This window comes from Mirounga angustirostris, unplaced genomic scaffold (genome assembly GCF_029215605.1).
Source record: "Mirounga angustirostris isolate CCGP_5_RB_7025 unplaced genomic scaffold, mMirAng1.0.hap1 SCAF_5, whole genome shotgun sequence".
Lineage (NCBI taxonomy): Eukaryota > Metazoa > Chordata > Mammalia > Carnivora > Phocidae > Mirounga > Mirounga angustirostris.
In genome coordinates, this window is record NW_026991713.1 from 34,279,769 (window position 1) to 34,351,857 (window position 72,089).

Below are 72,089 nucleotides of genomic sequence, written 5' to 3' on the forward strand. Positions count from 1 at the left end.
AGACCATTTAAATGTCATTTTATAATACATTCTCTTTAATTCTCTAGCATCTTCTCCTGTGCACTGCCTTAGATTTTACTCCATAATCCTGTTATATTGAACATCTTCCAATTCCTCAAATGACCCTTTTTACTCTTAGTTCTGGACATTCTGAACTGTTGTTTCCTTTACCTGGAACGCTTTCTTCCCACGGACACTAACATATTTCTTTGTCATTAATCTAGCCTCAATTTAGATGTCACTTTCTCTGGGAAGCTATTCCCAGGATTCCCTTTCACTTTCTGACCTATGAAATATAGTTTGGCCCTGAGCTAGCATAGCATTCTCCAATCTCCTTCCATCGAAACTAATACATTTTTGCCGCAATGACATGGTAAATAGTTTCCTCCCTGAACTTAAAAATCCCTGAAGACAAAGACCTGGTCCAATTTATCCATTATGGTAGCCCCTGTGTAAATACACTTATATATGAGTAAGTCTTTGAATAAATATTTTTGAATAAAGGCCTTTTGATTTTGTATGACAATTTGTAATATGTAATAATAAAAATAGTTTTTGAGATAGTGATAGATACAAACCTGTATTATGGATGGATAACTTTCTTGGTGTGAAGAAAGAAAGGACTTGAGTTGACAAAAACACAAAATAGAGGGTGAGTATATTATATTAGAGCAGGACCATTTAAAAAATTATACAGGTGGAAAATAGTGTGTGTTTGAGTAGTAGGTGCTAGGGACTATAGCAGGCATTTTTATTTGTTGCTTTTGTGCCTAGAATCCATTTATCTTTATTTTGGTTGTTGTACTTGGTTTTCCTTTTGACAACCATTTTTCATGGATATACATACACGTGACAGGGTCAATGAGAATTCACCAAGCTGAGAGAATGTAAACGTGAATTTATCTATCTTTTAATAGCCATCATCCTTACTCTGTAGGTAAAGATGGCCAAAAGATATTTTCCCAAACAGCGTAAAGCTGAATCAAGGGACAGAGAGGCCTGATGCCCTTCTGACATCATTTAATTTCTGGAACCAGCAATATCCAAAATCAAATCCCCCTTCTGACTTACTTATTGTATGAGTTAGTAAATATCCTTTTCTTTTTTGCTTAAAATAATGTGAGCTGTTTTTTTCTCACTCATAATCAGTAAACATCTGCCTAAGGTGAGTTAAAGATAGTGAGTTATAGAGAATTGACAATTTAGTTTCTAAAATAAGAAGAAAGGGGCACCTGGGTGGCTCAGTTGTTAAGCTTCTGCCTTCAGCTCAGGTCATGATCTTGGGAGTCCTGGGATCAAGCCACACATAGGTCTCCCTGCTCAGTGGGGAGTCTGCTTCTCCCCCTCTCTCCTCCCCTCCCCCTGCTTGTGCTCTCTCTCTCAAATAAACAAAATCTTTAAAAAAATAAATAAAAATTAAAAAATATAAAATAAGGAAAACATGAATGACAATAAGAATTTTTGAGAACCCATGTATCATTTATATTTTACAATGTTATGTTTAGCATAATGCAATATAATTTTAACATACTACTTTAATGAAATTCATCAAAAGTACTTTTAGTCTTAAAATATATTGTATGTTAATTTCATATCAATTTTTTTCATATTAGAAAGTTGAATTTCCTAGATATCTGAAAACTGACTCTTTCCTATCATGGCTTTACCCAATTATATTTTTATCAATTCAATGTTATTTTTATCTCAACACTAACTCTGTATTTTATTTATACATAACTTTATTACATCTTAACAATTGTATTATATTATATATTGCAGTTTATAGTTGTAATCTTTTCTTTCTTTCTTTCTTTCTTTCTTTCTTTCTTTCTTTCTTTCTTTCTTTCTTTCTTTCTTTCTTCCTTTCTTTCGAGAGTGCAAGCAGGGAGGGACAGAGGGAGAAGGAGAGAGAGAATCCTAAGCGACACGGGGCTCCATCTCAGGACCCTGAGATTATGACCCCAGACAAAATTAAGGGTTGGAAGCTTAACTGATTGAGCCACCCAGGCACCCCTATTTGTAATTTCTTGATAACCTATGTAAATTGTTGAGCTTGTTTAATCACCTCATCTGAACACTGCTAATTACTTTTAGTTTCCTTTTTGGTATAATGCTGTACCTCCCCATTAAAAAAAAAAATATATATATATATATATGTACACATGTACCTTCTTAACCCCATATTTAGAGATAAGAATTGTTATAAATAATGTCATTTCTTAAAAAAGTGTATTCTTCTTAATTTTAAGTTCCCTTTAAATTTTACTACAAATGGGCATTTTCTTTTGATTAAAATAAATTAACAGTATATCTCTATCTTCTTCCATTTATGAAGATGTAGAAAATCCTCCACTGAGCTCTCTCAATTGTCAGGAAGCAATGCAATTCACACCTTGATGAGACAACATGCAGATACCTCATATACAAAATTTAAGATTTTATTTTTCCTTAGGAAGCAAATCTGAAAATGTTTCTCATGATGTACTTTTAGCAAGATACTTTTAGTATTGAAATAGTTTGACATAATTACCATTTATAAGTAGTTTTGACTACATTTTGTCACTGAAAAATGATTTTGCTTATTAATAATGTTACTTACAGAAGAGCTATGTAACATATATAGGTTATAAGCATAATAGTATGAAGCATAGTACTGTAATTATTACTCATGAGCTACATAGTCTATCTGAGAACTAGAAAATTTACAATGATTTGAGTCTACTAATCTGTCCCTCTCATAATCCTTTCCTCTATTTCCTCTCAAAAATATCAATGATTTTCCAAATTGATTTTTCCAAAGAAAACAGTGAAATTTATAATTTTTATTGTAGTGTTTCTTAGAACAAACTGGAGAGAAAAAGACAGACTTCAGTGAATTCATCTTTAATAAAAATACACCTAGAATAATTTTTATTTACCAGCACACAACACTTTTTAAACATTAGGAAATCCAGGTTCATGTTTCCCTATTTATTGAATTCAACTCTGGATTTTATAATAGCACAATAACAAAACAATGATTTCCTGTTGAATTTGAGAAACCTCATAAATAGCAAAATTTGAACTACTGGAATATTTATTACTTTTCTAACTTATGTTGCTTATGGCTGTTCTTTGGAAAATTCAATAGGCATCCAATTCCTTGTTTAGTGCAAATAACATTTCCCCCCAAATTTTAGAAATTTCTGAATGTATAAACTGATTGAATTTAAACGTAGTCTTAGATTTTTAACCTAACAATATGTTCTCTTTTGGTTGCCAAAGTAACTCAAAGGAACCATTCTGATTTGCCAGTTAAGAGTTCAAATGCGATGAATCTAAAAAGAAATCTGCAAAATGTATAAAACTGGAAAATAACATGGAGTTTTTTGGCTCTGATTTTCACTTTAGGATTATTCATGTCACTCTCATGAAATTTGTAAAGAATCTGATAGCCCTTAGGGCATATCTTTATTATTTTCTAGTCATGTGGATTATGAAAAATCCTTTATTGATCACTAACAAGTCATCGAGGAGCAACGTTATTCAATTACATAATAACATCATTCATTCATTCAATTAACAAATATTTTACTTAAAAATATTTATTGAGTCCATACTCTATACCAGGTTTTATTTCAGGTTCTGGCAATCCAGCAGTGAACAAGACAAATTTTGTGTCCCATGGAGCATCAACAAATCAAACTCACCATTATTTTAAAAATTCAGTATTAAAACAGTAATGTAGGGGCGCCTGGGTGGCTCAGTGGTTAAGCGACTGCCTTCAGCTCAGGTCATGATCCTGGAGTCTCTGGATCAAGTCCCGCATCGGGCTCCCTGATCTGCAGGGAGTCTGCTTCTCCCTCTGACCCTGCTCTCTCTCATTCTCTCTCTCAAATAAATAAATAAAATCTTTAAAACAAACAAACAAACAAACAAACAAAAAACAGTAATGTAAATTCCAAATAGAAAATATAATTTTTTTTCAAATTTTCATTTGAATGATTGGCATTTTATTTTTTTATTTTTATTTTTAGATTTTATTTATTTATTCATGAGAGACAGAGAGACAGAGGAAGAGGGAGAAGCAGGCTCCCTGCAAAGCAGGGAGCCTGATGCAGGACTCGATCCCAGGACCCTGGGATCATGACCTGAGCCGAAGGCAGATGCTTAACCGACTGAGCCACCCAGGCGTCCCAATGATTGGCATTTTATAGACAAAGTCTAAAATTACCTCCATGAAGGGCCAGTGATTATTTGGAATCATGAAGTCATTTATTGAGCAATGAATTTAAGAAGAAGCCAGTGCTTTAAGGATATTAAAGAGAGAAGTTTAGGGCAGAAACTGTCCAATTCAAGACTTGTGAATTAATACAGGCTTCATTCTGAAAACATGGGTGTTTATTAAGCTAATTTGAGATCCTGAATAGGAAATAATATTAATCAACTGAAATATTAATATCATAACTTTATTTTCTTGTCTATGTGGTAGAATTATATATTTTCTTTCTAGACTTGAGATTAAGGGGAATTTTATTTTATTTTTATTTTTTTAAGGGGAATTTTATTTTCTACACTTCCTTAAAGGATATATAATTATGTTCTGTAGAACTTTATTGGAGATAAGTAGATTTTAATATTTACTTCTATTTCATATTCTTATTATCATTTTTATGAGTTCCCATAGAGGCAAATGCATATTATCACCCAGTTATGTCTGTGACTCTACTTCCCATTGGAATGGTGGTTGTCTACATAGAAGGATCCTTACTCTGTTATTGGACAACACTTCTATATTGTTTAAAATGATAAAAACTGTGCAGGATGTAATGAGCTATTGAGTTTTAATTTGTTGGGCTATTGAGGTTTAATTTTTTAATGCTCAACTCATTGTCCCAGTACTCATAAAATGTGGTCAAAGTGATCAAAATAGAATTTTTTTTTTCATTCGGGGAACAGCATGTATTGTTGCCTAATAGTTCAGAAATACAAAACAGATAAACACATTAGTTAGTTGTTACAGCGTAATTCCTGCATATAGATGGTTTGGTTGATTAATAAGAATTAAAAATCTTGCTGTAAAATAAAAAATATGTATATATCATAGATTATAAAAATGGTCATAATCCTTTACCTCTCTTTGTATTTGTCATGTGAGTTTGCAGTCCTTATAAAATAGGCAGAGCTTTTCCCACACTATGAAGTTGACTGGACCTTGGAACTTGTTTGACCAACAGAATGCTATGAACATGGATGCTATGGAGTGGATTCCCACTCTATATCTCAAAAGCTGTGTGTGTTTTTGTTGACTCTGTTGTGTTTCTACCATCACCACCATGAGAACATGGCCAGGCTTCACATGAGAAACATGTGAAGCAGAGCTGACTCAGCTTAGTCATCCCAGCAGATTTCAATAGCTATATAACATGCAAAAGCATGAAGTGCCCATTTGAACTCCATAGCACTGCCTAGATGACTGCAGATAAGTGAGAAATACACATATTGTAGTATTCCACAGGAGCTTTGTGGTGATTTGTTATGCATGATTATTGTGGCCTAAGATGATTGATTTAGAAAAATTATTTAAAATAGTTTTTAAGTCTACCTTACATTTTTTGAGGGATAATATGTGAATAAATTAATTAGTTGTAGAGTGTTCATATGATCGATCTTTTAGGTTCTGAATTCTAAGGACTTCATATTGTTAGTTCCATTTTCACAGTGTGTCTAGATTTGCACTTAAATGGTTTAGCAATAACTCATTAGAAAAAGGTGAAACGAATTAGTTATATGAGAAAAAATAAATAAAAATCTATAAAAAACTTATATTTTCTTTGAGCATAATTCCCCATGTTGGAAAAAATAAGTGGTGTCACTGAAACCCAGAACTTAATTAGTCCTTAATTTACATTTACTTTTACTAAAATGTTAATAGGTTCAAGTTTTTTTGTTGTTGTTGTTTTTGTTAGTTTTTTTAAATTTAATTTAATTTTATTTTATTATGTTATGTTAATCACCGTACATTACATCATTAGTTTTTTTTTTTTTTTTTTATTAATTTATTTGACACAGAGAGACACAGTGAGAGAGGGAACACAACCAAGGGGAGTGGGAGAGGGAGAAGCAGGCTCCCGCGGAGCAGGGAGCCTGATGTGGGGCTCGATCCCAGGACCCTGGGATCATGACCTGAGCCGAAGGCAGACGCTTAATGACTGAGCCATCCAGGTGCCCCACATCATTAGTTTTTGATGTAGTGTTCCATGATTCATTTTTTGCGTATAACACTCAGTGCTCCATTCAGTAGGTGCCCTCTTTAATACTCATTACCAGGCTAACCCATCCCCCCAACCCCTCCCCTCTAGAACCCTCAGTTTGTTTCTCAGAGTCCATAGTCTTTCATGGTTTGTCTCCCCCTCCGTTATTGTTTTTTCTTCTAACTAAGCTCTACACCCAGTGTTGGGCTTGAAATCATGACCCAGAGATCAAGAGTTGTGTGCTCTATGAACTAAGCCAGCCAGGCGCCCCAGTTAGAGTATGTTTTTTTTTTTTAAAGATTTTGTTTATTTTTATTTATTTGACAGAGAGAGAAACAGCATGAGAGGGGATAGGGTCAGAGGGAGAAGCAGACTCCCCGCCGAGCAGGGAGCCCGATGCGGGACTCGATCCCAGGACTCCGGGATCATGACCTGAGCCAAGGCAGTCGCTTAACAAACTGAGCCACCCAGGCGCCCTAGAGTATGTTTTAATAAGACATCTTTTAGTTAGAAGAAACCTGGTTCTGGTATGTCTATTTTTTTATAGATTTTCTTCAAAGATTAAAAAATCACGAGTGCAACTATCATGAAAATTAAATTTACCTTACTTCATCCATATTTAAGTAAGATAAAAGTATAATCATAGAAGCATTCAAACAACAGAACAAAATGGCATAAAATGTATGGCATAAAAAGCAATTAATTATATGGACCAATATTTATGAGGGTTCCATAACTGCACTGCTCTTAAACTTTGGATCCAGCCTTCTCAATGTCATATTAAACATGTAATTACTGAACATGTTCTTATAATACTTCAATAAAATATTCACAATCAACCTTTTGGAAGTCTTTCCTTTAAACCCTCAACCACAAATTAATGACAGGGTTAATCAGTGTTAACTCCTATAATTTTTATGGTGGTGCAAATAGATGTATACTTTTCATTTAGCTCAACTGACTGCAGAAAGGACATTATCCCATCAAAAAACTCAGTCAGTAATAAGTTTCAAAGCTCACTAGAGAAATTGTCCCCTGTCTAATTCAAATTCTCTTTCCAGCCATTATTTTTGTGAGCTAGGGTTGATGCTAGTTTGGTAATGAAAGTAGTAGATGAAAAAACGCTTTACTTTCTGGGGCGCCTGGGTGGCTCAGTTGGTACAGGTCTGTGATTCAACAGTCTTACACAATTCACAGCACTCACCATAGCACATACCCTCCCGAGTGTCTATCACCCAGCCACCCCAGCCCTCCCACCCCCCACCACTCCAGCAACCCTCAGTTTGTTTCCTGAGATTAAGAATTCCTCCTATCAGTGAGGTCATATGATACATGTCTTTCTCTGATTGACTTATTTCGCTTAGCATAATACCCTCCAGTTCCATCCATGTTGTTGCAAATGGCAAGATTTCATTCCTTTTGATGGCCGCATAATATTCCATTGTGTGTGTGTGTGTGTGTGTGTGTATGTATACCACATCTTCTTTATCCATTCATCTGTCGATGGACATCTTGGCTCTTTCCATAGTTTGGCTATTGTGGACATTGCTGCTATAAACATTGGGGTGCATGTACCCCTTTGGATCCCTACATTTGTATCTTTGGGGTGAATACCAAGTAGTACAATTGCTGGGTTGTATGGTAGCTCTATATTCAGCTTTTTGAGGAGCCTCCATACTGTTTTCCAGAGTGGCTGTACCAGCTTGCATTATTTTTATTGATTATTTCAAAATAGCTAATTTAAGCAAAGCTATTTCAATATCTTGGTTATAGTCACATTTCATAGAGCACTTAGATGTATAAGATAGTCAATAATAAAAGCTGTCATTTATTATTTGCTTCATCTATTCCAGAAAAAGTGTTAATTCAATTATCCAAAAACTGGTCTTAAGGAATTTTTATTTTAGGAATGTGGCAGTTGAGGCTTACAAAGAAAGAGTCACTTCCCAAAAGTTGTGGAGCTATTAAGTAGTAGAGCCAGGATGTCACCGAAGTATGTCTGATTCTAGACTTTATTTATAATGTAGTCAGTCACCACTGAGTTTCCAAGATACTGTGTTTTTCTGAGAAATTTCAGTATCATCTCCACACCCTTTCCTCCATTATCAGCATGTGTATTTAAGTTTTTCTAATGAATTCATCTTATTAACTAAAATCAGTTAGAGTTTATTTTTGAAGCTCTCCTCATATTGTAATATAGCAACAATCTCAATTTTAAGACTATCAAAAACCATTGTGATGTTTGAAAATGGCAATATTTACTGGAAATAGCCCAGCTGGACATAGTAAAATGATGCTAAATTAAGGAAAGGATTAGGTTATGCATATTGTCAAGTAGCATAAGGATGCAGAAGGATATCTTTGGATGTTGACATTTAAAAAAAATCCACACACAATAAACACAGTATCATTCAAATGACTAGTGTTTAGTTTTTAAATTAATGACTTCCATGCCAGAGTAGACCCACAACATTGCTTGGCTTACTTTAAAAAGCTGAACCAGAAAAGTTTGCTCTAATCCAAGTTTCATCATGAACTTGATTTTGAGAATGCCATTTGATGTTGTCAGAGCCCTGAGGGTCCCTATTGATAATATAGAGGTTGTTACCTCTGTACCTAATTAGTTGTCACAACAATGCAATCTATTCAGATCAACTCAGTAACATAAAGTGATTATTTACCATGTGCAAGGTTTAGGAACTATATAAATGAAAAAACCTCTACCCTCATTTTCAGGATTTTGCAGTCTCTTATTAGAAGTAGAGACTGAGACATACAATATAATGTGATAAGTGCAATACTATGTTCAAGGTAGAGAAAATAAAGTAATTGATTCTGTTTATTTAGGCAATTTGGAGCTTCCATAAAATGAGTGGCTATTGTACCCCCAAATCTGTTACAGTTCCCATTCTTCCTTGAAGCCATGAGTGGCCAGGTTAGCAACTGTGACTTGTGCAGTTTCCTCACTTGAGCAAAAATAAACTGCTGTCATGGATTTCACCTCTTTATCCTCTTCCTAGAAATCAGTTGCTTTGCATCTCGTCTTGGACCATGAAGAAGAGTCTGATGTCTAATGAATGGCATAGCTAATGAAGGAGGGAACCTAGATCCCTGAATGACTTCATGGAGCACATCTGCCTCACTAGCCTAAGCTAGCTAGACTGTTACATGAGAAGAAATGCACTTATTTGTGTCTCTTTGCTTTAGTTACCCTAGCTTACCCTTCACCATAATTGATACAACATTTGAACTAGTTCTCACATTACCAGACAGCAGAGGATGAGGAGTAGAGTACTTGGAATTGTGGTTGAGAAGGTAGTAAGAAACCAGATCTTTCAGAGGCTTAAATTTCATTAAAAATATAATGAAGAGAAATAAGATCAAAGAAAAAATGATTTGACTATGAAAGAAAAGTGTGTTGCTAATTTTTGATTGCATTGGCTCAAAATGGTATAAAGATGTCCATCAGGGAGGACAAGTGATAGCTTACATACTTAACTGGATGGCAGCACCAGGATGTTTTCAATGCGACCCAGATAGGCCAGAACACTCCATCTAATCAATTCCCACAGAAAACATTAATATTTTTAAGTTGACATGTAGCTGAACCTACAAATCCTGTGAAATATCTTTCAATACTGTGAAAGGGACTAGCCGTTCATGGATAATGTGGCAACTAGTATATTTTGTGCCTACACTAGTAATTCCAATATTAATCTGATTCAGAATTCGTAACATTCAGTTCCAGGAAGCGCTCGGAATTTTAGCACACAGTAACCTGTCAATGTATGGGTGGGTCTTCGGTGGGTTAAATTAGTTCCATCTATCAGTCAGGTAGTGACAATTTGCACATTTGCACTCAAGTGAGATCAGAGTCAAACTTTTCCTCTTACAGCTCCTCCTGTACCATCGATTGTCTTTACGATCCCCTGCAAATAATCAAAATTAAAAGATAACGGGGCGCCTGGGTGGCTCAGTCGTTAAGCGTCTGCCTTCGGCTCAGGTCATGATCCCAGGGTCCTGGAATCGAGCCCCGCGTCGGGCTCTCTGCTCAGCGGGAAGCCTGCTTCTCCCTCTCCCACTCCCCCTGCTTGTGTTCCCTCTCTCTCTGTGTCTCTGTCAAATAAATAAATAAAATCTTTAAAAAAAAAAAAAAAGATAACAAGCAGGGCAGGTGGTATGCCCAACCTGCAGATGTAAAGACCTGGTTACAGTAAAATATGTTTTCCTTCCTCCTTCCATCCTGGCAATTTCTCCTTGCCTTATATACAGAAACTTAAATATTAGTTTCTAGGGTAAAGTGACCAATGATCCTAGGTTGCCGAAGACAAAAAGTTTTTTTCCAGATGCATGGTTTTCATGGCTAAAGCCAGGAAAGTTCTGGAGAAAATGAGAGGAATTGTTCACCTTATTCTAAGAGTAGACAGAGAGAATGAGGGAGAGATCCACAAGATGAATGAGAGTCATTAGCATTGAGGACATTTACATTTGTAATAATCTCATTTTTAAGGCATATTTCAGTTATGAAGTCTTTGTTTACCCTTCTCTTCTCAGCTTTGTGACACTGAGGTTGGCCCTCTGAAAAATTGTTTCTCCTTTACGAGTTAACTTCCTCTGTCACTAGGGGGACCTGGAGGGAGAGGGACTTTGGAAGCAGGAAGAAGAGAGAGGAACTTTGTCCTTCCTCTTTATTACTATCCCTGTCAGTATAGCCTAAACAATGGCACATCACTTGGGCAACAAACAGGTTTTCTGACACAGCATGGCCTCTCCTGGTTTCCACAGAAGCTGGAACCTCCTCAGCAATTTTAGCCCCAACTCCCAAGCGCCCTTCTGAGCTCTTGAGTTAGCATCAGCTAGGCTAGGCAACATCCCCTCCTCAGAGGTCTGAGTGCCGGCTTTGTCTGGCTCCTCCCCCCAGCTTCTAGATTCTGATAATCCTGCTTCCTATGTCTGGCAGCTGTTTCCTACTGTTAAACTACCATTATGTTTCCTCAGTGTTCGTTTTTGCTTGTTCAGCCCTCCAAATGTAGAACCAAATCACTATACAAAATTCTGTTTAAATATGCAGTATAATTTCCATTTCTGTGCTCAAACCCTGACTGATGCAAGCAGTAATTTAAAATTAAAATAAAAAACTCCTATAAGAAATACTAAAAGATTCTGAAACCAAAAAATAAGTTTAAAAGTTACCAACCAATTAGCTTTTAGTTAAGATTGTTTACTATATCAGATTCCCCCCAAATGTGACCATGATTTTCTACTAAATAACTAACCAACCAGGTCCTAATTTAGGAAAGTCCAATCATATCACTTTAAATTTTCACCAGATATTTGAATAAGGAACAAAAATAAATTTATCTGACTAATGTAAATATAATTTGCTTATTTCTTAGAAAACATAAGAACATACTTGCTTTTATTTTATTTTATTTTATAAAGAGAATTTTTATTCTCTTTATAAAGATGAACAATTTCTCTAGAGCACATTTAAATTTTATAGCTTACTATTTACTGTATAAATAAAAAGGAAGCAAAAATAGAAAAATCACATAAGGCATTATTTAGTTTTCACCCTATTAAAAAACAAATCATGATCCCTATTGTTCTCTATTAAAAAATATATGCACTTATATATTTTATGGTAATATTTTATACTTTTTAAAATATGCATCTCTAAATGATTGTTAACATGGAGGATTTACTACTCTAGGCACAGCTGTAAATCCTTTAGTTATAAATTAATTTATAATTTAATTACTTGCTGAGGTAGGATTATTATTATTTCTATCTTACAAATAAGGAAATGGTGGCACAGAGAGGTTGCATTACTTACCAGGTCACATAGATTGTTAAAGTTAGTAGCCAAACCCAGGCAGCCTGGTTCCTATTAATGGATGCTCTAAACCATCCCAATATGTTGCTTCTCATCCAAGTGGATACCATGAAAAGTAGTTTATGTCTGGACATAAGAACATGACCCAAAACAGTCATCATTTTGAAGAATAGTACTATAAGTAAGCAAGAACAAACACAACAAAATAATATTATTAACTTTTTGTAAGAAGTAGACAATTTTGTTTTAACTTAACATTATGCTTTATGCAACAGAAATATTTTTAATTTCCTGTCTCTATCTACATTGCTCTGCTACTGAAGAAAATAATTCCCACTAACTGGATCTGCCTATGAATCTAGTGTATATTATAGTTTGAAATTAAAGGGATCGCTTCATATAATTTCTTCAATTCTTGACAGTATTGTTTTTCAAGAAAAATAATTTTTGATTGGTTTCTACTACCAATAAAATGAACATATACCAAAAATATAAATTCCTTGGATCCTTAAGATCTATTCTATTATATAATAAATATTAGGTATTAGATTTTAGATTGGGAAACAGAAATGAAAAAGCTCTGATTTTATTAAAGAAGTAAAGTGTTCACATTTTATTAACAATAGTCATTAACATTCATTCATTATATTAATATTCATGGTCTATTACAAGCTACCCACCTCCTGTGTAGGGAAAAATCCAGCTCTTCCCCACTGTGTCTCTCTTCCCTGTGTGTGTCCTTTACTTTTGCCCGACACACTTATTTTTTTTTTAAGATTTTATTTATTTTTTTTGACAGAGAGAGACACAGGGAGAGAGGGAACATAAGCAGGGGGAACGGGAAAGGGAGAAGCAGGCTTCCTGCTGAGCAGGGAGCCCGATGCGGGGCTCTATCCCAGGACCCTGGGATCATGACCTGAGCTGAAGGCAGACGCTTAAAGACTGAGCCACCTATGCACCCCAAAACACTTAACTTCTAACACTTCTGGTCACCCAACATGTGGAGGTTTTTGCCCGCATCAACAAACAATTCTCTGTAACACCAGCAGGGTTCATAGGTTAAGGGCTCAGTTCCATAAGACTGTCAGACTGTCTCCTTCCCATGCCACTTCAAATGCCAGTCTCAAACCCAGGTTATCACCTGTGCTTCTGACCAACTGGCTATAGATTGGAGGTTCTATGACTGTCTCCTTGGGTTCAATTAATTTAATAAAGCAGCTCACAGAACTAGGGAAATATTATTTACCAGTTTATTAAAAGATTGATAAAGGGTATAGATGAACATCCACATGGAAGAGATGCATAGGACATGGTGTAAGGGAAAGGGAATAGAGTTTCCATGCCTTCTTGGGGCCTGTGGCTCTCCCACCACCTCCATGCTTTCACCAACTTGGAAGCTCTCTGAACCTCATACTATTGGGATTTTATGAAAGCTTACTTATATAGGCACAATCAATTATCAACTGCACTTCCAGCCTTTGTCCCCTTTCTGGAGAATGGGGGAAGGACTGGTAATTCAAACTTCTGATCATGGCTTGGTCTTTCAGGATGAGGGATCCATCCAGAAACCCATCCAGCATTGCATTAATAGAACAAAAAATGCTTCCAGTGCTCTTATCACTTAGAAATGCACAAGGATTTTAGGAGCCCTATGTTAGGGATGGAGTTAAAGATAAATATTAGAACAAGTGATACTCTTATTGTTCCTATCACCTAGGTTGTTAAATGTTTTTAGGAGCTCTGTGCTAGGAACTGGGGGCAAAGACCAAGATATATTTTTTCTATTATCTCATGTAAGTATAAATCAGGATTTTTTTCTGATCTTAATTTGCAAACTATCCATCATGGTGAAATAAAGAGGAGATGCTATGATCCATAGGAAAGTTACACCTAGAAAGTTGATATATCCTAAGAATGCGAGATGGTATGGCACATAGGATATAAATAAAGTACATTCAATTGGTTTTCTTTATATTTGTGGCTCTTCCACTAAAAATAGTGTAACGGGAATGACTCATGGTTTCCTCTTCTGCAAATGATGAATGCATGAAGCACTTAAAGTCATTTACGTCATAAGTTCTTCTAAATGATGATGGCTATTTTATTGTTATGGATATCCAAGGATAGCTAGAGACAGTAGAGAAAGCAAGATGGAATTTTCCCACATTGTAACTTGAGAACATAGTCTGTTGAAAAGAAATAGATGATTAGAGACTGAGATTTTGGTCAAAATTCCCATTTCCCAGCCTCTCAAATCAGACTTCTGACTTTATGTGCTATGCTTAAAAGAGCTGTGGTATCTCATGAATAATTTGAGGAATACTGTCAAATAGAAATTTCTGCAATGATAGAAATCCTCTGTACCTTCAGAGATGGTTACTGAGCACCAGAAGTGTGGCTCATGCAATTGAGGATCTGAATTTTTTATTTGATTTAATCTTAATGTAAATTTAGATAGCCATAGGTGGCTAGTGGCTATCTCATTGAACACTTCAGTTTTAAAGGGCTTATTTGTGGGTAGAAAGTACAAATCATAATAGGGAAGATGGCAGGAAATTTTGGGAGTCCACTAACCTCAAAATATTTTATGTCCTAAGTCTTCTGAATATGAAAGCTGGTTTTAAGCAAAGAATAAATAATATAGGACAACAAATGACCCAGAGATCTGAGTTATAGTCTCATGAAATTATAGAATATAAGAGGCTAGAAAAACTATTTCTATCAAATGTCTCATTAAATATTTAAATACAAATTAAATCTTAGATTTTAGTTAACTCATCTGAGATCACCCAGGAACAGAATTGTAAAGAGACATCACTGATTTGATTAAAATTTAAATAAACAATAAGAACAACTAAATGCCAGCTGATAATCATAAGATACCATTAGCTACCTTATAGGTAAGTGTTATTATTATCCTCTTTTGCAGAAAACTCAGAGAGGTTAAGTAATGTTCCAAGGTGTGGTATGTGATTAATAAGAAATGAGTATTTGGTCTTCAGCTCCTGGCCAAAGCTTCAAAACCCTTGTAATTTCCTAAGTGATAAGAGCAATAGAAACATCTTTTATTATATATGGTGTTTGTCCCTGGCTCCTGAAACTGCTCTGGAGCAGTAAAGTTGAAATGAGTATCTTGTTATTCATAAGGAGCTCTTTCAACCATATGAGTTTATATTAATGAAGTGATTTTTGGAAAGCCCCTAAAGATGGATGAAGGGCTCATTGCCAGGAGAACCAACCATGTGATTAGAGGGTTGGAACTTTTGGTCTACCCCCTGACTTCCAGAAAGAGAGAAAGGATAGGGGTTGAGTTAATAACCAATGGCCAATGATTTAATCAACCATGCCTATATAATGAAGCCTCCATAAAAACCCTACCCAAAGGGGTTCAGAGAGCTTCTGAGATGATGAACAGATCTGTATTCTGGGAGGTTGACCGACTAACATCTAAGAAGCTCTTATACTCATTTCAATGAGTATAAGATTCAATATACCCCTTTCAAACCTCACCCTATATATCTCTTCATCTGTCAGTTTATATCTTTCCTTTAAAATATCCTTTGTAATAAATCCATAATAGTAAATAAACTGTTTTCCTGGGTTCTATGAGATGTTTTAGCATATTATCAAAACTGAGGAGGGGGTCATGGGAACCCCTGATATGTAGCTAGGTTGGACAGAAGTTGTGGCTAAACTGGAACTTACTACTTGCAATTGGCATCTGGGGGTGGGGGTGGGGAAGCAGTCTTAGGGGACTGAGCCCTTAACTGGTGAGGTCTGTGCTAACTCTGGGCAGTTATCATCAGAACTGAGTTAAGTTATAGGACATCCAGTCATTGTCTGCCAACAACTGGAAAATTGCTTAGTGTGGAAAAATTTATACATCTCGTGTCAGAAGTGTTGTGAGTAGGGGAAGAAGTGAGTTTGATTTTATAAGGTTACAGAGATGATAAATGGTGGAACTCATAAGCAAACTCATAAGTTTCTTTCACTCTATATGAACTGCCTCCCAGGACAATGAATTCCATAAGATTCGGGATGGAACACTTGGGATCAACATAATGTTGTCTCTGTGGAACCATGGGCCATATTAGATGGTTCACCAGAAATGGATCAAGAACCCATACATAAGGAGAGCTCAATGAGTTGCTTCATTCCAGAGGAGAGAACTAAATGTTATGATTTTGGCCTCATAACAATAAGGAAAAATCATCAATCACATTTAATTGAGTACTTAAGTCATTTTAACTTTTTAGAAATGTTTCTGGATTGAATAAAAACAAGTCACTTTCCAGGTGATCCAGAGGGCTTAATATCCCAAGATGCAGTATTCCCAAAGTGACAAAGACATTTATGTTTTGGTTGTAAGAATGTCTAGGAGTGATGTGTTGGATCTGGCATATACTGGCCTAAAAGACATGATTATTTAATCTCAGGAATTTTACGAGTTGGTCAAACCATATTGGTAGCTTGAAATTGGCAATGCCGGCAGAATTTACACCATGGAAAAGAGCACATTACAAATAACCAGCCTCCCCAATCTTTGAAAAGCCAGTTGTTAAATATTTACAAGGATACCACTGCCCTTGACAGTCTGTGATTGGTGAGTTACCTAAGTCTGTCTAATAATCAACTTTATTGTATCATCCATCTCCTGCTCCAGCTGGTAGTTTCATTCTATCCTTACGACTTCTTTGTCCCTGTAAATTCTCTTTCCTACTTCTCCCCTGCTCTACCAACAAAAACCGTACTTATCATTTGCCAGAAATTTTCCCCAGAAACTTGAGTTTATGGTTTTTACTATCTTCTGTTATTTCTTCTAATCCTATAGTTAGTATAATGCAGTTTTTCATCTAATCCATTTCACTTGGTTTTATGTATGTTAATCTCTTTTTCCAAATATATGGAAATCATCTTATATTTATTTTTATTGTGTATATCCCACAGCACCAAGCATGGATTTGTGGGTCCTATTTAGTGCTTGACTAAAAAATTTGGAATATAAGGGATACACTGAAAAACTCTGAAGATTTTTTTATTTGCTTTAATCAGTTTTTATTTACTTTGACTTGTCAACATTTAACATCTTAATATCTAACAGGTATCTAGCAAGTCCAGTGCTCTGACTCCTCCTATTCTTTGTCCATTCTTATGGAGGAAAAACACATAAACACTCTAACTGGCACCAAACCTACGGAGTCCTTAAGCCTTCCTGCTTGCTGTACTGTATTTCTCTTGTTCCTTTCTTCTACTTCAATACAATACCTAATAGGCATTGCATATTTAACATGTCCAAAAATAAGCTTCTAGTCTTTTTAAAGATTTTTATTTATTTATTTGACAGAGAGACACAGCGAGAGAGGGAACACAAGCAGGGGGAGTGGGAGAGGGAGAAGCAGGCCTCCCGCCAAGCAGGGAGCCCGATGCGGGACTCGATCCTAGGACCCTGGGATCATGACCTGAGCTGAAGGCAGTCGCTCAACCAACTGAGCCACCCAGGCGCCCAAGCTTCTAGTCTTCATCTTTAGAATTAAACCTCACAAAACCATCCCCATCAAAGTTAATAGTAACTTCATTGTATCAGATGGCCTTTTTTGTGTAAACCCCCCCCCCCCATTTTAGTGGCTAAAACCAGAAATCAAATATTTAGCTAACATTTATGTGGGTTAGCAGTTTGGGCTAGAATCAGCTGGGTAATTATTCTACTGCTCTAAGATGGGCTTACTCATGTATTTGAAGTTAACTACCACTTAGCTAGATTGGTTCTGCTTTGAGGGATTGACTGGTTATTATCAGAGACAATGAGGGTGATTGGACCTGTGTGTTTTTAATCATCTGAACTCCTGTCTGGACCTATTTGCATGGAGGCTTAGGGTTTCAGGTGAGCAAGAGCGTTAGCCCCCAGTATGCAAGCACTTTTAAGGTCTTACAGATTATTGTTACATTGACTAGAGCAAGTCACATGAACAAGCATAGGAGTATTGAAAAAAATATCCTTGTATTTAAAATATGTGGATAAAGGAATGCGATAACAAAGTGGGTCCATTTGTGCAGTTAATCCACTCCATCAGTCCTTTATTGACTCAGGCAAAATCGTGGGATTATCCCTGTGCCTCTTTGTCTCCTACTCCACTTCTAATCAAGAAGGAAATCCAATGGGTTTTACCTGTAAAATATAGCCAGAGGGACACCTGGGTGGCTCAGTCAGTTAAGCAGCTGCCTTCAGCTCCGGTCATGATCCCAGGGTCCTGGGATGGAGCCCTGCACAGGGCTCCCTGCTCAGCGGGGAGCCTGCTTCTCTCCTTCTGCCACTCCCCCTGCTTGTGTGCGCTCTCTCTCTGTCAAGTAAATAAATGAAATCTTTAAAAAAAAAAAAAATAGCCAGAACCCAACCATTTCTTACCACCAGCACTGCTTCCCCATGGTTTAAATCATTGTCATCTCTCATCTAGTTTGTTATATGTTCATAACTAGTCTTCTTTCTTCTGCCTAACTCCAAGTCAATCTGTTCTCAACATTGAGGCTAAAATGATCCTTTAAAATGCAAATCCACAATTACAAAATCAAAAATAAATAAGTAAATAAAATATAAATCAATGTAAATCAGAACACGCTGCTCCTCAAAGCCCTCTGATGATTTCCTAGGCATTGAAAAGCTAAATATGTGAAAAGACCCACATTCCCTATAAATTCTCCTGCACTGATTCCCCTACCACATCCCTTCTATCTGTTTCAGCTCTAACTACACTAATCTTGCTGTTTCTCAAACACACTCGCTATGTCTGCATCAGGGACTTTTTACCTCATGGTCTCTGTCCCTCTAACACTCTGAGCCAGATCTCCATATTGTTCTCCCACATTCTTTTTCAGTCTTTCTATAATCTTCCCTGTGAGACCTTTTGTGATCACTCTATTTAAAACTACAGCCTCTGTCTAAATGTTCTCATGGAAATTATCACCATCTAACTGCTGTACATTTAACTTACTCTGTTTATTGTGTCTTCCCTATCATTAGAATAAGAGCTCGATGAATTGATGTTTGTTTACAACAGTATCCCAAGCATCTAATGTATTTCAGGCACATAGTAGTAAATTAATCAATGCAAGTTTGAATAACCATTGAATGGATCAAATACTAATAAAGGACCAAAATGGTCCTAGGTACAAGGCGTGTAGTAGTGAATGTCAGACTAAGTTCTTGTGGTAGATTGTGTAATTGTTCCTAATTATTTGATGCCTTCCCTCTACGAGGAATAGACTTCTTACTCATTATCATATGACTTGCTGTGTGCATCTAAGTAGGAAGATACCATTCGGTTGACATCAAGGTTAGCCATGCTATTGGTATGACCAATGGTATGTAAGCAAAAGTGATGTATGCCATCGTCAAGAGGAGGTTTTAAGAGCTTATGTCGCTTTCTACCATTATTCTTTTCTGTGTGCCATAAGAATGACATGTCTTAGATAGCGATTGTTTCTTCAATCTGGAATCCAGAATGAATTTTTGTGGAGCAGAGCCTCAGCTGACATACAGCTGACACGTAATATGAACAAACATAAACCTTTGTTTTTTTAAGTCAGTGAAATTATTGTGTTATTTGTTATAATAAAATGACTCAGGAAAAGCTAACATAGTTTCTGACCTTGTGGAGTTTATAGACACAAAAGGAAAGCCATCAAATCTACTGAAATATTTCTATGTTCTACTTAATTAAGTTTAAATCATAAGGGAATCAACTGGACATGGAAACTTCACACACTGTAAAGAAAACAGAATTCAGGTGTCTCTGAAGAATGCTGGGAATCTTGCCCATCTTTCTTAAGATAATGTCTTTATTATGGCCAAACTCACACTTTCTCAAATCTGTTTATTTGGTGTCTTTCTGTTCTTCAGAGACACTCTATGCAGAAGCAAGTCACTGAGATGAGGAGGAACATGTAAAGTTGATCAAATTGTTACAGTTTAACGTGGTTCAGGATTCCTATTACATTGAGTCATTTAAAACCTTTACAATTCTCTTTTATTTTATAGATTTTAATCTAGGTAGTTTATTGTGGAAAAAATTTAACATTTCAAATATGAAAGAATCATGGTTTGAACCTAATAGCCCAACTGAATTTCTGTGAGCAGAGCCCCACAACGATTCCAGTGTATAAGCAAGTACTGGGGATAAAACAGCAGGAGGGAATGCACACAACCTCCAGTTAGAAAGAATTTCTATAAGCTTATACCTTGAAGTCCATCCTCAGAGGCCAATACACAACTCATTCCAACAACATGCTTCTTTATTCTTTGTTTGCCTGTGTGCCAAGTTTCACATTTAAACCAAAAGCGATGTGTAACATGTTGTGGCAAAAACAAACAAACAAACAAAAAAAACAAAGACAAAACAAAAAAAACCCAAAAAACATTTCACATTCATAAAGTTAACTTGTTTCTTAGGTAACTCTTTATTATGTTACTGAGTGTTAAAATGAAAAAAAAAAAAAAGTATAATTATGTCCCTGGGAGTGAGCAAGGGAATAAAAATCTGAGTAAAACTCAGTGATAGGAAAAATGCATGATGGAGAGTACTTTAAAAACTCAGTTTCAGATGTAAGCTCAAAGGAAAAGGAGACTATTGGTGTCATGGATTTTGTCACCTAATAGTAATGTCACTCATATTAATTTTTAAATCTTCTGTAAACTTATCTTTGTAGGGAAGGTCCTTCAAGGAAAGATATTCCTTGAGATCAAAATTTCTTTTTTTCCTTCAAACATAAAATACCTCATATATTTCACATATACATGGTAATTAGAAAATAACATTTAATCAATAACTGTTTATGTTTTTAAGAATTTTATGTAATATTTGAAACTTAAAAGGGAATGTATGTAGCTTCTATGTAAATTATGAAGTAGAATAATAAAAGGAATCCTCAGGGACCAACTACCTAACACGAGCTAGTCATTTTAAGATAATGCTGTCCCTACCATCTTGCTCCTTTTTTATCTCATACCCCTCTAACCCCAACCCCCAGAGATAAGCACATTTCTGGATTTTGGTTTATTATTTCCTTATAACTAACTCTTTGCCAAATGCCTGCTATTTATTCTCTTACCATATTTGAGGGAATGGCATGCAAAAACTCACTGCATAAAGACCTCCTCTTTTTCCATCTCGTGCCCTACTCTTATGTATCTGTCTTAGTCTCTTTGGTCTGCTATAACAAATACCATATGCTGGGTGGCTTAAACAACAGAAATTTATTCCTAATGGTCATTGAGGCTGGGAAGTCAAAATCAAGGTGCCAACATGGTCAGGTTCTGGTGAAGGCTTTCTTCCGGGGTCACAGACAGCTGTGTCATCACATGGCAGAGAACGAGGAAGCAAACTCTTCCTTCTCTTTTCCTATAAGGGCACTAATCCCATCACAAGGATTCCACCCTTATGTCCTAATTACCTCCCAAAGGCTCCATCTCCAAAACCATCACATTAAAGCTTAAGTTTCCAACATATGAATTTGGGGGGGACACAAACATTCAGTCCATAACAGCACTTGAATGAATGAATTATTATCATTAAAATAATACAAATTTTCAATCATAATAATGTTGGGGTTAAATGACTGGCTATGATCTTTACTAATCTTCACAACTATATGAACCAGACAGAAAATGTGTAAATTATCTCTAATTTAGAATAGATAGTATTGATTGACAAGGAGGATAAGTGATGTTTTCAAAGTCATGTTGATAGGGGCATGGCTATGTCTAGGCCCCAAGTTACCTGACTAATATTTTGGTGGTGAATAATCAATGAGTTCCTATTATGTACCAAGAATTATAATTAGCTTTTTCCAACAAAGTGATGAAGTATATACAGTTACTATCCTCAGTTTTATGTGGAGGAAACTGGGACTCAGAGAGGTTAAGCAATTCATCCATGATCACACAGAAGGAATGTGGTGATGCTGATATTTATGGCAAGATTTATATGACTATAAAACACATTCTCTTAACCACTTAACTGTCTCACTCTCAAGTGATTTTGCCAAGTTGTTTCTTTTTTTTATATACTAAACACAGACATGAGAGGATTTCAGTGAAGGAGGGCTCAATATACATTAATGTAAAAGGAAAATTTTTTCAAGGAGAAAGTATAAAATTTAAAGGAGCTGGAAAGAATATAAAAAGAGAGGGTATCATAAATGAAGTAAAAAGATGAACAGTACCATAATTAAGAACAAAAAAATAAGCAAATCTTACGGGGTGATGACTAAGTAGCTTAGTTATCATCTTTACAACTCAGGAGCCATGGGCCCTGGGTAAATCATGAATAATTTTGTCCATTACTTGACTAGTTCTATGTATGTACCAGGATTCAGATCTTCGTTCAGATAATCTACGCAGTAGCATCATAGCACGTCTAAACTGAACCTCAGCCATGATCACTGGCTCCCCCTTATTCGCATAGCCCTTCATTTCATAGGGATAAACCAGGTGCCCTAATCATTTATGCTTGAACAAAAGTCACTGTAAATGTCTTCTTTAGAATTTAAACAACTGAATATTAAAATCACAAGTTCTCTTTGTTTACAAATTTTTAAAGTGTATTCATTAATCAACCAATATTTCGTAAGTACCTAGCTTATGTCAGACACTTCTACGCTCAGTGAAAAAGGTAGCTATGATTCTAGCTCTTGAAAACCTCATAGTGTAGTCAGGGAAGCAGGAATTAAACAAATAATGTAATTTGAATGTTATAAAAGGAGTTCAAAATAGCATGGGAATACAAGAAAAGGTGATATTTTCTCACTGGAAACTCATGAAACAACTTCAATATTAAATATCTCATGATTCATTGCAGTCATGCTTTTTGGAACTTCTGACAAAATCATTAGTTGTGTTTTTATTCCAAATATGAATTCACTCATTTTATCAAACTAAGTTCGCAGGAGTCAGCTACTATGTAAAACCAGTGATATTTATAATGATGCCATTTATAAAAATCATGCTGAAACTCAATGTTAAAGCATTTAGAAATCTCAGATATAAAACTATTGGGAATAGTTGAAAATGGAGAAAGGAGAAATACTGTCTGATGGGGCAGGACAGACTTTTTGGATTAATGGAAGCAGAGAAAATAAAAACACAGAGGCCTTTGAGCCTCATTCTCCTGCCCAGGAGGAGGAAACGTTTTGAGGTGAGTGTGTGGGGAGCATGGAACTTTGTACAGGAACACATGGAGGACTGATGTGAATGTGTAGATGTAGCATTTCTGTGTACTCCAGAAATTCCTTGTATTTTTTCTGTATATAAAACCGAGAATGGTATTATATGATTTTATGCATTGGTCAGTCATTGCCTAAATTGTTGGATTGTGAAGTCAAAAACCAAGTTAAACACATGTGCAGTTTTAAAAACCACATTCATAAAAATGCATCCCAGTTTGAGGGAGTTGGGAATAAAAAGGATTCCTTCTCTGTCTTTGTGGTTACAAGGCAAAGAGACTCTACTCCCAAAGAGAAAATTAGATATCCTTATGAAAAGGGCATGAATCGTCAAATTATTTTTCCATTCCTTAAAAATCATAATACTCATTGATAAAACATTTTGACCTAGTAATTAATCTGTATATCTGCCAGGAAATGTCCACCATCAATTTTGAATTCAACAGATTTTTCGAAAAGCCTAAAGACTGTACCCTCAATAAATCTTTACGGATATGTTAACCAATTAATAATTGATAATGTGAACATGCTCAGAATTTTCTCAAGGGAGGTGAGAGAAAGATAATAATTCATAAAGTATTTTATAATAATTATAGAGAAATCAAGGTTGACATCTTCTTCTATGCTGTCAGGATGATCAGATACAGTTTATTGTTCCTCCTATTTAAGCTTTGCCTGTCCAAATATAGCCACCATACTTAGACATGATTTGAAAACTGAAACACTGTAAGGCATTAGCTAACTGTTTAAGTGAGTAATTTGGGAATTCTTCCACACCTCCAGGTGGGAAAGTTATCAATGATCTTACAGTAGATCCTGTCGGCAGGCATTTGAGATTTTAACATGGGGAGAAGAAAGTATTGGTAGAATTAAGTAAAGTAGGGAGAATGACATTCATGAAAATGAGTCAACATTTCATTTCTTGATTTTTAAAATCTAAGATTTGAAGAAAGGATGGGTGAGAGAATACATTCCATAGTTCCACAGTTACTTTTGTGCTTTCCACTTCCTTTTGTGCCTAAATGCGTTTGTTTTAGCTTTTTCTTCTTCATGTTCATCCTCTCTTCTCCCTCTGCCTTATAAATTAACACTCCATCTCCAAGATGGAGTAGTAATTGCCTTTAATATTATTGTGTTATAGATATTAATTATCAATACTGGAGACGTAGGTCTTACTATGCCCATTTTATAGATAAGAAATCAGTAACCCAAAGAATCTCAACAACTCACCAAAGTCAAATAGCAAGTGGCAGGACCAGGACCTACTCAAATGGCCTCCTCACTATACCCCTGTAAATCCTTCTCCAACCACAGGTTTCCCCTTCTTCTGACAGTTACCTTATTTTTCCAATTAGTTTAAGAATTGACCTTTTGGATTTGAATTCCCGTCACATTACTTTTAGTGCATACAGTGTCTTCCTTCCAACCTCCTCCCGTCGTGCCCCATCTTTATATTGTTGGCTGGATAAGTATATACACTCCCACAGATACAGATTTTCACCCACATAGTCCCACCTGTGGTTTCCTTATATTATGCTGTCCTATTATAAAAATTAATCATGAAACATGAGATTAATAATTTCTTTACTCTGCTAGTTTTGGAAGTGAGAATATTTGAATATGGAATATATTTCAATTAAGGGCTAACCTGAAACATATACAATAAATCTTGATTACCTATGTGAATGTCTAAGATAAGCACAAATATCACCAACTCCATGGTTTGAATTTTATCTTAAAATCTTTGTAGAAAAAAAAATGTATATAATAAAGATGATTAAGTGGCCTACAATTAGAGAGATGGATCTTGTTACATTTCACTGCATGACATTTTTTTCTTGTTTATGTGACCAAAATGGTAAGAGTAGGCAGTATAAATATGAGCACATATGATTTCATCAGTGCCTTTCTAGTTATGTGATTTATAGTGAACATGTGTGTACAAGTACACATCTGTGTGTGTTTGCTGCATATTCTTAATCTGGTAGCTATATAAGATGGTTCTGTAACTTCCTCTTGAGAAAGTCTCTATCCAGATGCTTTACATAGGATTCCACCCCTAATGTCAGGGTTAGGACAGGCAAGTGGGAGACTCAAGTCTGACCAAATGAAATAGAACATTCTCTTGAATACAGTAATGGCTAAGTGATGAGTACCCAAACAAAGCCATTGAGATACAATGTGATGCTTCCTGGAGCCAATGAAAGAGAGACAGAGACTATTTCCCATTAGACTTAAACCTGAAAGGCTGGAGGGCTGAGAACAAAGCCAGTATAGTATATTTAGAGCCAAGACATTCAGAGAAAATAAGTCCTGTTGACAGCATTTGAGGCTCTGGATCAAGCTGCACCTGAAAACTTACAGCTGGACATTTCAGTTACATGAGGCAATAAATTTTTTTGTGTTGTTGTTTAATCCAGTTTGAATTGCATTTCCTGTCATCTGCAAGAAATAATATTAACCAATACAAAACAGATGACTTGGATACAATGACCTAACGGAACCCGGTTTACATTACTAGCTTTAAAACTCAGAATTTTCAGAGAAGGATTTCTGTTTTGCATAGAAAATGAAAAATAGTTTGAAGAAGGGGGTATGTGGGGAGAAAAGGAGCCAAAAGAGTACTCATGTCTATACTGACATTGGACATCAATAACAATAATATTTATAAAGGAATTCACTATTTAAAATGGCAAGCAAGTCAGATGTGATCCCTGTGCTCAAGGGGCTTAGTGGAGCAAATGCCAATAAGAGATTTGACAGATAAGTAAGTAGAGTTTGATGGTTTAGGTAAACATAGTTTTGATGAGGGTTAAATTTAGGAGGGTTAAATTATACAATGAAAACACATGGGAAGTTTACCTGAAACAATGCATTCAGGCTGTCACCAGGGGATTTGAGGAATAAACTTAAGTGAACAGGGATGGGAGGGGGGTCAAAAGGATTAGAACTTGAGCCAAATAAGTATGAGGAAGACTCTATGCCAGGAAGTGAAGACCAACTTTAAAGGATTTAAAGTCCCAGTGGAACAGCCAAAAAGAAGTGAAAGGTACTTGCAAAGGACAACTTGACCTGCTGGACCAAAGAATCTATACAGGGAGGTAAGGAAAGTCAGGAGGCTGCCAGTGGATAGAGAACGAAGGGAGAAATAAAAAACTGGAAGGTCCCAATGAAGATTTAGAACAGGGAATGCAGTAACTGAGAAGGATTTATTAGAGTGAAAGGTATAGAATCATGATTCCAGATAAGGCAAGTTTGTGGAAATGGCACTTCAGGGTATGGTAGAGAAGGTTAGTTACCAAGGTAAAATGGAAGAAAAGTTTCTTACAAACGATAAAGTTAAGAGCTCAACAGTGTTAGATAAGTTACCCATAATATTATTTACATCACCCAGTTTGATAGCAGTAATTGGAGTGAAACAAAAAACCAGTCTTACAGAGAATTAATAATATTTGCATATGAAAGACAGCAGGAGGCAAATAAAATATTAAGAGCTACTTATTATTGAACACAGAAAGTATTAAGCAAATGCTGAATATTTTGCTTATCCATATTATTTTAACTAAGATTCACTTTATCCCTGTCAGGGAGGTACTTGATACTTTTGATTTTATAAATGAGGAATTAAACTTAGAGCAGAGTGATTAAGTAACTTGCCAAAAGTCACATGGTCGGGATTTGAACACATGTATTTTGACTCCGGAATACATACTCTTAACATAAATGCTCTGGTGTGAAGTCAATAGAGTGAAGGAAGTAGCATGGGAAAATAAAGGAAACTGACTCCAGCAGGAGTTTTAGAGGCATATTAGACAATAATTTACAGAGAAAAAAGAGGGGTATTTACCAAGCAGTACGGAGATGCCAGTAAGATGGCATCATTTGATTTCACATTTGAGAGTGAGAATCTGGTCCCAGGACTGAACCAATAGTCTTCGGACCATTGTTATTTTTTTGTTTGTGTTTTGCAGATATAGACCCTGTGGTGGACAGGGTACAGTCTTGAGATAAGAAAAATCAATTTGCACCTTAGATTCCTTGCAAATAATTTACCTCCCCATAGCTACTACCCTTGGTAGTCTTTTCCCATACTGATTATGTTCCTGGCCATGGGACAATAATCAACATGACTGTGACCTGATTTAACCAATTGGGCAAAACCAGCATGATTTAAGGAGAGACTTTAAAAGTGCTTGCTCATCGAGATTTTCTCTCTCTTGTGGCTCTTGGAACCTTGCAATGATCACTGTGTGAAAAGCCCTGCTAGTCTGCTGGATGAAGAAGTGCTTATGTCCCTTGCTTATTAATCATATGCTTAGATTCATTAATCTTACAGTTTATTTTTCTGAGTTTTAAATAGTTACTTCTAGTACCTTAAGAAGTAATAGACAGTTCTAGTTTTTCTACTTAGATTTTTCTTTAATATTTTTCTTGTTATTCCTTCAGTTGCAACTCTTTGAACCTCAGTTTTCATGTTTGTTGACATAATAAAATCTCATAATCTCATTTGTGAGGATAAAATAAACAACAAAAGGAATCGATCAGCATAATCTTTGGCATATAACTTGTGCTAAATAATTCATTATATACTTTATTAATGGGCGCAAAGCTATAGAGTTTTTCACCATTCTTACTACATTTCAACATTTCAGAATAAATACTGGTTATAATAATCATTTTGGAAATGCATGTCTTTTCTCTGTAAAGGGATTTCAAAATTTTAAAGAAAGCTTCAAGGTTGATACTCAATTGATATACTGTCAATACCCCATATTAAAATTAAAGAAATTAAATGATAGTTGGTAAGGTTTTTGGGTTCCATTTAGAGTATCTCAGTCTTTTATATTTTTCAAAATGTTATATACATCTTTATATTTTAAATATTAAAAGTAGTCAACTGTGTTTAAATTACTAAATACCCATCCATGCTACCAGGAAATGTAAAACATTATATAAATATCAATTTTATGGATTGCAAAAATAACTTCTAAACCACATTAATTTTCTAGATTGCATACAGCAAATGCAACCATCTGTTTCAAAGTAGTGAGATAATGATGTTTAGCTCGTATGATTTGTGATTATTAGAGGAGCTAACATAAGCCAACGATGATCCTTAGGGCATAAGAGGAACTCACAGAGGGACACTCATTATTATTATCATCCTTATTATTCCAGCTTTATTATTTAATAGAATCATCACAGAATAATTCCGTTAGAATACTACTGAAATATGATAAATATGAAGTAAATGTCAAAATGAAAGTTAATAAGCTAGTGAGTTATATTTAAATTGTCCCTGTAGAACTTTTTCTCTAATTTCTTTTCATCAGTATGATTTAGGGTTTGCCTTTTCCTGAAGGGTCTTTGCATATTTACATTTTCTGTACTTATTAAAATGGTGACCAATAATATGTTTTTTTCTGTGCATGAAATATAATAACAAGCCTTACTATATTGTACTTATTTATAAAATTTTAAAACCTTCATTAATTATTATAATACCTCTCAATCACTCTAATGTTGTCAATGCTTTAACAAGGTGAGCTACACAGAATAGCTTTAGAAGTTTAAGAAACTAACAATTAACATTTTTTTTGGATAAACAGGTAAAAGGAATTTAGAATGCAGTTGGATCACATAAAATATGTTTGGAAATATACATATTTACTATTTAGCAATATCATTTCTTTTTGACTTTCATGTAAAAATTTACCTACATAGTTGTAATTGTATGAATGTCAGATTTAGAGAAAATAGCAGTAACTACTTGTTTTTGAATTCAGGATGGCATGCTGAATGATTTTCATATATCTTGTGTTTAATAGGATAGGGTATCTGTTGTTTTATTTTGACAGCTATAGAAAACTCCATTTTTGATTAAGTCTTTCATATCATTCCCTGGGCTAAGTATAAATATTTTTAATTATAAAAGCTAGACCATTTTAAATTTTGGAATACTAATCATTGAGGGAAGATTTTCACTCCGTCTCTTTCTCTTTTCTTTTTTTAAAGATTTTACTTATTTATTTGAGAGAGAGGGAGACAGAGAGAGCAGAGGGAGAGGGAGCTGGGAGCCGGACATAGGGCTCGATCCCAGAACCTTGGGATCATGACCCAAGCCAAAGGCAGACGCTTAATTGACTGAGGCACTCAGGTGCCCCTGTTTGCTCCATCTCTTGTGTTAATTTTACAACTAGCATTTATTCATAGTATTTTTATATTTTTATAAACTATTTCATTTCATATTTTCAGAGAACTCAAGATGAACTGTTTTCTATCTGGTCCCAGGACTGAACAGTAGGAACTAGAGGAGAGAAAGGTCCTGAAAAAAATCAGAATGAATGCTCAGTCAAATGCTTCGTAGCCACTAAACTAGCTTAATCATTTTGTGCTTTTAAAATATGGAAGTGGAAGATATATACAGACTTTCTTCCCCGTTCTATAATTTACAGCACATTTAGACTGTGATCGTTGCTATACAATCAGAAAAAAAAAAAAAAAAAAAAGAACAAAGTCCTGCCAGGGAAAATAGAATAACAAACTAAGATTAATTGTAGAAAAACATACATCATTATTTTAAAATTGGTTCAATTAAGTAGACAGAGAAATATGCCAATAATGAACACTAGGTAATATTTCATTTTGTATTTTTCCTTCCCTTGGTTTTCCTATTAAATGGAGACTGATGATATAAACTAGATACTCTAGTCTTAGTATGTCTTCCTTCCTCTGTTTCAAAGTAAAAAATACAAACAAATATACAAACTAAAATTAATATATTATCTGTAATGCTCAGGGTTTAGCCCAGAATAATCTTTTATTCACCTCCCAGATATGTGAAAGTGGCATGTCTTATTTCCTAACATGAATATTTTATGGAACAAAAGTCCTAGGACGTCCTCCAAGACCAAAAGTTTCAGGGTGGGGAAATGATTCTATGGTTGAATGCTATTCTTTTCTTGAGTAGTCATGGTTACATTTGTCCACTGAAGATACCTAGAGCTCTTTTAATTTGATAAAGAAGCTGATATAGTTTTGTTAACCAACTCTTTCTCAACCTAAACCTGGTTCAGGGTATTTCTTTTTATATTCTTTTTTATATTTTCTCTCTTCACAGTATTATTTGGGGGTAAAGTGGGCTGTGGGGTCAGAATGCCTAGGTTCAAATCCTGGCTCTGCTACATTCTACATGTGCCAACACAAGTTATAAAACATTGTTTAAGTAACGTTGCTAAGAACAGTTTAGATTTACAGAAAAATCGTGAAGATGATATAGAGAGTTCCCATATACTCTGCACTCAGCATTCCGTTTTTGCATCTTATATTAGTATGGTACATTTGTTATAATTAATGAACCAAGATTGGTACATTACTGTTAACTAAAGTCCGTATTTTGTTGAGATCCTTATTACTGAACTTTTTTTTTTTCTGTTTGAGGAGCCTACTGAGATTACCACATTACATATATTCATTATGTTTCCTTAGGCTCCCCTTGACTAACAGCTTCTCAAACTTTTCTTCTTTTTATCATCTATCTTGGTAATTGTAAGGAGTACTGGTCCTTCGTCTCTCAATTGGGTTATGTCTGATATTTCTTCCAAGATTAGACCAGGTGCCCCCAAATGTTAGATTTTGAGATGCAAGTCCAGTCTACTTTTCCATTTTGTTCGATGAAAAGAGAATGGACTTCAGATCTGTTATAAAACTTCAAATTTTTTAATACAATATATGTTAAAAAAAAAAGAAGAAGATAGCAGGAGGGGAAGAATGAAGGGGGGGAATCGGAGGGGGAGACGAACCATGAGAGGATGGACTCTGAAAAACACACTGAGGGTTCTAGAGGGGAGGGGGGTGGGGGGATGGGTTAGCCTGGATGGGTATTAAAGAGGGCACATTCTGCATGGAGCACTGGGTGTTATACACAAACAATGAATCATGGAACACTACGTCAAAAACTAATGATGTAATGTATGGTGATTAACATAACAATAAAGAATTTTAAAAACTTCTCATTTTTTATATACAATTTTATTACCTTTCCTTCTCCTTCCTTCATGTTACCTCTATTTGACTCCTTTATTTAAGTGAAATAGACAATCACTGACTTTTTGAGTTTATCATCATTAGTCATTATCTACACCAATATTATATTAATTGTATCTTTTACTCTATGCATCAGTTGAGAGTAATCTACAGTGTACCAGTTTTCTTCACTATATACTGTTTCCTTAGGTAGAAAGAATAAATCTTTTTTCTTTTTTTCTTTTCTTTTTTTTTGCACTTGTATGCTTCACTGAAGATGAAGGCTATAGGACAGTGGAAAAAAACATAAGCTTTGAGTCAGTTTTGGGCCCTAACAATTCAGCCAATTACTAGATTTGCTTTTTTTTTTTTTTTTTTTTTACACTGGGGTTTAATTTCCCCATCTGCAAAATCACAGTAATTGTATGTGACACTCAGAATCTTTATGAGAAATATAAGAGAAATACATATGTAAATGGGAAGTATGGTCACTGGCACATAGTATTATTGAAAAGAGGACAAATGAATATAACATTTATTAAGGGTTTATTTATTATGTGTCAGACACTATGCAGACATTTTTAAATAATGACAGCATCATCCACAAGTGCCTCCACCATGACTGATGCGTAGACGGACAGATACAAAGAACAATACAGGTTTGTGAAAGAGGTACATCATGAAGATAGCTGCATAGAACAGGGGACAGGACAGTTTCTCACTTCCCAGGTGCTTTTGGAAATTCCCTGATTTGGATGATGGACATTTAAGTAGCTCTTTTTTTTATTTTGCCATTCTTAAGGGTGTTTTAGTTTTAATGCCCTTTCTATGTCCTCAAGCTTTGGCTACATGACTGCCTACAAGTTATCAGTAGCTGTTTTGAATTCCATTAGCCCGAGTGACAGTTATAAGAACGGGTGAAACAGGTCTATGTTCCCACCCTGTTTCACCCTTTATAGACTCAGGCCAAGGCCCTTTCTGGTGTCTATTCTTACAAACTTTATAAGTTTGTGTTATACCTATTAAGAGATGAATAAACTGAGTCATATAGGTTATACTAGTTCCTCAGTAACAGTATAATTGAATTTTAAACTTATTTCAATCTGTCTGTAAAGCCTTGTTTTTTAACACACTCTGGAAAATATCAAGTAGTAATAACCTCCCATTTTCCCATTAACATGGTTGACTCATAAGAAATTTAAACTTAGTTTTCTTTTTTTTTTTTTTGAAAATATTTTATTTATTTATTTGACAGAGAGAGACACAGCGAGAGCAGGAACACAGCAGGGGCAGAGGAAAGGGAGAAGCAGGCTTCCCGCCAAGCAGGGAGCCTGATGCGGGGCTCGATCCTAGGACCCTGGGATCATGACCTGAGCTGAAGGCAGACGCTTAACGACTGAGCCACCCAGGCGCCCTAAACCTAGTTTTCAAGTTATCTTTCTTAAAAGATTGTTTTCTATAAGTGGGCTACAAATTGAAAAGCATTAGAGTAAATAATAAGTATAAAGTTTTTTTTTTCTTTTTAATGTGAACAAATAACAATACTAAGGATGAAACACTGGTTAGATTTCATTGTACATTGGTAAGCACATTCGTACCTATTTTATTGTGTACAAAGTTCTTAAGCAATCTTTCAGACTTGGTTTCTGCATTTCTGAAAATAAGAACACAGAACAATCAAATGAAGTGAGATGATTAATTGCTTTGAACCTCACAGAGTATAATGCAGTCATAGAAAAATTGATTTTTTTATATGTTTAGAAAAAGGAATGTATCTTTAAATATAAGCTGAATGTCCAAGAAGATTGCAGTATTCTTGAATTCTAGACTTTGAAAAGATATGTGTTAAATGGGAGGCCATAACCTATTTAATATAAAGATATATATTTTATAAAGATTGTAGACTCATCAAATATTCCTTAGCATTTCAGAGATTTTGAAAAATGTTGGCCTTTTGGGACTACTAAGGGTATGGCATTTCATATTCTGCAAAGCAATATTGGCCTTAAATTGAACCATTTATTTTGTCCTTGTTAAATGTCACAGTTGTCCTTTCCCTTGAGTTATTAGTTTTATCACCTACAATTTCTTTTCAGGAAAAACTGGTGGATAACATAATGGACCAAAATAGAGAACTGATTTAGTCTGAGTTCTGGACAACTAGTAATTGGAGACCAATAAAATAACTTGGTCCCCAAAAGAGCTATTTAAATCTAGGATTCTGGAGTTGTAAAGAACTGATCCTATTGAATCAGAATATATACTGAAACACAAAAGGCTTCTTGCTTCATCACAGAGGCCAAAAGCCCACCAAATATTCTTAGGCCATGGCTATGGAAATTTCTTATTTGTTTAAAGCTTTATAAAACCAGATTATTCTCCATTAATGAATGACTAATTATTCCCTAAAAGCAACATATCTCTCCATAATCATGGTCATAAACTTCAACAATATAGAAGGCATTTGGTATGGTTTGTAGGCCAAATCCATCAATCATGGCTTGAGACATATTACATTTTTACATCCTCTTTCTTTTGGCCCAAGCTTTGTTTCCTTTGAATGCAAATCTCTTAACATTTTTTTGTGTGTAAACAAATTTATTGAATCCCTTTTCATAGTGACTTTTGAGAAAAGAATGGAGGAAAATATCCACTCTCTAGAGAAGGAATAGGAAGGAAAGGCATAGGACTGAGCTATGGACAACTAGGGAACACAGAGAACAAGCTAGATAATTAAAATCCACTAAGACCATACTTTTTGATTGATAATCAAAAAGGAAAAAAATGAAAATAAAGAACGAGGAAAACTCAATATAGACTGAGACAGTTTTCAATATGAAACCTAGAGTCAATGATCACAATTGCCAGGAAATGAGGTGCAAGGCCTATATTATTCATGAAAGATAATGTGTTGGACAAGATGTGTTTGATTCAGAGGATACCAGAAGCAACGGTTGACCCTGAGGGGAATTACTGGCAGAGACCAAATGAGGAGATCAGAACTTTCAGCTGACCATGCCAGAATACAGAGCTCAGTGAAATCCTAGCAGGGAACTGGAGGAGGATGATAAGCCAGTAACTTAGTCAACATTGGCTGCACCCAAGGGATGGGTAGGGGAGCTGCAACCCAGTGCTCTTAAGAGCTGAAGAAAGTAAATTTAACTCATCTCTCATTAAATCCCACAAGATACCCAGGAGAAGAATGAGAAGTCTTGTTCCAAATCCCATCTTACACACATGGGAAAGTAACTCTTAAAGTACCATTAAGCAGTGCTGAGCATTTCAGGCACTGGCAATGTCAGCTGATGTAAATTATGAAAGATTTTAGTACACATCCTGTCAAGTAAAGAAAAGGCAAAGATTGAGAAAATCTCTGAATCCTAATATCTCACCTTCATTTCTGTGAAACTATTAATTTTGTCAGGGTTTATATAACCCTCAGTATAGTAAACATGATGTAGAGAAATGGGCAGTAAAACCAGGCCAAGGAATATGTGAAAATAAATGCCTTAAATTCAAATTAAAAATAATCTAAGGATAATCATCAGATTAGTGATTGAGAACAATGACAGCTATAGAAAATAAACATATTGAATAGAAGTTTTTGAAAATATTCTATAAGAAAAAAATCATTTTATTTACTGAGATTATCTTAAATATATAGAGGATAGACTTTTTTCAATTTTGTCATTTTTCAAAGTACTCACAAAAGTATTTTTTCTCCATTCAGCCTGCCAATATATAAAAAATATTCTTTAGCAAATAATAGACGATATACCTTTGAGAAAATTCATACATCTTGGAGAGAAAAATGATGCTAGTGCCTCCCTAGATTTCAAATCAGAGAAAAAAATGAATAATATGACATGAAAATATAAAAATTACAATACTAAATCACAGACTTTGTGCATTAATATCAAGGAAGTGACTGGAAATTTGTTGAATCTTTAGAATAATTTCTGAATGCTCTGGAAAGAGTGGAGTATAACAAAAAGATTTAGAATTTGGAACTGGGCAGCTGTATGACCATTGCTGAATTGCTTATTATGTTCCCTTCTTTAGTGTAAATGAGGAAAATATCTACATCTAAATACTTCGAATATTAGAAAATAACAATGCATACTAGGAACCACATCATGAGCTTATTTATGAATATAAACAGGATCCTTCATCTGTAGCCACTGGATAGGGCCCTTCAAAAAGGTGGTTGCATAAGACCTTTATAGAATAGATAGGAAGAGAAGGGCATGTAAGTTTGGTCCACTAATCATGCCTGCCTGGTATCAGAGCAACAAGAGTAAAGGCTATGCAAGAAGTTGGCTGTATCATCTCCTAAATTAGAAATTAATGGTTTCCTGTACACATATGGGCCCAGAAAAGGGAATCAGCTTAGAGTTTTCTATTAAAAAGAAACTTCCCAAAAGGATTCTCTGGAGTGACATCATGATTCTAACAAAGAGGCAATCCAGATGTCAGAGCTAAAGAGAGGACTCAAAGTTACTGGCAGAAAGAGGCAAAGACCACAACCTGCATTAAGCAAACTGTAGAAGATGCCAAGAGTTGAAACTCTGAGGACTTGGTGACATTTCCCCCAACAATAGTGGAGATGGTGGTTTAGCACTCCTGTTACTATATGGCTCTTTGTATAATAGAGGCTGAAAAGCTAAAACTTACATTTTCCACATTCCTCTGTGGCTCAGTTGCAGATAAAATTTAGATTTGGCTAACCAGATGTATTTGTGGGGGACGGTGAAGTCAGAAGTAGGGTGGAGCTCCAACTTCTGCTGGTTCTGCAGTTTCTACTGACATGTGCAGTCACAGAAGCCATTGTTTTTCTTTATAGCAGCAGCATCAGTCACTAACTTAGGGATGCCAAGAGGGAAGACATGGGACATCCATTTTGTTGATGTCACACATTTCTGGAGCATACAGCTTCCTGAATACGATAGGCTTCTGATAATTTTGATTTTGATTGAAGTCACAACAATGCCAACAGTCTCTGAATTACAGATCAGGAGGTGGCAATTCAGGGTCTGCCTTCTGTGATTTATAGCTTAGGAGACATTCCTAAAAAGTACTTTAAGAGTTTGCTCCTTTTTCCTGCTCCCTTCATCCTGTGATAACATTTGATAACTACTAGAAGTTGTCATGGGCAACAGGCACTCAGGGACATGGTGGTGTGAGATTGGTTATCTTCCAGGCTGAGTTTGAAGTCACTGATGTCCTCATGAACACGGGAAAATGGAGACTGGCATTTTTATAAGACATTATGGCAAAAACAGTTACCTTAACTAGCCTATGGGGCTGAAACAGAATGCCTCTTGAAGTCAAGTTTTTAATAGGCTGAGGGTCTGCTACAATAGATTATCATGGCAAAAATAAGAAACACAAAGATATTACAATAACATAACTGCTTCGAATTGTGCTAGGAACTTAAACACAAAAAGAACAAACCCAGGGCATAGTCAAAAAACTGAGGGGGGGTCCTGTGTCTGTCTTTATTCTCACCTCAGATCATGTGAGGTACCAAATTAACACAGACTTGCCTTGCCTTTTATTTGAGAATTAGGGCTTTGTTTGGCATTGAGGGGGCACAACATCACCTCTGTGGTACTCTTAATCATAAGGAAGTAATACACAAACCCAAAGTGAGAAGTCTACAAAATAACTGGCCTTCACTCTTCTAAAATGCCAAATTCATGAAAGACAATGACTGACAAACTGTTTCTGATTAAGGAGGCTATAGAGACACAAAAACTGAGTGCGTGTGTGATCCTGATTGGACCATGGGTTAGGACAGAACATAAAAAGACATTATTGGGAGAATTGGCAAAGCATATATGATCTGTTAACGAGGTAACTGTATTAGATTAAATTTTATAAATTAATAAATTTGCTCCTATTTATTAATTATAATTACTAAATATGTTTATATTTATTAATTGTATTTAGGGTAAATTAGGTTAAATAAACTGATTTTCATAATTGTACTAGGATTATGTGTGAAAATATTCTTGTTCTTACAAAATGCATACTGAATATCTTGTAATGTGGCATGTACATCTGTGATTCTAAAATCATTCAGAAAAATCATATATAAGTACATATATGCATTTATATATGTATGTTCAAATTTGAATGCCAATTAATATAAAAAGATAAACATAGTTAAGTGACTGGTATTTGCTGTCTAGAACTTCCTATTTTTTTTAAAGATTTTATTTATTTATTTGACAGAGAGAGACACAGCGAGAGAGGGAACACAAGCAGGGGGAGTGGGAGAGGGAGAAGCAGGCTCCCCGCAGAGCAGGGAACCGATGCGGGACTCGATCCCAGGGCCCTGGGATCATGACCTGAGCTGAAGGCAGTCGCTTAACCAACTGAGCCACCCAGGCGCCCTAGAACTTCCTATTTTTAATAACACATTTATGTTGCCTTAAATAAATATTTATGTAATGTTCTTGTCTATTTAGGCATTCAAAAGCCCACAGTATTTCATCTAGTGCCAATAAATGGCACTGTTATGATCTTGAAGTGCCTGGGTATAGGTCAATCAGTCCAGCAGCTGACTCTTGATTTCAGCTCGGGTTATGATCTCTGGGTCGTGAGATTGAGCCCAGTGTCTGGCTTGCCCCGTGTCTGGCTCCCATGGAGCTTGCTTGGGATTCTCTTTCTCCCTCGCCCTCTGCCACTCCCCCAACTTGCCTCTCTGTCTGTCTGTCTGTCTCTCTAAATAAATAAATAAATCTTTAAAAATAAAAAATTGCTGTTATGACTTTGAGTAATAAATGGATATGTAATACTTTTGGTTAACCAACGTAAGTAGTTATATTTTGGTCTGAATAATTTTAATAATATTCCAAGGCAGAATACTAGGAATATACAAGTCTAAACGTATATTAGACGTATAGTCTAAAACGTCTAAGAATCATTCCACAAATTAATAGAAGAAAACAAGTAATGTGAATTTTAAAAATTACACAGCATTCCACTAGAAAAAAATCTTTTTAAAACTTATTTTTAGTATTTTAAAAATTAGAATGAATTGGGAGAGCTGGATGGCTCAGTCAGTTAAATGTCCGATTCTTGATTTCAGCTCAGGTCATGATCTCAGGGTTGTGAGATCGAGCCCTGTGTTGTGCTGCGTGCTGGGCATACAGCCTGTGTGAGATTCTCTCTCTCCCTCTCCCTCTGCACCCCGCCCCCCCCCACTGCTGTTCATGCTTGCTCTCAACCTCTCTAAAAGAAACAAAACAAAACAAAACAAAAAAACTAGACTGAATCATTGAAACTATTAATCAATATTTTTGTAATTTCCATCCATATGTGATAGAACACAACATAATATTATTTTACTCAATTTTTTTCTAATCATAATATTGTGATTAGAGTACATTATCATTGAATATGTTCATTGAATAAGTACATAATTGTGAAAATAGTGAATATGTAATATATAAAATATGTTTACCTTATTTTGGAAACACAGAAAGTTGAGTTCTATTAGCTTAAAATATTTTGAGTACAAGAACAGACTATGCAAGATGCGGGGGACAAGGTTATTGAGAAGAGGCAGAAAATAATGTCTTATGGAAAATCATTGCACCTTAGAATAATTCCTTCTTGTTAAAAGTCTAAATTAACAATTCTACCAATGTAGAAACACAGGAAAGAAAAGAGGTGTGAAGAAATCAACCTGCAAATTATTGATGCATTTAACTTCCAAGTATTATTGAAACATTTATTACAATTTGGATATATTAATTTCCTGGATACTAACATTTTATACCACATGTTGCAGTATCTCTTTAAAAAATGTACTCAAGCAGGGCGCCTGGGTGGCTCAGTTGGTTAAGCGACTGCCTTCGGCTCAGGTCATGATCCTGGAGTCCCGGGATCGAGTCCCGCATCGGGCTCCCTGCTCGGCGGGGAGTCTGCTTCTCCCTCTGACCCTCCTCCCTCTCATGCTCTCTGTCTCTCATTCTCTCTGTCTCAAATAAATAAAAATAAAAATCTTAAAAAAAAGAATAAATAAATAAAAAATAAAAAATGTACTCAAGCAAATATTACTCCCAAACTCAGTAAAGTAACTGGTTAATAAGCTTTAATGGTTTTGACAATGTTTTTGTGATCTTTTTCATTCCAGTAAGGCAAGATCTTAAAACTCTAACAAGAAATGTCAAATTTAAGAAAAACAGACACACAATGTTTCATTTTCCAATACTGAATATACTTGAAAGGAGATCTCTTCTTTCTTATTTTGCTTCTAAATGTCATTTTAAATAAAGTAACACACATGTATCTGCCTTGCCCCACCTCCCGCTTTGATTTTTATCTATAAAGTGTATCATTTTGTGAAAAACATATTCTCCACAGATAAAGTTTCCTGAATGGGTTTTTCATTATTTCAAAAAGGCAAATATATTAGCCTGAGCTTTATAAGTTACAGCTTTATTCTTCTTTGCAAAATGCCCTGAAAATGCAGTGACAAATATAACAATTTTCTAAGTGATACTAGGGAAAGTATCAAGGGAATTGTATGTTTCCTTTGACACAAATAACAGACATATGATTTCTATATGATGGAGGCTTGATGATTAAGTATACTGGGGACAAAAAAAAAAGGTCCTGTATCTGAGATTCAAAATGAGTTTCAGCAGTCAACAAAACTCAGAGACAACCTCCGGAATGGGAGAAGATATTTGCAAATGATATATCAGATAAAGGGCTAGTATCCATGATATATAAAGAACTTATCAAACTCAATCAACACCCAAAAAATAAATAATCCAGTCAAGAAATGGGTAGAAGACAAGAACAGACATTTCTCCAAAGACATACAAATAGCCAACAAACTTAAAAAATGCTCAACATCACTCGGCATCAGGGAAATACAAATCAAAACCACAGGATACCACCTTACACTGTCAGAATGGCTAAAATTAACAAGTCAGGAAACAACAAATGGTGAGGATGCTGAGAAAGAGGAATGCTCTTACACTGTTGGTGGGAATGCAAGCTGGTGCAGCCACTCTGGAAAACAGTATGGAGGTTCCACAAGAAGTTAAAAATAGAGCTACCCTATGACCCAATAGTTGCACAACTAGGTATTTATCCCAATGATACAGATGTAGTGAAATGAAGGGGCACCTGCACCCAATGTTCATAGCAGCAATGTCCACAATAGCCAAACTTTGGAAGGAGCCGAGATGTCCATCAACAGATGAATGGATAAAGAAGATGTGGTCTATATCTATATCTATCTATCTATCTATCTATCTATCTATCTATCTATCTATCTATCTATCATCTATCTATCATCTATCTATCTATATACAATGGAATATTACTCAAAAAGGATGAATACTTACCATTTACATTGACGTGGATGGAACTGGAGGGTATTATGCTAAGTGAAATAAGTCAATCGGAGAGTCAATTATCATATGGTTTCACTCATATGTGGAACATAAGAAACAGTGCAGAGGACCATAAGGGAAGGGAGGGAAAACTGAATGGGAAGAATTCGGAGAGGGAGACAAACCATGAGAGACTCTTAACTATGGAAAACAAACTGAGGGTTGCTGAAGGGGAGGTGGTGGTGGGGGGATGGTAATTGGTTGGAGGGATGGGGTAACTGGGTGATGGGCATTAAAGAGGGCATGTGATGTGATGTGATGAGCATTGGGTGTCATGCACAACTGATGAATTGTAGAACACTACATCTGAAACTAATGAAAAAAGCAAACAAACCCCACCCCCCCAAAAAAACAAAATGAGTTTCAGAATTAGGAATACTATATGGATTTTTATAATTAAGGAATATCACACAGCCCTCATTGCCCTGTTTTCTTTATTTCCCAGAGCTGATAAGGATGTATGTATTCCTGTGTATTCATGCACATATATGTGGTAAGTAGGGGTACTTAAGTGAGTATATGTATATATGCAAATGCACAAGTACATACTCAGGCATATGCAGATGCACCTGTGTATTTCCCCTCCAATAAAAGCAATTTGTTTTCTCCTAAAGGCAAATGGGCATTTCTTTCTTTGGTTAGTTCAGTTCATTTAGTTGGAAAGCCCTTCTTTTCTATCACTCCATCCATGGCAACACACTGCAGCTAGGCTCCTAATCTAAGAAGGCCCCGTGGTAGAGCTTTTTTTACCTATTTTATCTTGATGCTCCATGTTGGCTCCTCCCAGTTAAGAACCTGATTTCTTATTTACTTCAATGTCTCATAATCGGTAGTTGCTCAAAAACTGTTCGCTATATGGATGAGTGAGGTTTGCCCACATCATCTAAAGTACCTTATTTCCTTTATCATCTCTGCTTGAAAACAGGCTGTAGTTTGTTTGATACAATGTTCTCACAGATGTTGTGAGTCAAGTGCTCTATAAAGGCCCCATGGAAGGAAGATTTATACCTGTTTTTCATTTCTTCTGCTGCTTTAGTGGTTTATTAAGGGAGGCATATAATATCGCTTGAAGCAGTGCAAGACATCAGATCATGATAATGAAAAGTTTGAGCCTCATCTCAGTTTCTTTTCATGAGCTAAATAAAATAATAATATCTACCTCATAGGTTTTCTAAAAGAAAAATGAAGTGATGCATGTATAATACTTAGCAAAGGACAAGCACATAATAAGCAGGCAACAATGTCAGAATAATAATAAAGAACCTTGTTTTTTAAAGAAGAAAGTTTACTATAGGCAAAAGAACCTAAGAATTGCTTCTGCAACATCCCTTACAGTTAGAATGACTTTTCTTCCTGACTGTGGGCTTTATACCTATTGTCATTACATAGTTATTAATGGTATTCCTTGCTACTCTCAAGAAGTTTTCTAGTTTGGAAAATAAATTATGTGATCACCCTACTTCTGTCCTTTTTCATTCCCTTATTATATTTAAAAGTATTACCGAGTCATCTATCAATTATAGATCTGACAAATCCATAGAACCCCAAAAAACAAAGTGGTCAAGTGTTACTGTTCTCTTTAGGAAGAAAATGAACTAAGTTTTAGGTTATGCCACAGGAAAATACCTGGCTAAGTTTTAGGAATAGTTCTATCCTCTATTTTTCCTAAAAAGTAATTTTAGGGAATGTGCATGCCTTTTTGTTTTAATGTTAAAAACTACATCATTTCACTAAACATTTTGCTCGTTAACAAAATTGAAATAGAAGTATTTCAGTTTTCAGTTTTGATTTTTTTTATTTTTTCAGGAAAACTAGGAAGCTAAAAAAGACAAAAACAAACAAAAATATAATTAAACAAACAAGACTATAACTACATAAGAAATGTCCAAAAACAAGACCTACTCCTCCCCATCTACAAAATGGTATCTAAGATGAGTAGGAGTACAACATAGATATTTATTATTTTTAAATGGGACTTGACAATGTATATATTTTTAAAATTTTTTGTGATTTTTAAAAATTAATTTTTTCAAGTTTCTTTCAAGCTTTTATTTAAAATCTAGTTAGTTAAAATACAGTGTAATATTAGTTTCAGGTGTAGAATTTAGTGATTCATCATTTATATACAACACCCAGTGCTCATTATAACAAGTGCCCTCCTTAATCCCCCTCACCCATTTGGCCCATTCCCCCCCCCCCCACCAACCTCCCCTCTGGTAACCTTCAGTTTGTTCTCTATAGTTAAGAGTTTGTTTCCTGGTTTGTCTCTCTCTTTTTTATTCCCCTATGTTCATCTGTATTGTTTCTTAAATTCCACATGAGTGAAATCAAATGGTATTTGTCCTTCTCTGACTGACTTATTTCACTTAGCATTATGCTCTTTAGCTCCATCCACCTTGCTGCAAATGGCAAGATTTCATTCTTCTTTATGGCTGAGTAATATTCCATTGTATATACATACCGCATCTTCTTTATCCATTCATCCATCAATGGACATTTAATACAATTATCAAAATATCACCAGCATTTTTCACAGATTTAGAACAAATAATCCTAAAATTTGTATGGAACCACAAAAGACCCCAAGCAGCCAAAGCAATCTTGAAAAGGAAAAGCAAGAAACAAAACAGATAAACATAGGGGAGGGGAAGGGAAAATAAAATAAGACAAAAACAGAGAGGGAGACAAACCATAAGAGATACTTAACTATAGGAAAGAAACTGAGGATTGCTGGAGAGGAGGTGGGTGGTGAGATGGGGTAATTGGGTGATGGGCATTAAGGAGGGCACTTGATGTAACGAGCACTGGTGTTATATGCGACTGATGAAGTACTAAATTCTACCTCTGAAACTAATAATACACTATATGTTAATTAAATTGAATTTAGATAAAAAATTTAAAAAAAAGAAAGAAAGAAAAGCTGGAGGCATCACAGTTCCAGACTTCAAGTTATATCACAAGGCTGTAGTGAACAAGGGGCACCTGGGTGGCTCAGTCAGTTAAGTGTCCAACTCTTGATTTCAGGTCAAGTCATGATCTCAGGGTCTTGAGATTAATGGTCCTGGGATTGAGCCACGCTGAGCGGGGAGTCTGCTTATCATTCTATTCGTCCCCTGCTCATGCTCTCTCTCTCTCTCACTCAAATAAATCAATAAAATAAAAAAAAAAGCTGTAGTTAACAAGATAGTATGGTGCTGGCACAAAAACAGACACATAGATCAATGGAACAGAATGGAAACCCAGAAATGGACAATGAATATATATATAAAAATTACTCATGACTTCTCTTAAACATTTTAGAGTTATAAAGGCATATATTTACATACCTAATCAATAATGATCAAAATATTATCTTTTCATGAAATCAGACATTTACATGAACTAGCTCAGGAAATCTAAAACTCAATGACTATACAAAGAGGAAGACCCTCCCAGAGAAATAATTCTGTCTTTAATCAGAAATAGACTGCTTTACAATTTAGTTTGCTTATTAGGTTCTTTGCTTGTCTGCTTGTCCTGTTACTCCCAAGCAGGGATCACATTTGCCCATCTATACCTGCAAAATCTAGCATCAGAAAACAAAAACAAAAACACAAAGTTGAATACATAGTTTCTATAGGGGCAATCATTTGACTTGATGATAAAATGTTAATGCCTTATACTGGGTTTTCAGCAATACTTGATCTTTATAAAGCCATATTACTTTTAAAGTTAACAAGTAGGTCAAAGTACTTAGTTCCCATTCTGTTTTTCTATATTTCACACATTTGGAGTAAAATAGTGTGTCCAGAGAAGGAAAAATTATACCTATGAAAATTGAGAATGGCCTAAAAGGCAGACACAAGCTAACAACCCCAGAAATAGCTCACTTGCTTAGTGGTTGACACTTCTGTAACTAAGCATTTTCCTTATACTGCTTGATTTTTGTTTTTGCTGTAGTTGGTTGTATTACTTGACACCAAATGAATATTTGCTTGGCTAGAAATCATCTAATTTTTAAAATGCTGTGTTGTGATGGCTTAATAATCCTTCACACATTGTCTGAATTAATAAAAATTTTGCTTTTTTTACATACACAGAGCTAATAAACATGGTTTCCCATGTCAAGCAAGAAGAATGTTGGTAATTTCAGAGCAACTTTGAACTTTATAGAGGGAACAATCTGGATGACATCCACATTGGGGACGTAGTTGTTAGGAGAGAGTTATCAAAAGGAAAGCAGGGAAAAGCCATAGGCAAGACATTTTACCACATTGTGTCTCTGGTAGAGAGATATTTTTGAATACATGACTCATAATCATTTGTCCACCTTCCTAGCTCACAGAAACCTATTTAGCAACCTGCCAGCCCCAGAAAATAAGTTAGCATTTTCCAATCTATGGAATATTACCCAACTGTGAGGCATAAAATTCATTTAGTGGGTCAAAACCAATTTAAACTGTGAAGAAAATATCAAAGTGCTTCTTTCCAGTGTATCGTAAATATAGTTTTATAGAATTTGTTTTTATTAAAATACAAATTGTGTGTAAGAGTGTTTATATAAAAGTAACCTTTTTACTGTGGGGGTACTTTTAAATCTATGGATAAAAGCCAACTATGGAAACTCTGTCCTTGTTGCCATTCATTTGTCTCTTGACAGGCAATGGTTGTTTCCTGATCACTGATCCTCAAGAGAATGGTTGCCAGGTGTTTTTAGAAGAAAAGCTTATTCCTTTATGGAAAGGAGAGTAGAGAAAAGAGACAACTTTAAAAACTCATTTCCCCTTCTTATTGGTACATTACTTCATGTCAGTTGATGCTTAGATCCACTGCAACTGTCACATGAATATTATTTTTATGCTGAGGAAGACAGAACAAAATAAGAAAAACCTGGATCCTTAAGGACATCAGTAAGTCACTGCACCATGAAATGGCTCCCTTCCACCTTGTCAATTTATGTAATAAATGTCTGAATTATTTAAACCATTATTTTATTGGTATTCTATAATTTATAGCAAAAATTGAATGGCTGCAAGTCTAAAGCCAGTCATACTGAAAGCAAATTCTAAATTATTTCTCTACTTTTATTGTCTTTATCTTTTACCATTTGCCCCTCTTTTCCTAAGTCTCAGATCTTAGGTTCATATTTGAGTTTCTTATATTGTGTTACTTTACTATTAATAAATGTTCCCCTTTTAGATCATATTTCTGTTTTTATACAAATATAAATAATATATTATTCATTTTAATAAATGTGTTTAAGGTCAGTAGTTTGATCTGAAGGCTACTACTTAACTAGACTGATTGATTATAGGACTCTCAGCATCAAGAATGATTTCATCAAACCATGGATATTACTAATCTCTAAATACTGACTTTCCTTTAAATAGTTTTTAAAATTTCTTTCAAATCCTTCTCTTTGCTTTATTAAATTATACATATCTTAACATACTGCATTTTATTTATTCTTACTCTGTATCTTATAGAATCATGAGCATTGGATTATAAAACGTATTAATTTTCATTGTAAATAGAGTGAAGGTAGAATTTAATTTTAATGAAGCTTGGTGTAACAATCATTCCACTCCAGTGAAATAGTACAAAGCACCAGCTGGTCTCTGACTATAGCAAAATCTTACTACAACCCAATAAAGCAGATGCGTCCTTTGATGAACTTTGCAGATCTTCAGATCAGGTCTCTTATATTCTATATCAGCTAAAAAGCAAAAAAAAAAAAAATCATTCTCTTTGGTGGCACATTAGTTTCTCTTTGAGGCTGTGCCAAACACTTGGTTCTCTGTCAATAGATGGAGGTAATGTCTCATTGGACTACTTGTGGTCCTCATGCCATTCCTTCCATATAGATAACCAAGGGCACCTTCCCCAACATGATGTTGTTGGGGAAGTCATTAAGATGTGACCACTGGTTGACCTACAAGTTGGACCCAGGCAATTGAAGGTTGTCCTATCCTTGGAATGTGCATTCCACTTGCCTTTCCCATTCCCAGAAGTTGTTCCAAGGATACAACCTTGAGGCTGAAATGTGGTGTTGAGATTATTTGGATGGTATATGTGTCTGAACACAGTTAAGGCCACTACTGTAAACTTTTAAGAGTTGCCATGCAGGTGCAAAGATCTACTGGTCTTGAGATTGCCCAAAACAAACCTTGTAAGTAAGTTCCCTTGCTTTTTAAAGCTGCCACCTAACAATCTGGAGTGGTCTGCCTCTTTCTTTGGTTTGTCCCTGCTCTCCACATATGGGGGCTGCTTTGGATTATACCTAAAAAGCTCCTGAGGGAGTTGTGAACTAACATATATTTACATCAAAATACACTTTTTATTAAAATATAAAACCATGAAAATATAATTGTATGTTATACAAAAGGACAATTTAAAAAACTTGGGCTTTAGATCTTGGAGGTTCTCCTCTGATAAAAATCATGTAATTCAATAGTCCCAAGAGGCAAATAATTTCTATAATCATAAAAGTCCCAGGAGAAAGCTATATAAATAGTAAAATCATAGGTGACATTATTTAATAAAAAGTACAAAAAGAGTGATGTGTTCATATAATATTTGTGTTCAATAAGATTTAAGTTAATAATTTAATGCCATAGATTTGTATAAATGTCATAGTTCCACGAGTGTTTGGGAAACCAAATGTAACTATAATATTTGCCTCTAATTAATCAGGCTGTGATCCAAAATTATAGATAGACTCTTTTTTTTTAAAGATTTTATTTATTTATTTGACAGAGAGAGACACAGCGAGAGAGGGAACACAAGCAGGGGGAGTGGGAGAGGGAGAAGCAGGCTCCCCGCAGAGCAGGGAGCCCGATGCGGGACTCGATCCCAGGACCCTGGGATCATGACCTGAGCTGAAGGTAGTCGCTTAACCAACTGAGCCACCCAGGTGCCCTATAGATAGACTCTTTTTCTAGATTTTGCTTTAGGCAAAGCATGGTTTTTATTGTTGTCTATATTCCTAGAGCCTAACCAAGCTCCAGTTTTGGTTAAAATCAATCTCTGACTGTTTAATAAATGGTTGGTTCACAAAATTCTATATTTAACCTATGAAAAAGGCACAGAAGGATGTACATAACCTGGTTCATAAATTTTTACATAAAATATCACAGAACAGTAAGTATTGTATTGGTAAGTATTGTATAAGTATCCATTCTGTAAGTATCATAGGATCTTTTGAGTGATGGATGTACATAACCTGGTTCATAAATTCTTACATAAAATACCACAGAATGATAAGTATTGTATTGATAAGTATTGTATAAGTATCCATTCTGTAAGTATTGTAGGATATTTTGAGTGGTTTGAATTTAGCTCTAATAAATATGGTATATTCTATTTACATATAGTGTGTGTATGTGGGAAAGGAAGGTAAGGGTTTTTAGGCAAGATGGTGAACATGAAGTAGCCAATTGTTTAATTGTTAACAATGTTGTATAAGTGTCAAAATTTAGATCAACTGATATAGATTCAGTTTCTGTATAAGCAGAATGTTTATTCTAGAGATTCAATCATTTGTAAATTAAGTAATTATTTCCATCATGCCTATTTTGTACCAGGTATTATAATAATCTCTGAAAATATAGTTCTTTTCGTTAATGTTTCTATGCTTAAAATCCAATAAAGGTGCATGCTATGTGAAGTTAAATTCATGTGTGACCAAAATCTAAATGCATTATTAAATGTGTGAACATCAAGCTTGCAATTTACCAAAAATTCAAAAGATAATAATAATAATAATTTTATTGAAAAAGTTCAATGAAATGATATGTATGTGTGTGCAAATAGGTGTATCTCTAATATGCTTAAGTGCTTCGGTATTTAGTAAATACTAGATAATATGCGCATATATGTTTGTGTTCAATAAACTATTGTTATCTACTTTGATCAGTGGTCTCAGTAATTAACACAATACCTCGAATATAAACTATAATTGCTGAATGAGGGGCAGATCAGAGAAATTAATGAATCATTGTATACATAAATAAATCTTTTCAACTACATACCAATGCAGTAATAAACACAAAACAGAAAGAAGGGAAGACTTTATTTTGAAATGATAGTTGCTAGTATCAGACTAAGCCTCTTACTGAAATTATATAAAAATAAATAAACAATAAATAAATAAATAAATAAATAAATGAATAAATAAATAAAATGTAAAAATTTAGCCATTTGAAGCACTGGAGAACATCCAAGGGAGATAAGATTTGAGGAGGCAAGATCTTTGAGAAAACAAAATGCATTAAGTTGATCCCTACATTGGTTAAATTTTTTTTTTTCCCTCTTCAGGGCATTTTCTGTTTCCCTGAATGGGGAATGAAAAGGTACAGTCTAGAGTGTGAGGTACTCTCAGCATGCTTTGAAAGAAAAAAAAATGGGATTTTAGAAACAGCAATACAGGAAGGGCCTGATATAATGGGCAAATGTTCCTTTTCAATAATTGCCAACTCTGAGTCTTAGGACCCAATGGACATACTGATATGATCAAAAGTAGAACCTATAATAGTATCATGAAAATCTGGTAACTAGAAATAGATCCACATTTCTACAAAAGAATGGGTTAAGACCCTCAAATTGGAATTAGCAAATAAAGATTCTTTTTTAAATTTTATTTTATTATGTTATGTTAATCACCATACATTACATCATTAGTTTTTGATGTAGTGTTCCATGATTCACTGTTTGCATATAAAACCCAGTGCGCCATGCAGAACATGCCCTCTTTAATACCCATCACCAGGCTAACCCATCCCCCCACCCCCTCCCCTCTAGAACCCTCAGTTTGTTTCTCAGAGTCCATCGTCTCTCATGGTTCGTCTCCCCCTCCGATTTCCCCCCCTTCATTTTTCCCTTTTTTTTTTTTTAACATATAATGTATTATTTGTTTCAGAGGTACAGGTCTATAATTCAACAGTCTTACACAATTCACAGCACTCACCATAGCACATACCCTCCCCAATGTCCATCACCCAGCCACCCCATCCCTCCCACCCCCCACCACTCCAACAACCCTCAGTTTGTTTCCTGAGATTAAGAATTCCTCCTATCAGTGAGACCATATGATACATGTCTTTCTCTGATTGACTTATTTTGCTTGGCATAATACCCTCTAGTTCCATCCACGTTGTTGCAAATGGTAAGGAAAATAAAGATTCTTATGTAACTATTTTAACATGTAGAGAATTTATATGTAAAGATGGATATGATAACTGAAGACTTAGAGGATTGAGTAGAGAAATGGAAATTCTAAAAAGAAAAAGATATTAATTTTAGAAATGAAAAACATGACCTCTAAAATTAAGAATGCATTGGATAGTACTAGCAACAAATTGAATGCTGCAGAAGAAAGTGTTGGTAAACATGCACTCAAATAAAATTTTTTGCAAGCTGGAACTCAAAAAGAAAATTTTTTTTTAACATTTTATTTACTTATTTGAGAGAGAGAGAGAGAGCACCAGCGGGAGGGAATGGTAGAGGGAGATAAAATATTAATCAAGAATTCCATATTCATTGAAAATATCTTCTAAAAATAAAGGTGAAATAAATAAATTTTTATATAAAACAAAGCTAAGAGAATTTATTACCAACAGATTAACACTTCAAAAAATGTTAAAGGGGGTTTTTAAGCTGGAGAAAAATCCTTATGGAAATCTGAATGTATGTGAATGAATGAAGACCACCAGAACTGATAAATATGTTGGTCACTTTAAGTTATTTAAAAATTTTTTCCTTAATTATTTAAAATTAACTTGACCATTTAAACAAAATTATATTTTATTAGGGGAAGGTTATAACATGTAAAACAAAATATATGATAAAATGTCATAAATGATGAAAGTGGCTAAATAAAATTATACTGTTGTATGGTTCTTACATTAAATGTTAAGTGGTACATAATTAATTCAAGATAGGGTGCAAAGGAGTGCATATTGTAATTCCTAGAGCAAAATAAAAAAATATGAAGTAATAGCAATACAGAAAATAAGATGCATATCAAAAATATTACATTTTCCGCAATAGCCAAACTGTGGAAAGAGCCGAGATACCCTTCAACAGATGAATGGATAAAGAAGATGTGGTCCATATATACAATGGAATATTACTCAGCCATCAGCAAGGATGAATACCCAACTTTTACATCAACATGGATGGGACTGGAGGAGATTATGCTAAGTGAAATAAGTCAAGCAGAGAAAGTCAATTATCATATGGTTTCACTTATTTGTGGAACATAAGGAATAGCATGGAGGACATTAGGAGAAGGAAGGGAAAAATGAGGAGGGGGGGATTGGAGGGAGAGATGAGCCATGAGAGACTATGGACTCTGAGAAACAAAGAGGGTTTTAGAGGGGAGGGGGGATTGGTTAGCCTGGTGATGGGTATTAAGGAGGGCACATACTGCATGGAGCACTGGGTGTTATATGAAAACAATGGATCGTGGATCACCACATCAAAAACTAATGATGTACGGTGACTAACATAACATAATAAAATAAAAAACATATATTACATTTTAAAGTAAAAGAAACAGAGGGGAAAATGTAAGATAAATAGAACATAAATAGAAAGATGATACACTTAAACCCTGTCATGTAAATAATTACATTAAGTATAAATGTAAACAGTCCAATTAAAAGGTCGAGATTCTCAGATTGGATAAGAAACCGTAAGAGACTCTTAATCTCAGAAAACAGGGGCGCCTGGGTGGCTCAGTCGTTAAGCATCTGCCTTGGGCTCAGGTCATGAGATCCCAGGATCCTGGGATGGAGCCCTGCACTGGGTTCCCTGCTCCGCGGGAAGCCTGCTTCTCCCTCTCCCTCTCTCCCTGCTTGTGTTCCTGCTCTTGCTATGTCTCTCTCTGTCAAATAAATAAGTAAAATCTTTAAAACAAAAACAAAGAGGGTTGCTGGAGCAGAGGGGGTGGAGGATGGGGTGGCTGGGTGATGGACATTGGGGACGGTATGTGTTGTGGTGAGTGCTGTGTATGGTGTGAGACTGATGAATTACAGACTTGTACCCCAGAAACAAATAATACATTATATGTTAATAATAATAATAATAAAGCAAGACCCAACTTTATGCTGTTTACCAGAAATACACTTCACATATAAACTCAAAGACAGATGAGAAGTAAAAGGATGGTAATATTTATTTCTTTCACACATAAAGAATAAAAGACCTTTAATAGAAAGAAAATCAGTAGAGAAAGATCATGCTGGAACAATTATTTATATGAAAAAAGTATAACTCAACTCATATCTCTCGTACTACATATAGGCTAGACTTTGATAAGCTAAAAGTGAATATAATAAGCCTTAAAATAACCACCAAAATAACAAAATTGTTTTGCTTAATAAGATTTCAAAGGAGATAAAATTAAATAACAAAATTGTTAAATAATGAAATAAAAGGGCAAAAAAGAATAGAACACATGGAACAAATAGAAAACAAGTAGTAAGATAAGCTCTTTAACTGTGACAATAGCAATAAACTCATTTAATGTAAATGGTCTGAACAACCCACTCACTAAAGATCCATTTTCAGACTGAAGAAAGGAGCTGGTAGGTACCTACCAAACAAGCTTCTGAATAAACAAACCACAATATAATAGAATGGTAAGGAGAAACAAACATATCTAAAATCATAACCAGAGATTTTTTATACTATTCTGTGAATAACTGATAGAACAAGGAAAGAAAAAAAAAAGAATATATAAAATTTGAACAAATATCAACCTACAAGATGACATTGACATTTATGGGACATTTTACCAAACAACAAAAGAATACACATTATTTTCAAGTACACATGGAATATTTACTTATATATTCTATATTTTTGGTCAAAAACAATTTCCAAAATGAAAAAAAATGTTGATGTTATACTGAATTGTGTCTTGACTATAATGGAATTAGAGGTCAAAAATAAAAAGATTTCTGGAAAATTTCGGCATATTTATTCTATATTTATTCTAACACTCTTCTAGATAACTCATGCATTAAAAGAGCAATCAAATGAGAAATAAAAAGTATTTTGAAATGAATGAATATGAAAGCACAGCTGGCACTAAGTGTTCAGGGAAAGATTTATAGCACTAAATGTTTCTGTTATGAAGAAGAGCCATGATTTGTTGACCTCAGTTTCCACTTTAAGGAACTAGAAAAATAAGAGCAAATAAGGACATGAAGAAAACAGATAATAAAATTCAGAATGGAAATTAGTGAAAAAGAAAACAGGGTAATGATAGAGTTCAATGAAACCAAAAGACCTTTCTTTTTTTTTTAATTTTATTTATTTATTTGAGAGAGAGAAACAGCATGAGAGGGGAGAGGGTCAGAGGGAGAAGCAGGCTTCCCGCTGAGCTGGGAGCCCGATGTGGGACTCGATCCAGGGACTTCAGGATCATGACCTGAGCCGAAGGCAGTCGCTTAACCAACTGAGCCACCCAGACGCCCCAAAGACCTTTCTTTGAGAAGATCAATAAAACTGATAAACATCCACACAGATTATGGGAAAAAAAATACAGAAAACACAAATAACCAATGTCTGGAATGAGACAGATGACATTCCCACTGATTTTATGGATAGTAAAAGGAAAATACAAAAAATTTATGTCAATAAATTTAAAAATGTTGATAAAATGTATGAATTCATCAAAAGATACAATCTATTGGGGCGTCTGGGTGGCTCAGTTGGTTAGGCGACTGCCTTCGGCTCAGGTCATGATCCTGGAGTCCCTGGATCGAGTCCCACATCGGGCTCCCAGCTCAGCGGGAAGCCTGCTTCTCCCTCTGACCCTCTCCCCTCTCATGCTGTTTCTCCCCCTCTCTCTCTCTCAAATAAATAAATAAAATCTTTAAAAAAAAAAAAGATACAATCTATTGAATTTCACTCAAGAAGAATCAGGGAACCTAAACAGCTCTGTATTTATGAAAGCAATTTAATTTTAATTTAAAATATCATAGAAAAAACTCCAGGCTCAGATGTTCTCTGATGAATTCTATAAAATATTTTGAAATAATTAATACCAATTTTACACAAATTCTTTACAAAAATTTAAAAGGAGAAAATGTATCTCAAATTCTTCTATGAAGATAGCATTATTGTGATAGCAAAATCAGATAATCACACAATAAGAAATGAAAACTATAGATGAATATCCCTCCCAGATATATATGTAAATATTCTAAGCAAAATTTTAGCTAACCAAATCCAACAATATATAAAAAGAATAATGCATTAAAATTAATAAATTTTATCCCAAGAATGTAAGATTGGTTTAATATCCCCAAACTAGTCATGTAATATAACATATTAACAAATTAGAAGAGGAAAACCATGTAATAATCTCATTAGATGCAGAAAAATCAAATGACTATACCCAACATCCATTCATCATACGGATTTTAAGAGAAATAAAAAAAGAGCGTAACCCTCTACCTGATATATGCTTCTCCCAAAAAACCTACAGCTAATATTATACTTAATAGTGAAAGACTGGTTTGTCTCCCTCTCTGATTTCTTCCCATTCAGTTTTCCAGAGAGGGAGACAAACCATATGAGAATCTTGATTCCTGGAAACAAACTGAGCATTGCGGAATGAGAGTGGGTGGTGGAATGGGGTAACTGGGTGATGGGAATTAAAAAGGACACATGATATGATGAGCATTGGGTGTTATACTGAACTAATGAATCATTGAACATTATATCAAAAACCAATGATGTACTATACCTTGGCTAATTGAATTTAAATTAAAAAAAGAGTGAAAGACTAAATGCTCCCCACTAAGTACAGGAAAAAATACAAGGTTGTCCGCTCCCAACCACATTGTTTTAGAGGTACTAGACAGTGCATTCAGACAAGAAAAAAATATATTAGCCAATCTTATATCTGATAAAGGATTTATATCCACAATATATAATAAGAATTTTTAAAACTCAGTAATAGGGACGCCTGGGTGGCTCAGTCAGTTAAGCAACTGATTCTTGATTTTGACTCAGGTCATGATCTCAGGGTCCTGGGATCAAGTCCTGCATTGGACTCTGCACTCATCAAGGAGTCTGCTTGTCCCTCTTCCTCTCCCCCTGCTCATGCCCTCTCTTTCTCTCAAATAAATAAAATCTTTTTAAAAAAAAATCAATAATAAGGAAAAAAGTGAAAGTGGCTGAAAGATTGGTACACACTTCATCAAAGAATATATATATATATATATATATATATATATATATATATATATATATGACTACAAATAAGGACAGGAAAACCTTTTCTGCCATTAATGCTTAATATCAGTAGATAATAGGGAAAATGCCAATTAAAACTACAAAATACTACTACATGTGTTAGGCTAAGATTTAAAAACACTGACAACATCCACTTTTGCAAGGCTATAGAACAACTGGAATTCTCATGCACTGCTTGTAGGGATGTAAAATGGTACAATAATTTTGTAAATCAGTTTGGGAGTTTCCAAAAATTTTTAATAAAGTACCACATGCATCAGCTATTCCACTTTTAGGCATTTACTTAAGAAAAGTAAAATATAAATACTTATATACATATAAATGTTCATAGTAAATTTGTTTGTAATGGCCCCAAACTAAGTAACTCAGATGTCAACCATAGGTAGATGGATAAACAAACCGTGGTATATCCATAGGCGCAGTCGTACTCAGCAACAAAAAGAACTGAATTATTATTATTTTTAAAAGATTTTATTTATTTATTTGACAGAGAGATACAGAGAGCACAAGTAGGCAGAAAGGCAGGCAGAGGGAGAGGGAGAAGCAGGCTCTCCACTGAGCAGGGAGCATGACGCAGGGCTCGATCCCAGCACCCTGCGATCATGACCTGAGTTTAAGGCAGGCGCTTAACCCACTGAGCCAACCATTTGCCCCAAGAACTGAATTATGGATACACACAAATGACATTGATAAATATCACAATAATTATACTGGGTGAAAGAAACCAGACAAAAAGATATACATATTATATATTTTCATTTATAAAAATTCTGGAATCCAATCTATAGTGATAGAATGCAGACTAATGGTTATGTGGGGACTAAGATAGGTGTTGGGCAAAGAGGGAAAGGAGAGAGGTATTTTGATTGTGGTTATGGCTCCATGGTTTTACATATTATGTGTACATAAATTTTCAAATTGTACATTTCAAGTATAAATATTTTTACATTTTAATTAAATCTTAATAATGCTGTAAAAAATAAACCAAAATAAACTAATATAAAACAAGAAATCATTAAAAGCATATATCTAGCAAAATTAAGATAATGCATGATGCTAATATCTAAACAAGAACACAAGATTCAGCAATATATACAAAGTACCTCTTTACCTAGTTTTTAGTAGAAATGTGAAAGTGTTAGGAAGTGTCTGACAATTGAATTTTCCAAGTTTTTCTAAATAACCAGGCTTAGCCAATTATAGCAAAATTTGTTAGATTAAAATAACAGAGAGGAAAGTGCCGGGAAAGGATAAGACTGTTGTAATCAATCAAGAAAAAATTGAATGTATGAATTAATGCAAATGTAGTATTATAAAAACAAAGAGTCCATGATGAAATGAGCAAAAATAATATATTGCAATGACAAATGAAAATGGCCTGTTGTCATAGTTATTATTCATATTTTCATACAACCCACTTATTTTTTGGACACATTCGTTTGAAATATTTGTTGCAATTCAAGACATTCCCATTATTGATTTTTTTCAATGAGGTCAGCAAGAAAAGATGAGCCAGTAATACTTTGGTTGAGATATTTCTTTTGTATATTCAATATACTGTTAACATTTTCAAATGATGTTACAAAGAACTATTTAAGAAAAGTTTACTAATTTTTAATAAATCAAAATCAAAACTCATCTTTAAAATAGTTTTATCATTTTAATTAATGAAGCTTTTTTTGTTCCCATTCATCACAAAAGGGCATGTGATTTCTCATCTCTAAATAATATTACAAATAAAATTCTAGGATTATAAAACTTAAAAATCCAATTGGCTACCCAATTTTTGCTTTTAATACAGTTATCTTCAATCAGATTCACAGCAGAGCTAGATGAACCATAAATTACATTTTTAAAAAATATTTTATTTATTTATTTGAGAGAGAGAGAGAGTGCACCCATGAGCAGGGAGAGGGGCAGAGGAGGAGAGGGAGGAAGAGGGAAAGAATCCCAAGGGCCACTGCACAGGCCCAGCACAGAGTCCAGGTGGGCTGGATCTCAGGACCCTGAAATCAGGACCTGAGCCAAAACCAAAAGTTGGACGCTCAATGACTGAGTCACCCAGGGCCCCAGAACTATGAGTTCCTTTTGTTGAGATACACCTTAACGGAATTCATTAATACCATAGTAAACTCTGATTCACATTCACCTCAATGACAAACCTTTATGTATCTCCAAGTGGTATTAAATGTAAATTTAAATAGTTTAAAAAAAATCTAAGTACCTCACTTTTGACCTGATGACTATATTTACATCAAACCTTTTGAAATTACCGTGGTGTTAGTGAATGGGAATGATGAAGATACTAATTTACATAATATGGACTCAAACTTTTTGTTTAAATCAAATTTGATTTAATTATATGTTTAAATCTTATGTGCTGAATTATAAATTTCCCCTGTCTGAATAAATGTTATAGCAGAAATACATAATAATTCCATAGGGAAATACTGATGGTTTGCACTTAAGGCTGTCAATTGTACAAATGATGCTACAGAAATAATTAACATGCTTGAAACAGCATCTTAAATTTCTCAATAAAGGCTATAGAATATCTTATTTTTGAGGCTAAAATTTTTATCTTGTTTTTCATCACAAATGTAGCCATTTGCAGAAGCTGTCTATTGCTTCCAAAATGAAGTATTGCACTGTCAATAAATGTGAAAAATGTGATGCATTAGACACAAACAAGATGAGAAGGGAATGGGAATGAAAGATAAAAAAATAGTAAAACACATGAAATTGCACAAAACTTTCAAAATGAGTTTTGTATTTCTTAAATCTATTCTCCAATGGTATGATATTCAGGAGAGAATTCAAAGTATTGCTCCTAATAAGCTTTTAGTACTACCTGTCCTAGCAAAGGCTTTTTCCGCTAATATTGACGCCTTGGAAAAGCAATTTGCTTTGTGGAATAAAAAGGAATCAGCAGAGCCCAGACAGAGAAATCCAATTTTATCCTCAGACAGGCACAAAACTGAATGCCTTCCATTTTAATGACTGACAGCTTCTATTTCTTTATAGAAGCATCATGTAAGAAATGAACACAACTGCCAATAGAAGCACTATCCAGCCTAAAAGCTCTAGTGGTAACTTCTGTGTGGCATTTCTCCACATTGGCACATAACTAGATTCAAGCCCAGAGAAAAATATTACAATCTCATCAAGTTCTATACATTACTGCCATAACAAAATGAGCAATAGGTACAAACCAGTGTGCCCTTGAAAAATAGCAGTGGATTTGTAAGAAAAAATTCCTTGACAAACTATGCGTAGTAGGACCTGAGATTTCCAAGGTAAATAATTTCTCTCTGTGGCACAATCTGATGAACATATTGTGTGTGTGTGTGTGCGTGTGTGTGTGTGTGTGTGTGTGTGTGTGAGAGAGAGAGAGAGAGAGAGAGAGAGAGAGACCGAGAGAGAAACCAAGACTGAGAGAGACAGAGTCAGAGACAGAGACAGAGAATGGGAGTAGTGGTAAATTGAGAATAAAGCAAAGTACAATTCTTTTTGACTGAGTGCCCAGTTCTTCAGTAAAATTACTAAGAAATGTTTGATTGAGGGTGTTCTTGTGGAAGTCAGTGAAAGAACTGGATCTCACAATCCAAGGAAGAATCTAGAGCCAAGAAGGAACAGCAAAAGCAGACAGGAGTAGAAAGACAGAATAGACAAGGAGGTCATGGGCAGATTTGCAGTGATTCACAGAAATTAAGGAAATGGTACAAAACCTAAGGTACCAAAACTGAGGTTTAGGTCAAATTTATACTTTCTGGATCTTTTTAAGGAGCTACCTAAAGTGACCACTGTAACTACATTATATTTCTATATTGAATAATTCAATTTGTGTTATAATTTCATTTGCTTTTTATTATGGTTTGACCTCCTTAAATTGAAAAATTTAATTGTCATGTGAAATCAATTTTGCCAGCATAGGAAATTAGTAGAACCAAAAAACAGTTTGGAAAGTGGGATATCCTTCAAGATTTATTATTTTGTTAGGCATATTTATTTATATTAATGAGGTGAGAACAATTAGAGTAGCATATTAATTTTTGTTTCAAAGTGAATATATGTACATCTAGTATGGAGCTCAAATTTCTGTCTGTATTCCCAAATCAGCGGCTAAGTATATGGTTTTCAGCTTATGGCTTCACTTTGTACCATATACCATGTTTAGTTTACCACTTTTTCAGTGGAAGCCAAATTTTTTTATATAATTGAAATCTTAAAAAAATGCATGTGGATGCACTAATATTTTTTAGGCTCCATTGTCAGGCCTACTGATGGGGTCTCACAGTAAATAGAACAACCAAAATTTGGATCTCTTAGGACTGTTTCCGAAGCATATTAACTATTCACAATTCAATACTGATAATGAAGCCAGTGATTACTGGAAGGTGCTGGTAGAGGGAATCTGTTTTTTAGAAGAATCTCTCTTATTTATTACTCTTGTTTCTTTCAGAGAGAGAGAGAGATTGAGAGGAGAGAGAGAGAGGGAGAGAGAGGGAAAGAGGGAGGGGGAGAGAGAAAGATATATATATATATGACTCTATTGATGTATATTGATATTATATATAGAGAGATATATATGATTAAATCTAAACTTTCTGATGAAACTTAGGGTATACAGTTATTCCTATAGTAATAGCTTTAGTGTAATAACTTTAAAACTGATATTATTGTAATTATTGTTAGATTTAATATGAAGGTATTGGAATGTTTCAATGTTAGACTAGTTAGACTATTAGTCTGTGGTGTCATATTTGAATAACAATATTAGTTATTTTGAATTCATTTTTTATTGTAGTGTTACAAGTTCATGAGCCACATATTTTGCTGAATATTTATAAAGACAAATATTCCATAATTAGTGTAGTTTATATTTCAAATCTGGCATTTTGAATTCATTTAAAGGTGCAAAAATATTCTCAGTTGGTAGAACTTGTTATAATTTAAAAATTTCTATATTCTAATTTTTTCCCCATTTCCATCTATTGCTTTTCATATTTGTTTTTTTAGAACTGATAATGTTTCCTTTCTCACTGCAGCTTTAGCCTGTAGATTATGAAGTCAAACAGATATATGCTGGAATAAAATCCTCTTTACTTACCACCTGGGTGTCATAGCAAATTTACTTAAGCTTCCATAGCCTGTTTTCTCATGTACTAAAAGTGAATGATAGAAAATGTAGCTCTAAGAGTCAGGCCTACAGTAAGCACAAAAACTCCTACAATAATCATCATCAACACATCACCATTATCATTGTTATTATTAACTGAAAATATCATTGGTGGTTCTCCTCAATGAGAATTGAATATGGTTTCTATGTATCTGTTCTAATATTATATACCATTTGATTTATGCCCCTGTTTGCTTTATGGTCAACTCAATTGATTTGTATTCACCTACTGAAAAGAGGATTTAGAGTTATAGAAATAAATTATATATATATATTTTAAAGCATTCTTATTATGTGAGAAATAATCTTTATCCTTTCCCTTAAGAAATGTAATTTTACAAGATCAATATAGACATAAACTTAACTAGTAATTAGCCAAAGGAATACAAGTTCTGGTTCAGATAAAGTGCTATCCTTGAGTATCACGAGAATTAGGGGGATAAAGGTTAAAGGCATAAGCAGAGATGTAGAGTTCTGGTAAACTTGATCAGAAAGAAATTCAGACAGTATTTAATTTAAGTCTGTAAGACTAAATTTTTGTGAGAGATTTTTTTTTTATATACTCTTACACTTCATATCATCAATGTTTTAGTTCTGCTTGGCTTACTACATCTATCTTTGAGCAATATGGTCCTTGAAGAGAGGAATTTTTCTCCAGTTATACCAGAATTCATTCCATCACAATCAAGGATTCACCCTCATTTTCCATAAGAGCTTCCTTTCTCTGCATCTTTTGGTGAATTGCCTCTTCTTAAATGATAGTGACTCCAGAAGGATGTTCATGGGTTCATGACATCTGACAGGCTAATCTTTGGTGGCCCTAACTTTATTATTATCAACTAATTCCATAACTCTGAGCAGGCAATATGGGATTTCCTGAGTTTTTGTCACCCTAGCCTCTAGAAAGCAGAATGTTTAGGTAGCATCTTCCTATGTAAACACTCCCCACTCAGCAACTTTAAACTATGGGATGTAAGTTCTTTATATATTTTGGATATAACCTTTTGTCAGATACGTCACTGGCAAATATCTTCTCCCACTCCATAGGTTGCCTTTTAGTTTTGTTGATTTTTTTTCCTTCGTTGTGCAGAAACTTTTTATTTTGATGAAGTCCCAATCATTTATTTTTGCTTTTGTTTCCCTTGCCAAAGGAGATATATCTAGAAAGAAGTTGCTATGGCCAATGTCAAAGAGGTTACTACCTATGTTCTCTTCTAGGATTTTTATGATTTCAGGTTTCACATTTAGGTTTTTAATCCATTTTGAATTTATTTTTGTGTATGGTGTAAGAAAGTGGTACAGTTTCATTCTTTTGCATGTTGCTGTCCAGTTTTCCCAAACACCATTTGTTGAAGAAACCTTATTTTTCCTGAACATATAAAACCGAACACACCAAATCCAAATAATCCAATTAAAAAAATGGGCAGAAGACATGGATAACATTTCTCCAAAGAAGACATACAAATGGCCAACACACACATGAAAAGATGCTCAACATCACTAATCATCAGGGAAATAACAAATCAAAACTACAATGAAAAATCACCTCACGCCTGTCAGAATGGCTAAAATCAACAACACAAGAAACAACAGGTGTTGGTGAGGATGTGGAGAAAGGGGAACTCTCTTGCACTGTTGGTGAGAATGCAAACTGGTGCAGCCACTCTGGAAAACAGTACGAAGGTTGCTCAAAAATTTAAAAATAGAACTACCCTACAATCCAGCAGTTGTACTACTAGGTATTTACTCAAAGAGTTTATAGAATTATCTACAATAGCCAGAATATGGAAACAGCCCAAGTGCCCATAGACTGATGAATGGATAAAGAAGAAAAGAAGAGGTGGTGCGCGTGCGCACGCACACACACACACACACACACACACACAGGAATATTACTCAGCCATGAAAAAGAATGGGAACTTGCCATTTGCAAAGACGCGAATAGAGCTAGCGAGTATTATGCTAAGCAAAACAAGCCAGTCAGAGAAAGACAAAGACCATACAATTTCACTCATATGTGGAATTTAAGAAACAAAACAAATGAGCAAAGGGGAAAAAAAGAGAGAGAGGCAAAACAAGAAACACATTCTTTTCTATAGAGTATAAACTGATGGTTACCAGAGAAGAGGTGGGGGAGGGGATGGGTTAAATAGGTGATGGGGATTAAGGAGGGCACTTGTGATGAGCACCAGGTCTTGTATGGAAGTGTTGAATCACTATATTGTACACCCGAAACTAATATAACACTGTATGTTAACTAACTGGAATTTAAATAAAACTTAAAAAAAAAAAAACTATGGGATATGTGAAATATGCAAGAGAAAATTTTTAAAACATTTGTCAAAAGCAGAAAAGTTCAGAAAATAAAAATTAGTAGACAAAGATTTAAAAATCCCCTATATTTCCAATACTCAAGATGTTAGAATCCACAAACAACAACCAAGAAAAGGAGTATCACCAAAGGGAGATTTCACCAGGGCAAATCAATTCTCAGCTAATAAGAACTTAGAAAAAAAATGGTCACATCTTTGCTGAGTACATTCTCAGGTACTGCTAGTGCATATATTAATTGCTAGTATCCTTTAGGTAATAAACATGGCATTCCGAGATTTTCTTAATCTATAGTTATTTCCCCAACCAACAGTGATGCCTGCTCCTACTTTGCCACATGAAAACTGACTTTCTTTCTACATCAGTGTGCCAGACCACGGGGATGAAGCACAATTAATCTAGTCCAATACTGATTCTTTATCCCTTGTTCTCAGTCTCTCTCCTGCAATTAAGTGTTCTCATGTGATTCAGTTGTGGCCAATGAGTCATGAGAATTGGTGGTCTCTTGGAGAGATTATTTCTTCCATGACCAAAGGACAAAGATATATTAAGAAAAATCTTGGGGCGCCTGGGTGGCTCAGATGGTTAAGCGTCTGCCTTCAGCTCAGGTCATGGTCTCAGGGTCCTGGGATCGAGTCCCGCATCGGGTTCCCTGCTCAGTGCAGAGCCTGCTTCTCCCTCTCCCTCTGCCACTCCCTCTGCTTGTGCTCTTCTGTCTATCTCTGTGTCAAATAAATAAATAAAATCTTTAAAAAAAAAAAAAAAAAAAAAAAAAAAAAAAGAAAAATCTTTTCACTCTGGTTACCTCTTACACTTTCTGTCTTTGAATAAAATTGTATAAGGAAATTAAGCCTGGAGTTTTTGCTGTCACCTGGCAATCATCAGAGAAAGATTAAGAGAACTGAAAAAATGGCAGAGAGGCTTCATGTCACTTAATTGCTAAATTACCTTCCTCTAGACTACTTTTTACATGAGGTACTTAAATAATATTATATTTACTGTCTTAGGGATATAACAAACATTATGATGAAGAGAAAAAAACCCTAGAGATCGCCTGATAACACAGTAATAGGTGCCTTAACATAATAGAATGGATCTTATTTCATTAAAATGGAGTTAAAAACTTTTAATGGAGAAGTGGTTATGATACACTGTTATGGGAAGAATAAAGAATGCATAATTTTATAGGAATATTATTCTAACCACGTGAAAACCAAAAAGAAAAAAATCATAAAGGAAATATGGTTGTAGATAGTGGAATTATAAGGGACTTTCTCAGTTTCTTTCATTCCTGTAATTCCCAATGTCTTGTTTATGAGTGTACGTTATATTTTATAATCAGCAAAATAAGCCAAAGGTCATAGCTATCAATGTGAATGTTGTGTTGGAACATTTAGTTTGCCACATATAAGTGAGAATCCCTAAAAGTATTTCAGTCTATTACCACAACTGGTAATTATAATACTGTATATAGTGCAGTTGCTTAGAAAAACTTTAGTCAGATTTGGAGTTAGCTTTTTAAGAGAGTAGAAAAAAATGTGTTATTTTATTTAAAAAAATAAGCTAAGTTGCTAGCTTAAAAGTATTTATTAATATATAAAATTGGCATATAGGCAACAGATTATTTACCTATGGATGTTAAATACATGATTAATCACAAACCTCTCTGAAATATGGTATTAAGAAATAGGATGAACAGCTATACTCTAAGTCTACACTCATTAGACTTTCATTTAAAGGGAATGTTTTCTTTTAAAATACCATAATTAAGTTCAGTTTTAATTATACCCTTTAGCATAGATGTCTCTAGAATGCTTTTTAAGGCAACTGTTCATTATAAATGTTTCTCAGACATTTAATATGTATTTTATGTTTCTTTCACTTTGTTTTCCATATCATAATACTATTCATTGTTGCAATCAGAGCATAACTTCTAAAGATTTCAGTCACCGGTTCGAGAAAAACCATTACTGCACTTGATATTTGAAAGTGCACCAACTCTGAAAGTGAGATGCTCTGGGGGAGTATTAAATGTTTGGTACCGTACAAGAAGCTGACATCATCTTGGGGATGTTGCCAGAAGATATTTGAAGTGTCAAGTGCTAAAGAATTTTAGTGTCTGCTGACAGTCTCTGATTTCTCTTATTCTGGCAAGTGTATGAAAAGACTGAGGAAAAAGAGTACATATATTTAGAGTTTCAAAAATGCTTTTCCAATATAGTTAATGATTGCAATAGCTAATACTCATTTGTATTTACTATAGATATCATTCCAGAACACAAGAATTACTCTAAAAGTCAATGTGAAATAAATGGCTTGTAATTTTAATAATGCATAAAACAATTTTGAGCTGAAAGAAATCTTTGGAGCTCATCTAACCTTAAACTCGAGTTTACAAATGAAGACACTGAAGCCAATATTCTTAGTCACTTACCCAAAAATCTTATACATCTTCTCTACTAATCTTTGCAATATGTCACAATTATAAATTTTGGCCCTATTCTGATCTTTTTCACCAAAATTATTGTTTTCACAGTTCATTAGAAACCAATAAATGATCAGCCAAATAACAATGATGAAAACCTAATGATGTAAACTATGGAGTTGCCTTATAATGGCAACTAATGTATATCTCTGTTTTAGTAAAAAGAATAAATTTTGACACAATCTTAGCTCATTATATAAAAGTACATTTCCAAGTTCACTGCATGGTAGAAATGCTTTTATATTTATTTCTGTTTCCTTTTGCAAAAGTAAAGTATCTCTTGCTTAATGTAAATGTTTTTCCTTTGTTAATATGTTTCTGATTTTGTATATCCAATGTCTTTGTAAATACAGACACATAAAAAAGAAAAGAAAAACTAGCCATTGTCATTCAAGAAGATGAACTGGATTATAGTTTATCATTGTTTTTGTTTATATACCTGGTCTTATGCAACACTGAATCCTATCTTTGTTTTTAATAACTGTGTAGCAAGAATTCTTAATTAAGTTCTTTTCAATAATATTACATCTGCTTTCAAGTTTTTAATTGCTTAGAGTTGGCTCTACAAAACGGCTTGTAAAAGAAGACACAGAACTAAAAAAGAATCATTTAAGATAAAAGCAACCACAGTTAAGCCAGTACTGACTGAAGAATCTGTAAAGCTAGTACATATATATCTCTTTTCTTCATAAAACATAGTAGCAATTCAAATCTAAAGATATTATCACTTAAAATATTACTATTGACAATTTAGTCAGGAAAAAACCCCACAATCAGTAAACTGAAAAACTGTAAAAATCAGACATTAATTTTTGTCATGTAGTCAATAACACTGTTAAATGACTAGATTTTCAATCAAGTATTTTGGTGTTATTTATAGATGTAAAATAAAGGCTTGCTTTATTTTAATATATATGGATAAAGTAACTTCTTAAATCAAATTAGTTATAATAGTACCTGGCCTTGAAATAGTCAAGAATTTGATTTTTATGGATATTTACATATGTGTATAATTTTACAATGACTCAAGCTTTAACCTTTGTGAGCTTGACCTTCTCAGATTCCAGTCATTAATGTATAATCTGGAATGCCTTGTTGCATTTTTTTTTTACAATTTCTAAATTTATTTAATTTGAACCCGAGGGGATTGGTGAACAAATACTCTTCAAAGTAATATTTTGTCACATGATATATGAGTATAATATCAAATGGAGCCCTAGATCTCTCAAGTGAATTTGTCTTTGCTGAATCTGTTTCATTATATTGTTATAATTTCAGAAGGAGTTACAGGAATGGCCCCGAAAGCTATAAGTGATACACACACACACACACACACATACACTTAAAAATGGAGTAAATTTTATTTAAATGGGAAAATAAACAAGACTTATTTCTCTGTAGAATAATGCAAGACATTTCCTTTCCAACACATGTTTTGAAAATAGCTGTTTTTTAATTGTGTTTCTGAAGGAATTCTCCTCATCTAGTTAATTAACACATTCATCAACTCACTTTGTGTGTGTGTGTGTAAACATTTACATTTAAGTTCTAATCTCTTAGAAAATTTCAATTATACAATCTAGTATTATCAACTATAGTCATCATGTTTTACATTAGACTCTCAGACCTTTTTCATCTTCTACTGTAAATAGCTGTTTTTAGTAGAGCTTTGTTCAGTATATTTTAACATAGATTTTATTTTTAATTTTCTGTCCACTTTTTATTTATCTTTACTACCAGTGACTTTGACCAGAAAATAATTGCTGTGCAAATGAACTAAAAATGTATTCTTTCTCTGTTGCCCAATAGGTATAAAGTTTTAGTTATACTAGATGAATAAGTATTAGAGACCTTTTCTACAACATAGTGCCTATAGTTAACAATACGGTATCATGCTCTTCAAAATTTGTTATACAGGTAGATCACATGTTAATGTTGTAACCACAAAAAACAAAAACAAAACAAAGGGACACATGGAAACTTTAAGAGGCATTGGACATATTTATAACCTTGATTGTGGTGATGGTTTCACATGTGTTTGCATATGTCCAAACTATTCAATTGTATACATTAAATGTCTTTTTTGCATATCAATTATATATCAATGAAGGTGTTAAAAAGAAGGATTATATCTTTATCCCCCACATTTTCTTGACTGATATCTGAATGCTCCTTTGGAATTTTAATCAACAAAAGCCAAAACATGTCCAAAATTGGGTTTTTGTTATGTAACAACTCAAACTTGCTAGGTAGGTAGATCTTGCTACAGTAAGAAAAAATCCCTCCATCTCCATGCTTTAAAAAGGAAGGATTCTCACTTGTGGGTTAAAGATGTTTGCTCCACATTGTCTCCCTAGGAACCAGGACTCCACTATTTGGGTCATTGTCAAATTCCATGCCAGATGGATAATTATGCACTTATGTGACACATGCCGCATCACTAATATTTTTTTGGCCAAAGAAAGCCCTTTAGCCGTACCTATCTTCAAAGAGATGTGTAATTCCATTACATATGTAGAAAGAACAGTTCTTCTTTTACTTTTACTAAATAAAATAAAGTGACATCTCTAAAAGAAAATCAAGGCATTTAAAGTTAGCATACTGTCTTTAAGGAAAGCTTAGTAAAATGTTGAAAAATCTAAGGTCAGAAAAGTATGAATTTAAATGCTTATGCTTTCTATTACCTGTGTGTGTCTTTCAGAAAATCATCCAATATCTCTAAATCTCAGTTTCTATATCTAAAAAATGTGTTAATACTTTGTTGCTGCTTTGTACATGATTACAAAAATTAAATCCGACAATCTATGAAAAATGCATGACACACAGTAGTCTGTATGTTACAACATAATGATAATGCACAGTAGGTACTAAAATGGCAATTACTTTTATTTAGTTATCATTACTACAATAATAACTATATTCCATCTGAAATTTACCAAGGAGTATATAGTAAATCCAGGGTTCATAGTTTAGATTATTCAGAGCTACAACATAGTAAATTGGGCAGTTTAATTCAAGAAGTATTTCTCTTTAGTTGTTATTACGTAGAGGATTGTGTTAGATACAGAGAATACAAAGATAAGTGAGATTTAGTGTTATCCATAATTTCAAGTAAATTTTTGAGGTAACATTATTAAATGTTCTGCTAAGGAGTTACATAAAAGCTACAGAAAAAGAGGAATGGGGGAAGTAACCAATTTGGTTACTTGAAGAAAGGATTAGTAAATGGAGAAAAACTTGTAGCAAAATATAAGGCAGAGGATCAAGACAGATGGATATATCTATGGTCATAATAAGTGCATCTATTACCTATTTCCCTTTCTTTGGATTTCCAGCTAGTATGATGCATAAAAGACTGTGATTATAAACTATGATAATAGTATAACTATCAAATCTCAGTAAATATAGGACATATTTGGCACTTCATAAAAAGCAAGAAAAAGAACAAAGAAAAGGAAAGATTTTAAAAATAAAATTTGTTAATTTTGTAGAAAAGTATTCATTTAATTTGGAGTTGAAAGAATCAATATCATCTTATTTTTACTTAAACTAATTCCAATGTCATATTCATTTATTAAACTGTATTATTACATTTAATTTTATGTAGATTTATATTATACAATAGTAATGTGAGCTCTTCTACCTATTAAAAAGATTTATTCTCTAGACAATAGGGTTTCCTTCAATTAGTCATCACTGCGCTAGGAACAGCATTGGTGTTAAATATCAGAGGTGGTCATATATCCAATTCTCTTTTTTATTAAGATTTTATTTATTTGACAGAGAGAGACAGCGAGAGAGGGAACACAAGCAGGGGGAGTGGGAGAGGGAGAAGCAGGCTTCCCGCTAAGCAGGGAGCCCGATGCGGGGCTCGATCCCAGGACCCCAGGATCATGACCTGAGCTGAAGGCAGTCACTTAACCGACTGAGCCACCCAGTCGCCCCCATATATCCAATTCTTATTACTATTTTTTGCTGAGAAAAAAAAAGTGACAATAATAAACATGGAAAAACTATGGATGAATGGACTTGGATTTTGATTTGACAAAACATCCCCAAATTATTTTGAGTGTCTTGGTCTAAGAAAAATATTTTGTCAAGCAACATTTCTTATTGCTTTATCTTGTTAAATAAAATTTAAAACATATGGCCTTAATTACTCACATACATCTTAGCAAAACATTGGTATAAAAAAGTTTTTGAATTCTGTGTAGATTTATGAGTTACATCCTTTTACTAAGGTTTTTATAACATTTTAACTGGGAATTGGGATTTAAAGAATGAGAGAGTTTAAGCTATTTAGAATCTATTGAAGTCCAATAATTTGGGGAATGATATGCTCATCAACTAATATATCAGTGGATTTACATATGTATGATAATTTTGAAGATGATTCATGAGCCAGTCTGGCATAACGTAAAGAAAATTGAAACTATAGTCACAAGACAAAAGTTAAAATCCAGACTCTGCTTTTTAATTCTCTAAGCTTTAGTTTTCTCCTTTATATAGTAGAGATATTGATTTCTATTCCACAGAATTGGAATTCCACAGAATTGTTTTGAACATTAAGTTAGTAAACTACATTACAGTAATACGTGATGCCTCGTACAGTGAAAGCATATATGAAGTTCTCTTTGAATAAAAATACATACTGTGGAATTTTGTGGGTTAAAACTTGATAGTATACATCAGAAGTCCTATATTTCAGTATTTCTATGTATTGTTTAACTATCTATCATCTATTTATCTATCCTGTCTTGTACTAAGATTTTCAGAGCTCATTCTGTTGATAGTTTTATATGTTCCTGAGATGGACAGCACCACAGCCAGTGAAATTCTTATGTATAAGTGGGCTGGCTGTGTGGTTATTCGGTGCTTCCCTCCTCCTCCCTTTTAAATACCTTTACGCCGGGCAGAAAACCATGTCCCCTTTACCAATGCCAGAGATGGATTCTCCAATTACATGGGAATAGCAAAGGCCATCCCATCCCAATGCTAGCCACTGGAAATTGAAATCCAAATACTTTTGTCCACTGCACCTTGGTATCTGAGTCATCAAAGGAAACACAACACAGTCAACAATAAATGGAACAATGCTTTTACTCCCATTGAAAAGAGACAGAACAAGATCAACTCCAATGGTGTGTTTAAGTCCCTCATCACTAATGAGTGTTCCTGGCAGCTGATGCGGGGCAACTGGCCGATTTGCACTACTCTCATGCCCCTGCAGAAGGGCCTGACCCTACTTCTGTGGAGGATGTAACACTGAAAGCTGGGGCATGACTGAGGTCCACTGACATACACACAGGTAGGACAAAGAAACACCCATTGACCATGAAATCAGAAAAAGATATTCCAGCATAAGGTACAGGTCCAGTACAGGCTGTGTGAGCTCTTTATTTTTTGGTAAGAAAGTGCTCAGGCCCCAAATCGATTGTTATATGGCTGAATGAAGATCAATGGACTGTGCACACGAGACTAACTTTCCCAACATTTAAAATCGGATTTCAGTCAATAAAGGATGCAGTAATACATGAATAGAAAATTAAAAAAAAAAAAACAGGTTTATCACTTAGATGAAAACTATATATATATTACCTGATAAATTTGGAGAATTCAGGTATTTGTATGTGTCTTTTTGAATATGTATTTTAAAATTTTTAAAAGTTTGAGAATGTAGCATATATAAAATTTAAATTGCAATTTAGAGGACAAATAAATACCTCTTTAATTTTAGGGAACCCATTTCTCTGCTAAGTGATTTAACCTGAACAAATTTTAACATCCTCTTTTATATCTTTTTCATGCATGTAAGTCCCTCAACATCAGTGAACTCCCATTGACTTCAATATGCACAATTTAATTGAAACCTCTGAATGCCCAACTCCTACTAACATAAATTGAAGAAAAAAAATAATTAGTTTCAGTGGGAGTTATGTGAATGTACAGATTGCAGATTGGAGCCAAATCAGAGTCATTATTCATTTTCACAGTTTTGATGGTCTTCCAAGTTAGAATCAAGGTCTTATTTTTAAAACAAAACAAGAAAAATAGGATACCCATTTTTACTGTGTACATGTTAGGGATGAGATGAAGAGCCTGCCTTGTCTCCCTCTAGTTTTAACTTGTGTCTGTTTTTTTAACAGAACATGAAGAAACAGTATACAATATATGAAGTTTGGTCTTACTCTGAGGAGAATCTCTGGGTAAAATACATTTCTTAGAAGATTTTCTCGTTTTTCTTTTCTAATGATATTGTAAGTGAAGTTAGTAGCCTTACTGAAGCCTTTTATTTAGAATGGAGATTAAACATGAAGCCAATCGGATACCATGAACCATGCAACTAAATTGAATTGATATATTTTATTGAGCAAATTAATATTTAAGTTAAATTTTTATTAAGATATCATTTATGTTCATTTTAAAAATCAAAGAAACTGGGGCACCTGGGTGGCTCAGTTGGTTAAACGACTGCCTTCGGCTCAGGTCATGATCCTGGAGTCCCGGGATTGGGTCCCGCATTGGGCTCACTGCTCGGCGGGGGGTCTGCTTCTCCCTCACCCTCCCCCATCTCATGCTCTCTCTCTCTGTCTCATTCTCTCTCTCAAATAAATAAATAAAATCTTTAAAAAAAATCAAAGAAACTTACACTAATAATCCCAAGTGTTCTTTTTGAGATCTGATAAAATATATTTTTCAAAAGGTGTCATTATCTTTGTCATAAGTAAAACAGCCAAATATAGAAAAAAGCTAGAGAAAATTTTCAAGTCTTAAAATCTTATTAATACAATTTATAAAAGTAAAGGCCCTGAAAAAATTTAAGCCTTGGCATATTTACACACAATATTGTCTTTAAAAAATTTGCTTTAGATTATTACTTTAAAATACACATCTTAGAATAAAATATGTGGAGAAAACCTTAGATAAAACATAAAATGCTATCCTACACCAAACATAACTTTATTAGTTATGCAACTCAAAGTACATTTGTCAAACAAAACATGCATGGCTTGGCTAATGGTTAGGAACCAAGTCATTTATAAAATAAAAATGGCATAACATTATTTCTGGATGACTACTTTAACCAAAAGAACTAAAAGGATTACTGAGAAGTTGA